The sequence below is a fragment of the Quercus lobata genome, chromosome 3 (genome assembly GCF_001633185.2).
Source record: "Quercus lobata isolate SW786 chromosome 3, ValleyOak3.0 Primary Assembly, whole genome shotgun sequence".
NCBI classification, from domain to species: Eukaryota; Viridiplantae; Streptophyta; class Magnoliopsida; order Fagales; family Fagaceae; genus Quercus; species Quercus lobata.
In genome coordinates this window covers 8,861,930-8,934,018 of record NC_044906.1, presented here as the reverse complement: position 1 = coordinate 8,934,018, position 72,089 = coordinate 8,861,930, and the positions used below count along the sequence as shown (strand labels likewise).

Here is a 72,089-nt window from a genome sequence, read left to right as displayed (position 1 = left end):
ATTTCGAAAATCTGGATTTGATTTTTGTGTTTGATGTTTTGTGTAAATTTTAACTAAATGAAAAAAAGGAAAAAATTGAAATAAAAATAAAAACCCAGAAAAGTAAGAAAATTCAAAACCCCAGAAAATTCAAAACCCAGGAGGAGAAGGAGAACAAGAACAAACCTAGAAAACCATCAGTGCAAAAAGAACAGATCTAAGTTTACCACTATTACTCAATTTCGAATTCTCACAACAAATTTATCTTTTTATCATAAGAAGGTGGCCCCATTTTTCCTAGTTTTCAATGAGTGCAACTTCATATCACTACTTAGTACAAACCAAAAAGCTAAAAAGTAAAAATTAACGATCAAATTATAGATTTCCCCTCTCTTCCTATGAATTCCCAGCAACCAAACACAAACTTAACTAAAATATATATATAATCAAACCCCAAATAAAAAAAGCAAATAACAACCTGCCCAGATGTACAATCCCAAACCCTCACTGTCTCGTCTTTACTCCCCGTATAAAGCGAATTCGAATCTGACAGCAACGCGATCCCACTCACAACCTGTTCATCAAAATCCAAAATAAAACCCCAAAAACAAAAACCCCAAAAAACAATCAAAATCACATAAACCTTTGAAATGCACAACCTTTAGATGACCCTCGAGCTGTGCCACCATCGAAAAACTATCACTGATGCTCCAAGAATGCAAGTATCGGCACTTTTCGCCATAACCACAGTTCCCTTGGATCCAAAAATTACAAACCTTGGAAACCTTCTCGGTGGGCTTATTGTTATGCGTAAGAGTTCTATTACCACCACCGCCGCCGTGTGCTCGGCCCCAAGTGTTGGAGTAATTGGGCCTGGAGAAGCGTGGGCCGGAGATGGAAGAGGAGGAAGAAGAGTAATCATTGGAGAAGCCACCGCCACTGCCGTGCTTGGAGGAGCCATTGTGTGGCGGAGGTAGTTCTCTGTGAAGATCCCACCTATCCAAAGCCTCCATGTTGATCTGTGCCACGCCGATCTAAGGTCCAAAAGCCAATATTGAAAGAGAGGAGAAGCTTTCAAGGTGAGAGGAAGAGAGGAGAGAGCGTGGGAGAAAAAGAGAAGCTTTGAAAGTGAGAGGAAGAGAGAGAGTGAGACTAAAAAATAATTTTCTGGGTTTGTTCTTGTTCTCCTTCTAGGTTTTGAATTTTTTGGGTTTTTGAATTTTCTTACTTTTTTGGGTTTTTTTTTTTTTTTTTTCAATTTTTTCCTTTTTTTCATTTAGTTAAAATTTACAAAATAATTTTTTGTTTTTAAAAAATGACGTGGCATTTGCGGGTATTATTTTAATATTTTTAATTTTTTCCGTTTGCCAGATGTGCAATTTCCGTCTCTGATGTAACGTCAGGGACTAAAACGAGACGTATTTTTCAGGATAGGGACTAAAAGCAGTGAAAAAAAAAAAGTTAAGGACCAAAGTGAGAATCATGTGAAAATGTAAGGACGAAAAAGGGTTTTATCCCATAATTAAACTAAACAGAGTAAAACAGATCCAAAAAAAAAAAAAAAAACATGTAAAAAATAATTAATTAATAAAAAAAAAAAGATTTTGCCAAAATCTGGGTTTGGGGTGCATACGCATACTTAACCATGCATACGCATGTTCGAAAATATGCACATGCATACTCTAGTATGCATACGCATCTGTGGATGCCTCCACAAAAGGGGGGGGGGGGGAAAGCTGGTTTAGAGCTTTTCTCCTATTTCTTTTGGTTAATCACACATTAAGTCATTGGCGACGTGACTCTTTGTGTGCTTGTGATTCTAGGATTAGGATAAGGTGTGTGTTTGTGAGAAGAAAAGAAAATGAAAAAACAAAAATAAATAAATAAATAAAAACAAACAAACATTACCTATCATGGACCAAGTGTTACCCATTGAGCCAACATACACCACTCATTTCACCTTTCATTTCCCGACAAATCTCACTTTATCGGTACCTACTCGACTCTTAATTAATTGCTGTCTGATTATGAAAAAAAATGCAACATAAAGGTTTGAAATATTTCATGGGTTTTACTGAGGGCATATATTAGTAAACCTTTTAAGAAATTTTTTATAAAAAAAATAATAATAATAATTGAAAAGGTGATTTAACACTTTTGAAAATTTTTTCAATTTCTCATAAATTTTAAATGGATAATTAATGTATGTCCCAGTCATACGTTAACTGAAAAATAAGATTTTAATTAAATTTTATTTCTAAAGGTAACATTATAAGTGTACTTTGAATTAGAATAGTTCATCTCAAACTCCCCTTCAATCATAATCAATATTTGGCATCTCTATTAAGAATCATTTCACAATTTTTTAGGTTATATATATATATATATATATATATATATATATATATATTTTTTTTTTTTTTATTTATCTTTTAAACATAGTGATTGTGGGAGGAAACTTAGTCTCCAACCCCAATCAGGTATTGTCCTCTTCCGAATTAGTGGCATGGGGCACAGGCCTTCACCTTTCCTTAGGCCAAGTGCTTATAAAGCAAGAGTGGGAGGCGTCTGTCCCCAATATAGGATTGAGTAAAACCTTAAGGATTAGGCCTACACCCCATGCCGCTAATTCTGAAGAGGACAATACCTGATTGGGGTTCGAGACTAAGTTTCCTCCCACAAAAAGACGCCTTTTGGGGTTTAAAGGGAAACGCCCACCTTCCCCCTGCTAGTTTATTAGACTTGCTCAGGAGTGCATAGTGCATGCGATGCGCAGCAGTTTTTGAGACTTGCTCTATGATCACACACACTATAGTCCACCCTTCCTTAGGCCAAGTGCTTATAAGGCAAGGGTGGGAGGCGTCTTTCCCCGATGTGGGATTGAGCAAAACCTTGAGGATTAGGCCTGCGCCCTATGCCGCTAATTCCGAAGATAACAATACCTAATTGGGATTCGAGACTAAGTTTCCTCCCACAAAAAGGCGCCTTTTAGGGTTTAAGGGGAAACTCACCTTCCCCTTGCTAGTTTATTAGACTTGCTCAGGAGTGCATAGTGCATGCGATGTGCAGTAGTTTTTGAGACTTGCTCTATGATCACACACATTATGGTACACCCTTCCTTAGGCCAAGTGCTTATAAGGCAAAGGTGGGAGGCGTCTCTCCCCGATGTGGGATTAAGCAAAACCTTAAGGATCAAGCCTGTGCCCCGTGCCGCTAATTCCGAAGAGGACAATACCTGATTGGGGTTTGAGACTAAGTTTCCTCTCACAAAAAGGCGCCTTTTGGGGTTTAAGGGGAAACCCCCACCTTCCCCCTGCTAGTTTATTAGACTTGCTCAGGAGTGCATAGTGCATACGATGTGCAGTAGTTTTTGAGACTTGCTCTATGATCACACACACACTATGGTACACCCTTCCTTAGGCCAAGTGCTTATAAGGCAAGGGTGGGAGGCATCTCTCCCCGATGTGGGATTGAACAAAACCTTGAGGATTAGGCCTACGCCCCGTGACGCTAATTCCGAAGAGGACAATACCTGATTGGGGTTCGAGACTAAGTTTCCTCCCACAATGATAATGGAAAAAAAATCGAGGGATAGAATCATGAAAGGAGGGGGAAGTTTTTAGTTTTACACCATGTTTGTTTACTACAGATGATGAACAAGTGAAAGAATGAAAAATATATACAAATTTCTTTTGGTTGGTTGAGATAAAGAATAAGATGATATAAAATGTAATTTGTCTAAATTTACTATTATGTCTTTATTAGATAATAACTCCTTTTTTTTTAGTAGTATATAAGAATCAAGAAGTAAAATCTTCCATTGTTATATAAGAAAAATCAATTAAATTGAAAATGATTACATCTTATAACCGTGAACAAATCACATTTATTATTTTATTTTATTCTTATTTATCCATCCATTTTATAAATAAGAAAAAATATGAGTAATTAATTCACTTATTCAACAACAACAACAACAACAACAACAACAACAAAAAATCACTTAATTTTAACTTATTTCTCATTTTATTCATTTAATATCACAAAAAATTAATAATGTAAATCTAAAAATGTTATGCACTTTTGTCTTAGTTCAAAATGTGTATTATGCACTTTTCTGAGACTTCAACTAGTCGATCAAGAACCGAGAGAAACAGAAAGGTTAGGAAATAATCCACTAACATTTTGACCAATCAAGCTGGAATCAATCATTAGTCAAGACTCCCAATAATTCACTGCTTTTTAGTGATAACTAGAGGAAAACCCTTTATCCTAGCAAAGCTAAACATAAGTTGCCACAGTGCAAATGTTTTGCAATTAAATTTCATCCCAAGCTAAGCCATTCTAATTTAGGAGACCCGTAATGCCCGTTTACTCTTTCATCAAGCTCAATATCGGAAAAGGATTGATCATTCTCTTCACCTACAGGAACCACACCAGTATATACAAGTTAGTGTAATGGCTTGTACTTTGTGGCTTTGCTCCTCTGTCTTGAACCACCCCCCCTCACCCCCTCCCTCCTCTACAACCATACCGTTTTATCTTATAAATCTTAAATTTCACAAACAGTTCAAAACCATAGCAAAGCCTCACTAGATGCTTCTGCTTTATTATATTTATAATTTCATATTAGATATATTTGCATATATATCATTTGACAAAATATATATATATATATATATATATTTATATTTATATATATATATATATTTATATTTATATATTTATAATCTACAATTCTATTCATATAGAAAAAACTAAGAAACAGGTGGACAATCTGCCATACAACCAAACCTTAAGGGCAGAGGCAGATTGTTGGAGCTAAAACAAAAGGAAACATCAGAAGATAGAGCTAACTTAGCAGCAGTATGTGCTGGGATATTATAGTCTTCTAACCCACAAGAAAGAGCAGCTAACAAAGGAAGGGATCAGACCCTGGATGTTATCAATGATATGCATAATGGACCAATCTGCAGAAGAGGGTGTAGACGAGAGCACATCAAAACAAAGCTTCGCATCTCCTACAATGATGATGTTAGTCCAGGTCTCAAAGACAGCTAATTGAGCAGCCCAAAGGATAGCTGTGGCTTCAGCTTGGATAGGTGAGCACAAGGAGATAGATTTTGCCCGAACTTTGATGATTACTCCATCATGGTTGTGAGCCATGGCAGCTATGGAAGCTTTGAGACCAGAATGTGCGGTGTCATCATTGATCTTAATGCAGTTGATGGGTTTTTTTTTGGGGGGGGGGGGGGGGGGGGGGGGGGGGGTTTGTGTCCAACTCAAAAGAGAGGGTGGAGGTGTGGTGTAGGTATTGGGGGCTGCTATCCTTGAAAACTCTGCAAGTCTGAACTGAATTTGCTGTGTTGCCGGTTGTATATCAGCTTTATCTCCACGAAAAAGAACTTGGTTATGTATATTCCACATTCCATCTAGCATAAAAGCCATGTTGAGGGAGACTCTCCATGATTCATTGTTTGGGCAAATGGATGCCGGAGGTCTGAGAACTAGCTTGATAATATCTTCAGAAGATCGGATATGGGCCTCATCTGCTCTGAAGCCTCAGCAAGCTGATTGCCATTAAGGCTCTTGCTACAGGAAAACTGAAGAAAATATGATAGGCCGATTCAGGATCATCACCACAATGAACACAGGAGGAATCTGCTACATCAAACCTTTTCATCAGATTTTCTCTAGTAGGGAGGACATTTACCACGATTCTCCAAAGGAACATTTTCAAATGCTCAGGAGCATTGAGATTACGAATCATTTTCCATGGGTTGGATTGGGGGGTTAAGGAAGTATTGGTTAGTGATAGAGTGATAGGCAGATTTAACAGTGAACACTCTCTTGGAATTTGGGACCCAAATGTGTTTATCTTCTCTGTGCCTCATGGGGAGAGGAATGCATAGAATGGCAGGGACATCAGCTAGGTCAAAGAGCTCTTTGATCATGGGTTCCTTCCAAGCATGTCTCTCATATTTGATAAGCTGATAAGCCATAATGGGGAGCTGGGTGAAGGATTGTACTCTCGGCCTGGGCTTGAAGTTTTGAATCCATGGGACCCACAGGTCCATCCATATGTGAACAGAGGCTCCATCACCTATGAGATAGCAAGCACCCTTGATGACAATTTTCTTGTTTTTTCCAATCGCCTTCCAAATAGGAGAGGCCATTTTAGATGGATTTTTATGCAGCCAATCAGATTTGACTTTGTACTTGGATCAAAGAATCTGCATGCATAAGCGGTCTCTTTTAGAGGCAATCATCCATGCGAGCTTAGCAAGTATAGCATTGTTGAAATCCTTCGCTTTTCTGCACCCTAAACCACCATTTCTAATGGGTTGACACAATTTATCCCATGCTTTCCAAGCTAGGAACTTCCCATATTTCTCCTTAGGCTTCCACCAAAATCTTCATGAGCTAATAGGTCTTTTTTAAAAATTTTATGGTAAGTCATGTCCTGATAATCCTTCCCTGAACTGAATCAAAATCTGACTCAGTGTTGTAAAAACACCATTATATTGAGAACTACATAAAATACACAAATAACTTAACCCAGAAAATGATGCCACTCAACTTGGGTACAGAATCAAAGGTAATTAGCATATTAAAGGATCCTTTAATTAAGATCATGTCTAGCCTATTGAACTACAAGAAATAGGAGAGAAGAGCATATTGCATAGCTAGTCCAAAAGAAGAAGATTTATTTTCAAATAGAAGCAGATACAGCTAGTCAACTACATGTTAAGTGTAAACTTGCTTTAATGCATGATTACAAATAGATCAGAGACAGGGCTCCTCCACCTTCCATATCACTGACATGCTAACATGATTACAAATGTCTTGGCAAAAAACAATAATTAAAGCCTTGTAACAAGAACATTGAAAAGGGAATTATTAAGGATGGAAAAAATTGGGACCTGAGAAAGGGCACCCCCTTCCACAAAGCCTAAATTAGGGCAGGACAAGAAAACATATTAGAGAAAATAACGTCTCTTTTCTACAATTTTGCAAATATTTGATCTGATACTTAGAACAGAACAAAACATAATTATCAAATTAAATCAAACACAGAAATGGAAAATGCACTTCAATTTATCATACATATAAACCACCTCTATCAGCACACTAAAGAAAGAAAGAAAATAGGTAGTTAAACTCCAAAGAGCACTCCTTAAAGGGCGATCATGTCCCCTTTAGACAAATACAATTTCTTCCAGACTTAATGTCCATACTTTTTCAATCATCAAATTCCAAGCTGCCTAAAACAAAGATCCTCGCAGCAATGACAAAGTTAATTTCGCATGGGAAGAAAACCTACCTTACAGCCTACAATACCTGCCAATTCATTTTCTGCTCAAAAATTATCTCACTGCAAAGAAGCAAAAATCTAAGATAGCCTAGCTCAGTTAAATCTCCAATAGAAGATGTGCAGTGATCATCTATAATGAAGTTTGAAATCTCAATTTCCTTTCCCACCTGAAACACAATAAGAATGCCACTAGCTGCTCTTGCAATCATCCTTGTCAGCATCTTCATAACCAAAAAATAACACAAAAGAAGGGTTATAGGATCCCCTTTACTTTAACATCCATAATGCTGAAAAAAGCCCCTTGGAAATCTGTTTACAGGATCTTCAAATGTCACAGTGAAGATACAAGCTAAAGTACATTTTGACCGACCAAATCTGAAACAAATACAAAGAAATTTGCAAAATGTCATTCCCCTACGCATAAATAAATAATAATAAAAAATAAAAACAAAAGAGGACATCCAGACTCCAAACCCAAAACATGTATGTATCTCAAGATTCACTGCATCACTAATTAAAAAATAAAAATATCACTGCATCACTCTTCCCAAGAAACACATATTATTGGCTACCATGTGATTGCTATTTCCTGATTTTGATCTGACACATGGAAAGCATTGAATTTTTAATCTAGTTCAAGTCATGGGCTTCCAAATCTTTCAAAATTATGTGATTGATGTTTCCTGTTTTCAGATCTGTTCAATGCCATCACTAAATGTCATCCTTTGTTGAGAAGCACAAATTCTCAGATGACTTCCTAACTTTTATATTGCCCTCCAAGCTTCCAATGTATTTTACATTTTTCTGCCCCGCTTGATCTTTTGAAAATGTTGCTTGTCTTTATGCTGGAAACAATGACTAATAAAAAAAAGCAGTACATTTGCTTCTTTATTGTTTGTTATAGTTGAGCTTACAAATATACTATTTCTCATCAAGAATCTGTCTTTTTTAGGGTGATAAAATAGGATGGTTGATACATATAGCATAAACAGATGTGTATGAGACAGAGAACTTAATATAACCCTCCAAATGAATTTTATCATTTACAATCATACATATAATACTAAGATAAACAATAGTAAATATTTTCTGGTATGTAATTCAGATTCCCGATACATGTGCTAAATTGAAAAGTTTTAAATTTCTCCAAAATCAAATCAATAAGTAAAATATAAATATTGAATGGAAAGAAGATGAAGAATCACCAACAGCACAAATTTTTTTTCTATTTTCTTTTGTTATCATCTTTTAATGGATCAAGCCAAAAAAATTGTCCAATAGACCTTTAAAAAAAAAAAAAAAAAAAAACTTACTCCAAGTCCTCAGCATGCAAAGATAATAATGACTTTTACATTGAATATTGAAAGCAAAGAGTGAGAAGATCATATAAATGCCTATAAATGAAAATATCGGGCAGCAGGTTAGCATAAGGAAAGGGAATATACTTCAAAACTGGGGAAAACAAATTTTTATGCTAAAAAAATTGTAAGTTCTGAGACTGCAACATTTTAAGGGGGAAAAAAAAGGTCACAAGTTTCAAGGCAAACATCTTAACCAGAAATGTATTAAAAAGATGTTCAACTAGCAAAATACAGATTCATGTAAAGGTTTCTCACTAGATAGAAGTGTCATTGCCAACTTCTAGGAATGATGGTTCACCAGTGCCAAATCGCTAATATTATTAGCCTGAAAAGGAATAACTTGTGTGATTAAATTTATCATGTAAATACTAAATACAAGAACACATAATTCTTCAAGCAGATGATGGTATAGAATTATTGTGTTTCAAAAAGTTGTACTCCAGAAAGTACAACGAAGATAAAAACAAGTACTAGTCCACTTCACACACACAACTAAAGGAAAATCAGCATTGGAAAATGGCAATCTACCGTGCAAAAGTCTAGGCAGGTGATCATAGCATAGTCCGCCAAGCAAAATCATACCCATCTTTATCACAACCATCTGGTTCAACTGCATTTTAAGACAATTAAATCATAAACTATTCAAATAAATAAAAACCATTATTTTCCCCATCTGAAGGCAGTAAAATCTATTCCTGAGATTTTGAGTCACTCCTAGTTAAATGCTTAGTTCTGCCACATCCTACAGAGCTGACCACTTTGTAAAATTGTTTTAACTCTCAAACGACTTTGAAATTGTAAAAAATTTAACAGGGCGATAACTTTATGAGTAGACTATATAAACATAAAATTTCAGTTCAAGGATCCACTCCTGCTCTGACTTCTGACAGGGAAATAACTTTGAGTAGGCTTTATAAACATAAAATTTCAGCTCAAGGATCCACTCCTAATCCGACTTCTGAATTTTTCTTTTCGATTGGCAGTATTTATGTATTGACTTATTTATTTTCACAATACACAGTGCATTGAGTTTGAACTCAGTCTTCTAGCTGAAAATCAATGGCATCATGACCATTCCATCAATCAAACCTTAAATTCCATGCAACAGCAACATTCACTCAAGCTATCTATTTCAGAACTAATACCTTTGAGTCCCTTCAAAAAACGAAAACAAATATGCTCAACTAATTGAAACCAACAATTCTAATCGGTACAAGTAATCTCGACTATAACCAATGAGACGTTGATCTTTGCTACAAGTAATCCCTTTTGATTTTACTGGTTCACACACTAGATAAATTTAACGATTTTTTCTCTGATAATTTGAAAAATCTTTTACCATTACAAGAAAATTAATTCAACAACAAATCAAATGACCATCCATTCTTTCTTTCTTTCTTTCTTTCTTTTTGCATTTATGTCCATATAAATTGAATTGGCATCCCCTATCAAAAAAAAAAAATTGAATTGGTATCCCGTATGAATGAGCCCATTAATTTAGAAAAAGAGAATGGGAAGTGACAAACACCCACATAGATGCAAATCAAAGAATTCAAAAGAAGGAAACATACCCTGGCATTCAACAACGTAAAAGAAATCAAACGATGATGATGCAAAGGAAAAAAGTTTCAATGAAGTATTAGTACCTAGGCATATTTCTTTGAAATCTGATTAAGAGATTCTAAGTTTCTTTGATGGTGGATATGGATTGAAGATGGTTTCATCTTTTATCACTACATCACTCTTCCAAATAATCCCATATTACTGGCACTTCCTTTCCATCACAGAAAATAGTCTCTACACTAGTGTGAAAATTTTCAAGAGTAATTCATTTCGTTCCAACGTATATAATCTTTCCATGAAATGTAAAATAATATATACAAAAATCTCCCCAAACACAAATTAGAGCTATATAAACAAGAGCAAGGATTACAAACTATAAAATCATACATCTTACAATATGCATGAAACAAAAATTATATTCCAATTGAGACCCAAGCTACCATAAACATCAATGAAAACTCTTCTCAACCAGTGTCCCCCACTCCCCCCCAATAAAAAGGACATGCAACTTGGATAGCAAAATATGGGTCTAACAAATCTAGGAACCTACAAATTCCAAAAGCAAACCTCCAATAAAAATAGTTAACAATCTTTAAAAAAATTATTAGAATTCGTGTGGTGATAGACTCTAATTTGTGCTTAACAAATTGGGTTCCAAAAAGAGTAACAATTAACTTACCTAGAATTGAATGGCTCCCCAAAATCAACCTTACGCATCCTTAAGCCACCCCCACCCCCCTCTCCTAAACTCCAATATTCCACTATCATACTTCCCTCAACCACCAAATCAAATCTGAAACCAGTGCTAGGAAAGAATCTAAGAAATCAAGTGAGACAAAAACTCAACTTAAAATCAAGTAATTAAAGGCATCGGGGATTGATTTTTGATCTGGTTCTAGTCATTGGCTTCCAAATTTTGTATATGAAAGTTCAAAAACGTGTACAAAAACACCTTTGAACGTTTAGACACCTTTGAACGTTTAGACCCCCAAATTACAACTTAATCAATTCAAGCAATATGTCAAACAACTAGTGTGCGGAAACTTAACATATGCTATCATACGAAATTGATTAAATACTATCTAAGCCATAACAGATTAAAATCCACAGCAGATAAATAAAAGGCAAAGATAGAGAGGAAGGAAGATGCAAACACAAAGACAACACGCGATGTGTTATCGAAGAGGAAACCGAAGCCCTCGGCGAAAAACCTCTCCGCCGCCCTCCAAGCTGTAATCAATCCACTAGAAAATATAGTTGGGATACAAGGACAGCAATAGACCCTCCAAGCCTAATCTACCCAGTGCACCTAAGCCCTCCAAGCTTCTTGCTCCAACGAGGTTGCGCCGAACCTTTTTCTTTTCTAGCTTTCCGGATTCCGCTACTAGACCGTAGCATCAACCAATGTAGATTGGCTCCTTCCTAACTGCTTCCCAGAAATCCAAACAGCAGTCTCACAATGATGATGATGGTGAGAACCTGGTTTGGTATAATACCTCTCAAGGATTTAACAATGGAGAGGAAGAGAGTTGAGGAATTTGAAGAGTCTCTAAGGTATAGATTGTGTGTGAATCAATCTAGTTTTTCTTTAGGGTTTCTCTCTCAAAATTCTCTCTGGAAGCTCTCTTTCAATCGTGGGTAATAGGGGTATTTATATTGGAGTGGAGAGGAATGTGAAACGTCAGGTTTTTACAAAACAGGGGTGGCTCGCGGCTTGACCTCGCGGCTTGACTAAGTCGCGAGATCCAGTCGCGAGATAACCGTATGGCCAGTTGTCCTGTTTTGTCCTGTAGTGCTCCAGCTAGCATGACTGTTCATCTTCCAGCATGCTTGGCACGTGTGTGCTTCTGGCGGCTTGCAGCCGCAAGACACCCGCGAGTCCCAGTCGCGACTCTCTGTTTTCTTGCACACTCTTGAGCAAACTTCACTTTATCTCACTCTCTACCCTTACATCAATCCCACCTAAATACAGGGTTACTAAATGCTGAATTACAAGCAAATTTGGCACGGAATAAAGCCAATTAGATGGTTGAATAAATTCAACATTACAGTATAATTATGTGATTGGCCCTTCCTATTTTCAGTCTGTTCAATACTATAACTAAAATGTCATCCTTTGTTGACAACCGCATATTCTGGGATGACTTCCTGACTTCTGCATTGGAAGAACATACCCCAAGCATTGCCAATGTATTTAATGTTTTTGTTCTCTCCTCTGTTAAAAACATTGTTTGTCTTTATGCAGGAAACCATGAATAATAAAAACATATCAGTACATTCGCTTCTTTGTTTTTGTTACTTTTGAGCTTACTGAAAACTTCCGAATTTCTCAAAAATCAAATCAGCAAGAAGCAAAACATAAATATTGAATAGAGAGAAGAAGAATCACCAACTGCACAATTTTTGTTTCTTGTTATCTTCTTTGACTGGATCAAGCCAATAAAATTGTCCCTTAGACCTGAAAGAAGTCCTCCGCCTGCCAAGACAAAAAGACTTTTACATTAAAAGTCAAGAGTGAGAAGATCATATGAATGCCTATAGAAGAAAACATTGCAGAGCAGCTTAACATTAGAGAAAAGAATATAAATCAAAACAGAGAGGACAACAAAATTGTATACTAAACTTTCAGCTCAAGGATCCACTCCTACTCCGCCTTCTGAATTTTTCGTTTCAGTTGGTAGAATTCTTGTGTGTGCATATATCTATTGAACACTTCCCACTTTCTATAATGGTTCATTTTTTAGAAATTTAAAAAAATAAAAACCATTTTCTATGCTAGCATATTGAAGGTGGGCCGCTCAGCACTTGGCTAACTCAATTCTTTATTTTTAATAATTCGATGATCAAGAGGAACCTGGCTTTCCTAATTAAGGATAGCGTACTATATTACAAATCTATAAAGCTCTGGATAACCAAAAAAAGTTATTTGAACACAATGAGCATGTACATTTTATTAATTAATATGTATTTGAAAGAATTTATTTTTATAGGCTTATTTTACTTCAACTACATTCAAGACAATTAAAATCATAGACTATTCAAATATATGAGAACCATAATTTTCCCCTATTTGGAGGGAGCTAAATCTATTCCTGAGATTTTAAGTCACTCCTAGTGAAACACTTAGTTCTCCCAAATCCTGTATACCAGACCACTTTGTAAAATTGTTGAACCCTCAAATAACTTTGAAACTGTACCAAATTTAACAGCGCAATGATTTTATGAGTAGGCCATATAATCAATGGCACCATGACCATTCCATCAACCAAACTTTTACTTCCTAGCACATTCACTCAAGCTATCTATTTCAGAATTAATATCACTGAATACCCTCCCCCCACCCAACCCCCCCCCCCCCCCAAAAAAAAAAACCCCTAACTAATATGCTCAACTAATTAAAACCAATAATTCTAATTAGCACGAGTAATCTACTGACTATGGCTAAATAGATGTTGATCTTTGTGAGTCTAAAAAAGTATAGGCCTTTGGGCTTGTCCATTAACCAGAAAAAGTAAATGTTTTTCTCTTGGATAATTTTGAAAACTCTTTTAAAACAAGAAATTGAATCAAAAACAAATCAAATGACCATCGATTCTGCTTTTTCTTTGCATTAATGTCCTATCAAATTGAATTAGTGCCTGTATGAATGAGCTCGTTAATTTAGAGAGAGAATGGGAAGTGACAAAAAACCCCAAGGATGCAAATCAAACAAAGCAAAACAGGGAGACATACTCCAACAATGTAAAAGAAATCAAATGATGATGATGCAAGGGAAAACAGTTTCTATGAAGTAATAGTACCTGGGCATATTTCTTGGAAATTTGATTAGGGATTCTAAGTTTCTTTGATGGTGGATATGGATTGAATATGGAATCATCTTTTATAGAGGAGGTTGAGGTTCTTGTGATCTGAGTCGTTTGAAACCCCTATGATCCATATGTGAACCAGTAGAAGTGGAGAAAGGAGGTAGTAAAGGGGTGATCATAGTGTCGTCAGAGAGTCGTCATCAACATTTTCAGAGTCGTCATGGATGATAATGAAACTCCGAGGACGACAAATGCATTCCACATGTACCCCTAACCTTGAAATGAAAGGAGAAAATTTTCCTGTTGCACTCGACCAATGAGAGATTTTACATGAAACCTCAACATGATTCTGATCACCTTGAATCAAGTCTCCAAGTTCCTGCTGTAGTAGGCTATGAGGTACACCATAAAACCACAGATGATCATATGACAAATTTTGAAAGAGCATCATTTGCCTAAAAGGTCGCTTATGACCATTGGTGAAAATGTTGACAACACAAACAAAACTGATTTTATCTTCATGAAGAAAACTATCCAAAATATCATAAGCATAACTGTCCTTCAGCCGAACTAGATCAAAAGCAACACAAAGGGCAATCCCTGGAAATTCAGGACCAACCCAGAATGATATGGAACTTGCAATGCTTTGATGGTTGAACCACTTTGGAATTTTCTTTCCTGGTACTACAATTTGACATGTACATCTACCATCATTTTGATCATAATTCGGAAACCCATCTATAGGGTTAGAGAACTTAGCCTCAATTATGGAGAACTCGAAGGGGGAGATCCGAGAAGAGTAATTAATATGATGCCATAATTTGCGTTGTGACTGTAAATCCATTAATGTGTCGCCTTTCGCAGCTAAACATGTCATATTTTGTGGAAGCCCTAAAATTCTTCCAAACTGCAAGCAAATGCAATTAGGAAATTTGAGTAATAGAAGTTCAGCAAATTTGGTAAAGTATTTGTAAAGGTAACCAAAATTGTTTCTTTATAAATTTAAGACAGAGAGAGAGGTACCTGAACCAATAATTTGCTTAATGATTGTGAATTCAACGAGATGCAGTTTGATGCATCTACACATCTTATGCTTTCTGAAAGCGTTGGAATTTCCTGAAGGAACTTGGAATTCCTAATTACAAGCCAACATAATGCATTGCATTCGATAATGCTTTTTGGGATGTTAAAATCTTCCCTTCCTACTAATAAACATTTCAATGAGGGGGGGATGGAAAAAGTCAATTTTTTAAGAAAATCCAACCTCGGAAAACCATATTTTGAAAAGCTACCATAAGAATTGCATAGTTCTTGTCTACCAATCTCCACGCCCTTTTGAAATTGGACATTGCCATAAAGAATGAGCTTGCAAAGATGTCGCAAGTCATAGATGCAACTTGGAAGATTACACGAATAGAAATAGGAACCAAACTCCAATCGCTCAAGCCCAGTGAGATTTCCAAATGATGAAGGAAGCTCTCTAATGGCAGTTTCTGCTAAATTTAGAAACTCTAACCTTTCCATTTCTAGGGGAATATCGGGGAACTTCTCAACCCTTTTGCACTGATAAAGACTTAAATATTCAAGAGATCTCATCCTGAGACAGCTTGGAAGAATTTTAAGTTTAATGCAACCTGTGAGCTCCCACCATTTAAGCTTCTGAAGAAATCCAACATTGTCATGAACCTCAACTAATTCTCTACAGTCACGGAGATTTAATTTCTTTATGTTTGGGCTGGACATAGATAAGTCAGGTAATTTCTTAATACGTTGACAGGAACTGAAATTCATATATCTCAAATGTTCAAAATGCTTCCCCTGTAGGAAAAAAAAAAATTCAAAATTTAACTTCAACAAATGTTGAAATACAGTTTAATGATGTCCTAATTTGTAATTAAATAAATAAAAATGATTATACCTTGAAAAGCTCCTCCAATATAACCTGACTTTCTGGCAAGTTGAGTGCAACGAGCTTGCGAGGAAAAGAATTGGATGGTAAGGAAGATAAATGATACCTTGGCCAATCAAGCAACCTTAAACTATTGGGAAGATATTCAAGATCTCCGCAAATATCTACATTATTGACTATAAGGAACATGATCTTTTCCATCCTTTTAAGACATTTAGCTTCTATCTGCATCTTTGATGGTTCATGTGAGGATAACAGTATGCCCCGGATCTTATCCGACCCCTAATTGGATAAAACATTTAGTGAATCACACTATACAATAAAATTCACCAAAAATATAAAAACGGTTAAAATTTTATAATACTATACTAACACCACGGCGCCGCCACAAAGACCACGAGAGAGAGAAGGGAGAGACTCCAACGCCGATCCACACCAAAATCCACACGTCGTCTAGGACCCTCTGGCTTCTTATAGATCGAAGAGTGGGTTTGAGGTTTTGAGGGAATGAGAATCAGATAGGGAGATGTTTGTTGGTCTCGGGTTTTAGAGAGAAAAGTGAGATGAGAGATGAGAGGCCATCTTTGTGGTGGTGGCTCTACTCCGTTTAGATCGGTGAGATCGAAGAGAGAAGAGAGTGATTTTCAGTGAGGAGAGTTGATGGTTGAGGAGGCTTAGACTTAGGCTGATCGAAGATAGAGTCATGGAGGCTCGGCCATGGTTGGTGTTTGGTTTCTGGAGAAAGCTCGAGATCGTACTGACAGAGAGAAGGGAGAGCTCGGCGTGAAGGGTGAGAAGAAGAGGAGGAAAAAAACAATTAATTAATTAAACGGTGCACAGACGGTGTTAGTGACTAAGGACCAAATTGGTCACTTTTTAAAACCTGTTAATACTCCCAAACTTCAGGAATAGTTAGTAAAATTTACCCTTTACTATTTACCATTCATTACAAAGACGAGTTATTCTGATATATTTTATAATAAGGGCTCAGTTTAAGAAAAAATAATGTCATTTGTAAAGGAAAACCCTATATGAAGATCAGAGTAATCTTAGGGATAAAATTAACCATAATAAACCGAACTGAATCAATAACCAATAAAAAGTCATTTATGCTTTATTTATTGAATAATGCTACAATCATAAACTATTTTACAACATTTTTATAATTGATGTGTCTAACTTTTTATTGGTTTTCATCTAGACCCATCATTAACATCATTTTAGCTAAAGTCCAATTTAATCTCTAAGATTTTTTTTTTTCTCATGCAAGAGACAACAAGGAAATACAATGATTAAAATAAGGGAGGGGGATTTGTTGGCTTGATTTGGAGTCCATAGATTCAATTGTTATGAACTACGAACAAATCACCATACTTTAGAGTCGTTTGAAAATCCTTTTGGAGTCCATAGATTCAATTGTTATGAACTATATTCAAGACTGGCAGAGGCTTTCCACTCCAGTTTCATGCACCAGATCAAAAAAAATTTGCTGGCAGGGATACTTCTACACAAAATTGTTTAGTGGTTTTATCTTGTATTTTTTTTTTTTTTTTTAAATTACAATGCAAATAAGTTCCAGAGATTTCTCTGAAAGTAAGTGTTTTTTTTATTTAATAAATTTCTGAAAAATAAGGTCATGAATGATAGCAATAATATGTTGTGTGCCTTGCTCTGCTTCTTTCAAGTTCAATGTGAGCTCTAAATCAAAATAAAAAAGCTGCGGTGAGAGATCAAATGGAAGAGTGAAGACCAGATGTGAGGAAGTCATAACAAAGAGGGTAAAACCATTAAAAAAAATCTGCTGAAGTTAAACTACCTAGCCTTGAAATACAAGAAGGTTAGTAATGTTAACACGACGTTAGTTTAGAAGGAGAAATAAAAAGGCAGTGTCGCTTTTTATTAGTGGTATATGGAATGGTACACAATTTATGGTACAAAATATCTTGATTCTTATAATTGGTCAATATTGGAGGCTTTCTTCCATTGAGCAAGAGAGGGAGAGATTATAAAATGCTTATGGTGGACAAGTGACGTGGTTCACCATTTCATTAAGAGACTTTCACCTGTTTAAAATTGCTAAGTTAAAAAAAATTTTAAAATGGAAACTAATTACTGATTCAACAATTTTAAACAAATGAGAGATTTTTATACTTTTAGTGAAATGGTGGATAAGTAATGTGGTCTATCAGAGGACTGTATAATTTCTCCAAGAGCGGATATAGTGGCAAGAGCGGGCACTCAAAAAACCTGGTCCCAAAGTGGAAAGGACAACCAATTGCAAAATACAAAATTGTGGAATCATATACTTAAACACCCAAAAAAAAGGAGCAATACATGACTAATATATAGGCTTATAATAGCCGCACCATCTATCTTAACACGAAAGGTAATAACACAAAAGAAAATGTCTACCAAACTGGTTGGAAGGAAAAAACGATTGATAAAAAAAAAAAATCAATTGTTTAAAAAAAAAAAAAAAAACCTTCTCTCTTTTCTCCGTGTGTGTTAAAAATATTTAGTGTAAGGACACGATTCGTAACGAACCGTAACAGTGTTGGGTTCGCACGTAAAAAGGCCCAAACAATATCATTTGTAGAGCGTGGGTTTGAAAGGCTAGGCCTTGGTCGCTAAACGGTGGGTTTTACGTGATATCCATACATGGTTAAGTCGTCATCGCCCTAGGAGTCTTTCTCCTGGAGGCGGGCTGGGAGGCTCTGGTTTTTGGCCATTTTTTCCAGCCCCTACTATGAATTACTTACTTTCCCTTTTATACTAGCCCGTGCTTTTTTATCCTTCGTTCACGTGTAGGATCGACATTCCAAGACTGATACTTGTCCCATCAGCCCATACCCGGAGTGGTTGCGGATGGTTGAAAAAGCTGGAGTGTACGACTCTGTCAGGTGCAGAGTATTGAATGGTAGTAAGGGTAGCTTTCCCTAGTCGTTACACTTTCCAGCATATCCTTTTCTATTGGCACAGATATTTTAGATTTTTTCCCAAGTTGTTTCTATACCACTTTTGCCCTTTCTTCTTGTGAGATCTCGGACATGCCGAGGACTGAATCGTCCTCGACTGTGTCCCAAGGCTATTTCGTACTTGTATTACCGAGCCCAGGCCATTACCTTCCTCGGTTTGGGTCCTTGGACCCCAACGAGTAAATGGGCCTGGTCCACGAATCATTGGGCCCCACAATAGCCCCTCAAAACCCTGCTGTCCAACCTCTTGGTTGGAAAGGAGGATTTTGGTAATACCCAGCCCTTACCATAGCTCGTTTAACTCAGCCTTTTATTAATGTTGGCGTCTCCTCATATGCCCAGAAAACGTACCGGTCTACGAGACATTCCTCTGAATTCATTCACAACGCGTTCATGCCGTTTGGCTATCCAAAACGTGCCTTTAATAGTTTCCCTTTACGAGACCATTCGAATTTAATGGTTATTGATGGTGTGGGGAAGTGGAGCGGGCATATTCTCGTTTACAGATTTTCTTAGAGACCTGGACATATTAAATACCTTCCGTTTCGCCCCTCATATAAAAAGAAACAACAAGGGGTTATTTCTCCTGTACATGAATCCTTTTAATCCCCCTGAAATCTGAAACCCTTAGACTCCTCCAGAGTCTACTTTTACCCGCTGGTTATACTTTGATTCGTAATTCGTTCAAAATAGGTGCAAGTAATGAAGGAGCCATTCCCTTCTCAAAAATTCCATGTTCTTATGAAGCTAAAGGTGGCTCGGTCGGGGCAGGGATGGCAGAGGCTCAAGATACTTCTCACCCTCCTTTCAGCCAAAATCCGAAGCAGGGGCTCGTCGCGTTAGGCCTTTGGCGCGACTGAGCTGGGATCACCCATTATCAATACCAGCCACTCTCTTACGAGCATAGCTAACATGGCACCAGTGCGTTAGGAGTCAGGACTGACGCAGGGGCAAAATATCCCTGCTTCCTCCTCTCTTCCTTCACTGGTGTCTCTCTTTTTCTTTCTTTCTTCTTCTTTCCACCGCCAGATCCATCCTAGCGCTTTTCCTTCTTCCTCTTCTTATCCTCCTTCTTTCCTTTCATCTCCTCCCTCTTCTTCTCCTCCTTCTTTCTCTTCATCTCCTCCATCTTCTTCTAAAGAAGGTCCTCCTCTCAATATGGGCGCTACTGAGGCAGAGTTTGGAAGAACTTTGGAGGCCAGTTTAAGAAGACATTTGACCGTTTATTTGTTATATTGTTGTTGTTTTCCTTTTACCATTTTTGTAATCCACTTTCTGTATAGGCTTGTTTAAGCCCTTCTTTGTACGTTGTAATATCTCTTTATATTAATAAAAGTTGTTATTGCTTTATTTCACACACTCTATCTCTTCATTTCTGAAATGGTTATGCCGTGAATAGACATACTATCTTGCGAATTCTTTTTATTTTTACACTTTGACCGATGTCTAAGACCGAAATCCCAGCTAATAAAAAGATCTTACTCTGTGTTTATAAACACTATCCGACTTAATACTACTGAATCGAATTAGTGATACTTAGGGTTGAAACCCCTATTAAGAAGAAAAAGAAAGGAACATTATGTGAACTTATTAAGGCGGCCTGGCACAATACCGCCGACCTTAGAGCACAATACTTAGGGCCGACAACCCTTATCAAAGAAAAATGCGCTATTATGAACTTACGAGTGCTGCTCGGCACAATAATACAGACTTGAACTAAGGACAATTAGGGTCAAAATTCTTGCTAAGGAAAAGATGTTATTACGACTTTAATAGAATTGCTTGGCACAACAATGCCGACCTGCGAAAACAACACTTACCCTAAAATAGCCGAGACGACAACTAAATGCTCGGTGCGGTGTAGGAAGTAATCATCCGAAGACATACAACCCACAAAATGAACAGCCCTTCCAGGTTGCCGAGTTGTAGGGCGTTTCACCATCTTCTTAACAACTTTAACAGCTTTAACCTTTTATGGTATTTGAGCCGAGGATTGAGTAACTTAAAATTTTTGTTAAGTAACCGACCTTACAAAATTCAGTTTTTCTTCCAAAACTCAGTTTTCTCATCTAAGTAGTTGGTTTCCCCATAGGTTTGAGTCCGAGGACCATACAATACTTTGGTTCTGTCCAAAACTCAGTTTTCTCATCCAAGTAGTTGGTTTCCCCATAGGTTTGAGTCCAAGGACCATACAATACCTTAGTTCTATCCAAAACTCAGTTTTCTCATCCAAGTAGTTGGTTTCCCCATAGGTTTGAGTCCGAGGACCATACAATACCTTGGTTCTGTCCAAAACTCAGTTTTCTCATCCAAGTAGTCAGTTTCCCCATAGGTTTGAGTCCGAGGACCATACAATACCTTGGTTCTGTCCAAAACTCAGTTTTCTCATCTAAGTAGTCGGTTTCCCCATAGGTTTGAGTCTGAGGACCATACAATACCTTGGTTCTGTCCAAAACTCAGTTTTCTCATCTAAGTAGTTGGTTTCCCCATAGGTTTGAGTCCGAGGACCATACAATACCTTGGTTTTGTCCAAAACTCAGTTTTCTCATCTAAGTAGTTGGTTTCCCCACAGGTTTGAGTCCGAGGACTATACAATACCTTGGTTCTGTCCAAAACTCATTTTTCTCATCTAAGTAGTTAGTTTCCCCATAGGTTTGAGTCCGAGGACCATACAATACCTTGGTTCTGTCCAAAACTCAGTTTTCTCATCTAAGTAGTTGGTTTCCCCACAGGTTTGAGTCCGAGGACCATACAATACCTTGGTTCTGTCCAAAACTCAGTTTTCTCATCTAAGTAGTTGGTTTCCCCATAGGTTTGAGTCCGAGGACCATACAATACCTTGGTTCTGTCCAAAACTCAGTTTTCTCATCAAAGTAGTTGGTTTCCCCATAAGTTTGAATCCGAGGACCATACAATACCTTGGTTCTATCCAAAACTTGATCTTTGGAGTGGGACCTTGGCTTTAGGGGAATTATCTCCTCGGCCAAGCCCCTAGAACCATCCATGCGATTGACGGTACCAAGCGTAGCCCCTAATCAAGACCCATAGCCCCTAGCGGAACTTTACACTAGAACTCTATAACCAACTGTTAGAAATGACAAGAGAACTCTCTCGACCTACTGCCTATGCCAACACACAAGCCTTCTCACAGACGGCGCCAATTGTAAGGACACGATTCGTAATGAACCGTAACAGTGTTGGGTTCGCACGTAAAAAGGCCCAAACAATATCATTTGTAGAGCGTGGGTTTGAAAGGCTAGGCCTTGGTCGCTAAACGGTGGGTTTTACGTGATATCCATACATGCTTAAGTCGTCATCGTCCTAGGAGTCTTTCTCCTGGAGGCGGGCTGGGAGGCTCTGGTTTTTGGCCATTTTTCCCAGCCCTTACTATGAATTACTTACTTTCCCTTTTATACTAGCCCGTGCTTTTTTATCCTTTGTCCACGTGTAGGATTGACCTTCCAAGACTGATACTTGTCCCATCAGCCCATACCCGGAGTGGTTGGGGATGGTTGAAAAAGCTGGAGTATACGGCTCTGTCAGGTGCAGAGTATTGAATGGCAGTAAGGGCAGCTTTCCCTGGTCGTTACACTTTCCAGCATACCCTTTTCTATTGGCACAGATATTTTAGATTTTTTCCCAATTTGTTTCTATACCATTTTTTCCCTTTCTTCTTGTGAGATCTCGGACATGCCGAGAACTGAATCGTCCTCGGCTGTGTCCCAAGGCTATTTCGTACTTGTATTGCCGAGCCCAGACCATCACCTTCCTCGGTTTGGGCCCTTGGACCCCAACGAGTAAATGGGCCTAGCCCACGAATCATTGGGCCCCACATTTAGTATTCTAAAAAAAGTATTTTTAATTATACGACTTATTTAATAAGTCATATAATTTATTTAAATAATAAATATAAATAATTTTATAAATTGTCTCATAAAAAAAATTTAATAGGTAATTTTATTCAAACAGATATTCCAAATGAAATCCCAAAGGACCAAAACATAACTAGTTTTTAATAAGCACATGAGAGTTGACAGAGAATGATTTAAATTAAATATGTGTACTAATCTTTATAGCAAAATTACTATTTGTTGTTAGGCTGTATGGGATTATAGTAAAATGTAAAAGTTGTCTTTTCATTTATTACATAAAAAACTTAATTATCAAATTCACATTTCAGAATATATAGAAAATTAAATAATTAATTATTATTATTTAAAAAAGAGTTAATTAATATTTATATATAAAAAAGACTCTTACATATATAGTTGTCACTTTTGGCCCTGAAATATATTGAGTTGGCCCTGCTCGAAAATTCAATTACATATGAGGAACCTGTCTTATTGTGGTACCTTTTTTTGACACATTCCTATCATTCATCATTTGAATGGTAACTTGAATACTTGACATATGTTTTAGACAATAGCAGCTCCAAGTATTGTTTTTAGGGGCATTAAGAACTTAAATTTTAAAAAATTTAATAAAAAGAGAATTTGAATATATCGAGTTATCAACAAAAAAAAAAGTTATTTCCTTCTACAAGTTTTCAAATTTTGAATTGTTATATGATAGTTCATTATAAATATTTGTTGCCAATGTGGGTAACTATGACCATTTTATTTTATTAAGTTTGTCTAATATTTTTATTTTTATGCAGCTGTTATTATCTATTTGACATTATTTTTATAAAAATATTTTAAACTAAATGACTAAGCTCAACTCATTGGTTTTGTATTATTTATTGATGCACACAACCACACTCATTCATACATTAAATAATACATTACGTGTCTATTTAACCAATTAAATGCAATTTTTTCTTGAATTTTTCTAACTTTATAACAAAAAGTTATTATAACAAGTTAACAATACGCACACATGTAACAAATCCTCTCAATTTCCTAATTATTAAATTATATAAAGTTATATTATATTTATACTTTACACAAAAACAATATCCACACACATTATTATTCACACAAATAATATTATAACAAAAAGTAATACACACAATCTACTTAGACACACGAATACACATATAATATAAATTTATAATAAAAAGTGACAATTAAAATTCACAATCACTTACTCTTACTCTTAGAGTTAGAAATACTTATAATAAGAATGTATAAGATTTAAATTAAAGTGTGCAAAAATGTTTTTAAAAATAAATTAAAGTATTAAACTCCAAAAAAATTATATATAAAATTTGAAGTCAGGGTTCATTTGAACCCTTGAACAAAGTGTAGCACCGCCCTTGGTTTTAGAGAAAATTTTTTGCAAATTTCATTTTGAAAGTAAGCTATACGCGCTTTAACTACATAGAGAATTTAATTGTATTTTGAAATAAATACAGCGAACCGCACTCTTAATTTTAGAAAGCATAAGCAAGCTAAAGTGAAATTTAACCTCTAAGATATTTTTTTTTTCTCATGCAAGAGACAAGAAGGAAACACAATGATTAAAATCAGGGAGGGGGATTTGTTGGCTTGATTTGGAGTCCATAGATTCAATTGTTATGAACTCTTTTCAAGTGTTTTAATTCCTTCTCAAAAAAAAAAAAAGTTTTAATTTATTAAAATTTGTAATTGGTTCTCCTCTTTTGTTTGTATTATTGTTCAATAGATGAATTATTATACTTTAGTATCTTTTTAAATTGATTTTACTCTTTTAATTGTATTATGGGGTACTATTTGCATGTAAATATTTAATCTGAGCGATCTATTATGACATCCTTTGTACGTAATAGCTATGGAGTTGGAAAGGAGCATGCATGACGCTGTGTTTCCCCTGAAGCGGAGGGATTAAGACAATATCACTCTAATCTTCTTCTTTTTTCTTTTTCTTTTTTTTGAAACCTCATACAAATCATTTTTAAATCTACAAAATAAAGCACAACCACAAACACACACACACACAATATATGTATAAATATATAATATATACTTGCAGGAGCTTTGGGGGAGGAACTTCTTGTTGCAAGTTGTGACACTGTTAGAGCATCCACAGCAGTAGAGCTATTTTTTTAGCTATTTAGCACCACAAAAAGTTATTGTATCTATTTTATCTACTCATTTTACAAAACATCCTACAACAATGGATCTATTTTAACTTTCAACACAATAAAATATTTATCATATACAGCATCATCGTCTCTATCTTTTTCTTTCTCTTCCTCTTTGCCTCTCTCTTCTTTGATACAGAGCAAGCAAACCTCCACACCACAGCAACAATCACACCACGGCAAACCATGGCAATCACACCACAACAAAAATCACACCACTACAATCACACCAACACACCACAACAGCCCATGGATCAACAACCCACCACCACCAACCCACAGGCCACAATCCACCAACCCACATCCACGAAACCCACTGATCCACAGGCCACAATCCAATCAAACCACACCTATGGCACAAACCTAGCACAAACCCAACACAAACACAAACTCAGCACACATACACAAATCTAGCACAAACTCGGCGGCGATGGGGCTCAGGTAATAGATCGGTGATGGGGCTTGGGGAGATGGGGTCTCGGCCCGCCAAAATCGCTCAACCCGTGTCCACCAAAACCGCTCAATCTGCGGTCACTAAAACTGAAGGCCGATTGACCCAAGCACCACTGCGGTCGGCGAGCTCGCCGGCGAAGTAGAGAAGAGATGAGGGAGGTGCTAGAGGAAAAAAATGAGAAGGAAAAAATAGAAGAAAAAAGAGAAGCCGGAGAGAGAGAGAGAGAGAGAGAGAGAGAGAGAGAGAGAGAGAGAGAGAAATTTAATGAGAGAAGAGAGAAATTTAATAAAATATTATAATTATTTTTAGCTTCTTGCTACAGTGCACATTTGAATGTGCACTGTAGCAAGAAGCTAAAAAAATTTAGGTATGCTACCACTGCTGCAGCGTGTATTTTGGTGTTTTGGTGGACCTAAATTAGCTATATAACTATTTAGCTCCACCGCTGCAAGTGCTCTAAATGAGAGCTTGGGTTAGCAAATACCCGACTTGCTATCGAGTCCATGCGACATAAAAACCAAGCAAACCTATTGATGACGACGCCGTCCTCAATTGATCAAAAGCTTTACTCATCGGACTCTCTATGGAGTGCAAAACACTACTATTTATAGTCGGCTTTATAAGTCAGTTAAAAAACAATGTGTCATTGTCAATAAAACAAATGCTAAAATATTTAAAAATCAAAACTCATTATAAAAAAAAAAAAAAGTCCAATTAATACATGCCCTTAAGACATACATTAATAAATCTATTTTAAAAAAATATTAAAAATTAAAAAAAAGTATCAAATTTTTTTTAATTTTTAATAAAACTTTTTCTAAAAATAATATACTATTACGTGTCCTTAAAATATACCTAAGTAAAATCCATTAAAAAAAAAAAATCGCAAGTTGAAGCAATGCTGGACTTCTGTAGCCTAGTGCCAAAAAGGTTTCAATTTTATAGAAATTCAGCAGAATAGGTGCAGGTGGCAGTTGGAAAAAAAAAAAAAGTGGTAACATGTAAAAGGTTTAAAATATTTTGGGGAAAGGGTTAGTCCCATTCTCCTCCCTATTTTATCCTCAAAATGAATTCGTCTGGTATTGAGCTTAGGATGACAGTGATGTTCTTTTTGTGCCTTTGCCCTTTGGTTTTGATGGGGCAGTAAAAATATAGATATAGATTATTTTCATGAAATTTGTACAATGAGGACTAGAGCTCTCTCAGACTACTCATCCTCTTATTGGTACAATTACATTTCAAAATCAAACCTTTACATCAGGAGATAGGATGACAAACTCAAGACTATAGGTAGCCAATATGCTGTAGTCTTCACGTCAGAATTCGTATACAAGACTAAAGAAACAGAGAGGTTCATGTAGGTGCATGGAGCCGCTAGCAAGTCCGTGTGAAAGGGGATAACGTGTCCCCTAGGGCCTAGGCCATGAAGTAATTTCACAGAAGCTTCACTCTGGCACAAACGTGTCACAGCCACCAAGTCCGTGTGAGACGGGCACAATCTTAAAGTGCCCCGACCATCAAGGACGAACGCAGGATTTTAAGCCGGGGGGCTAGAGATAAGCAAAATTTTTTTTTTTCAAATACGCATCCATATAGTATTAATAAATTATTAACCAAGACAAATACCCAAAAATCATTGTTTCTTAGTATATTAAGATACAATCTACTAACAAAAACAAAAGATGCGAAACACTATTGTTTCTTAATATATTAAGATACAATCTACTAACAAAAACAAAAGATGCGAAACACTATTATTTCTTTATACAATCATCTATGAAAAGGGAACTCGACGCTCTTTCAAATCTTCAAAATCATCTACTATTGAATCCAAACTAAATGTCGAAGTTATATCCTTTTCAATGTATAACATCAAAGAGTCATTCAAAAAGTCATCTTCCATTTTGTTTCGTAGTTCAGTTTTGACAAGTTTCATAGCTGAAAATGCTCACTCTGTAGTAGCAGTAGAAACTGGAAGAGTAAGCACAAGTATCACCATTCTATAAACAAGTTTATAGTGTTCTGAATTTCCAGTTCTCACTAACCATTGGGACAACTCAGATAAACTTTTCAATTTTTTGAACTCTGGATCTTGGACTACATTATGCTCAAAATGATAAAGCTCCTTCTCCAACACTTGTTTGTCATAATCTGTGAAATCTTGTGGATAGAAATTCTTTACCAACAAACAAAGATCACTAATTCTGAAAGATTTTAATGCCTCTCGAGGTTCTAAAGCTGAGCTAAGCCTAAGCAACTCCATTGCATCTTCATTAAACCGATAATTTAGTTCCTGTAGTTGAGAATCTATTGTAGCATAAAAAATATTTACTCAATAATGATGCTCATTTGTAACGTTATCTGGTTGATTACGAGCTCGACCTCGCCTCGCAACATAACGAGCATTCATATCTAGGACATCAATGCGATGCTTCTCACAAAATGATATCACAGTGGTGAGTAAGCCATCCCATCCATCATCTCTAAATTTTTGGATAAGTGCTTTAGTAGATGAAACTAAATGCATAGCATTTAAAATGTCTTGAGATTGGCTTTGCAAAGCTTGACAAAGTTTATCAGTGATCTCCATAGTTTCCTTCTCAGGATGCAAGATGAAAACAAATTCAAATGAAGTTAAACCTTCATAAGCTGACTCTCCTTCTGCCCGATTTTCTCCATCAATTGCACCATCGATTATATTTTGTAAAACTTCAACAGTTGAACTAAACATCCTTAATAAGCTAGAAACTGATCTAAAATGTGAACTCCAACTTGTTTCTCCAGGTCGTTGTAAAGTGCCAATTTGATTAAGTCCACTTCCAGTCTCAAGCTCTTCAAGATCAATCAAACGTGCTATTTCATTAGCATTGGCAACTTTCAATTGCTCATTGCGCTTGCATGAAGCACTAACAATTTTGATCAGAAAAAGCAATGTAAGAAAAAAATGACTAATGGGAACAACTTGTTTTGATGCTTTTACTAATGCCAATTGTAAGCGATGTGCAAAACAATGGATATAGTAAGCATATGGGTAATCATTCAAAATCAAAGCTTGTAATCCATTCCACATACCTCGCATGTTGCTTGCTCCATCATATCCTTGCCCTTGAATATTTTGTATATCTAAGCAATATTGAGATAACAAAGAATATATCCCCTTCTTTAGAGTCAAAGCTGCAGTGTCAACAACATGAATAAGCCCAAAAAAGCGTTCTTTCACAAAACCTTCTGCATCAACATATCTAAACACCACAGCCATTTGCTCTTTCATGGACTCATCACGAGCTTCATCAACCATTATGCAAAACTTTGCATCACCAATTTCTTCCCGAATGGCCTTCTTCACTTTAGCTGAGAAAACATGTAGAATTTCCTTTTGAATCCTAGGTGATGTGTAGGTTGCATTTTTTGGAGCTTTTTCTATTATTTCAGCAACCTTCTCATTCCAAAAAGTCACAATACCCAATGATTCATGAAAGTTCCCACGATTTAATGAACTAAAACTTTCATCTCGACCTCTAAAAGCTATAGCTTGAAAGGCAAGATATCGCACAATAAAAATTGTGGCCTTCAATTGCAACCGATTATTTGCAATTTGTTCAGTAGTGAAATGATCAACTACTCTTTGCAAATGCTGCGATTGGTTCATCAAATCCTTACACATTTGCTCAGCAACTCTATGAGCTGAGTTAGGATCTTTTCCTATATGAACTTGAAAAGAACAATCTTTGCCCCCAACCTTTTTCCAATTTCTAAATCCACCAACAATAAATGCATTTTGTCCCACAACCACATTTGGATTATGAAAGACAAAGCAGGGTAGACAATAAGCTGCATCTGTTGTAGGAGAATATTCAAGCCATTTTGAATTATTTCTATACCAAGAAGCTTGAAAACTACGATTCTGCTTTCCACTTTTTTTGAATGTCTCTAGAGGAGGTTGGTGCGGACCTTTTTTAATGTAAGCCCGTCGAATTTCATCACGTTGATTAACATGATATTCCCATATTTGTTTGCGTGTTCCGGGATCATAATCCAAAGAATCAAGGTCAATTCTTTGAAATTGTGATTGAGAGATTGGAACATCCGCATTTTCCGGAATTGGAACATCCGCATTTTCCGGAATTGGAATAGCAACATTAGTTGTTGGCAATTCCACGTTGACTTCAGAAGAATTTGAAGTTGAACCTTTTCTTTTGAAAAAATCAAGCATTGTAGTTGATTTTTTCATGATCTACAAATAAAATAAAAATTATATAAGAATTACCGTTATTTTTTTTAAATTTGTGTGATAATTTCTTATATTATATGATTTATTTTTTTTCTTTTTGTCTTTTGTCTGCCTTTAATATCTTTGTGTTTAAACTGCCTTTATTTATGTCTCTGTGTTGTCTCTTCCTTTATTTATATCTTTTATGTTTTTTGTATCTTTGTATTGTTTCTTGTCTTCATCTTCCTAATTCTGACCCACTAATCCAAATATCTAATGAATCCCACTACAGACAGTCAAGCACTATTAACAAAAACTTTTCTTAACTTTACCCTTTTTTTTTTGTTTTTTTGTCTTCTCCCCTGTCGCTTGTCTTTGCCCAAACAGCAACTCCACACCACTTTTCCCTATTCCCTATTATTATGTCCAACTAATGTCCAACACTCCAACTACCAGTCAACAAAGCATCTGACTCTATCTATCATTCTATTTCTTTTATCTATATAATGCAAGGCATAATGCAAGGCAGCAAGAGCCACAAACACAGTCACAAAGCCAAAAACCCAAAAAAAAAAAAAACACACACACAGTTCAGTTCAGCCGCAGCACAACACAAGCACCAAATCACCAAATCAGTTATCAGTAAAAACTAAAAACACAAACAAGAAACACTCAAACACCACAAGCACAGCTGCACAGTTTCTTTGATTCTCAGAATCTCAGATCACAGATTCACAAGGTTTTGAAATTTGAAGGAAAAGATAAGAGTTAAAGAGTAAATACCTGATTCTGTGAACTGTGATTCTGTGAAGGCTCGAAGCTGGGCTGGGCAGATCGGGAAACGGCAACCAGCGGCGGCAGCAGCAAGTGGATCTCGTCTCACGTGGCGGCGTGGGTCTGGCTTTCGCCGGCGGCGGCCGACGTGGGTCTCGCTCGAAGCAGCTGGGTTCGCACTCAGGGACTCTCTCGCTCTCGTCTCGCTCTCTGTCTCTCTCCGTCACGGCGGTCACGGCGACTGGGCGACACCGCTGCCTCTCTGTCTCTCTCCGTCTCGCACTCTCGCTCGTGGCTCTCGCCTCTGGGTCTCCAAACTTTCCTTTCTTTTTTTCTTTTTTTTTTCTTTTTTTTCCTTTGGTTTTTGCTTTCTTCGTTGGTTTTGGACTGCTGAGGCTGAGATTTTTTCTCTTTTTTTTTTTTTTTTTTTTTGGTTGTGGATTGACATGGGTTATGGCCTTATGGGCTCTGCTCTGCTCTGAACTGGCCGGATAATGGGCTAGGGGAAGGGGGGGTTCATGCCGGATGATGGGCTAGGGGAAGGGGGGCCGGAGCAAAAATGTCAGGGGGGCCCAAGCCCCTATTTTTTTATTTTGAAAAAATTTTACTTACTAAAAAATTTTTTTTTTGGGCCCAGGGGGGGCTCGGGCCCCCTTTGCCTTGTACCTGGGTCCGTCCCTGGTTTGTGGGCAATGGTGCTATGGTTGTGGCGGCGGTTCTTGGTTGTGATAGTGATTATTTGATGGATGTGGTGGGTTTTTTTTTTTTTTTTGGGTTGTTGTGGGTTTTTGTTGTGACTATGGATTTTTTTGTTTGGTGGTGGGTTTGCAGTTGTGGTGGTGGTGGGACTTTCGATTTAGTGTTGGTGGGCTGTGGCCTATGGGTAGTGGTGCTGTGGTGAATGAGTTTTGGATCAGAGGGAAGAGAGAGAGGGATTTTGGATTTTGAGAAACTAAATGATTTTTTATTGGATGTTTATATTATTTTAATGTATTGAAATGTTAAAATAAAACAAGTGATGTAGTGGATTATAAAATGATGCAGTAAAGTAAAATAGATAAAATAAGTTTTTATCTATTAAAATGACATTTAGGATAATACAGCTGATGCTAGTGCTCTAATGTCTTGGACCTTATGAGTTGGATTGAGCGAAAGAGAAATTAGAGACGATTAAGTTCCCGCATTACTTGTTTGTTTGCCTCAGCTTATTAAACAATCTTTTAACTTTTATGTATAACTTTTTAAAACCTTGCCTTTTTTAAAGTATAAGCTACAGGACAATGCTAAAGCCATAAATTATTTTATGAACTTTTTTATATAGCGAGTGATTATTAGTAAGTAAAAAAGTGATATCAATAATGAATTTAAAGGATAACTAATAAAAATTTGTCACATTAATTATTTGCAAAAATATTACTCATTTACTCTTGCTTAACTAAGCCGGTACCAAACACATACCAAACTCTCCCAACTTCAAGACAACTGACACAAACTATTATAACGGGTGATGTATTTAACTATTTATGCTTTCAATGGGTGATTTCACTTTAACTTCACTATTAACCATTAGGTCAAAGTTCTAGTTAATGAACAAGCCCACCAATTTATGAAACCCATATCATGCTCAAGTAAAGGAACAAGGAAATAAACAAAGATAACGGGTAGAGCATTAGAAATTTTGGAATATATATATATATATATATATATATATATATATAGTTAATGAACAAGCCCACCAATTTATGAAACCCATATCATGCTCAAGTAAAGGAACAAGGAAATAAACAAAGATAACGGGTAGAGCATTAGAAATTTTGGAAAAAAAAAAATAAATATATATATATATATATATATATATATAATAAGGAGCAAATGCTCAACCTCAATCCAAATAGATGGACAACATTTTTTACAATACCTTCAGGCCTAAAGTTTGGAAAAGACTCAAAAGAGTAAACAAAGGAACCACAAGATGCTTAACTTTGTAACATGGCTACATTGACACTGGTTAAATAGAGCTCATGGCTGTATAACCGTTTGTCTAAATAATGTCAATTGTGTAAAAAAGAAAAAAAGTATCAATTCATTAACATTGCCAATGTTATATCAATGTTTGACACTTCCAAGGAAAATTATTCATTACTCTAAATAATTTCACACCCACAGTTTATTTATTAGAAGTTTATAAAAGTGTGCATAGACTAGACAAATCTTCTGAATTCCATACTTTGTAAACTTTTAAAAAGACTTTAAAATAAAAAATTGGGTTCCGCAAATTTTTTTTTTCCTGGTCAAACAATTTGAAAACTTTTATATGGGCCTTGACGTAAATGAGTTTCAGACATTAGGTCCATTACAAGCAGACCATTTTTAGCCCAAATTTGTACTTCTACCGGTGAAATCTGATAGATTTGTTTTGCTGATTATTTTTTGTCTCTTCATTTGGTTAATCAACTGACATTACTTTATTGCTTAGCTAAATAACTATATAACTATAGAACATAAAATTGACATTTCATAATTAAACAAAATAGGAGATAAGATACTAAGAGCCTTGTAACTCAATTATATTGTCGTCTTGTCTAGCTCTCCCATGCAGAACTTGGATTAGAATTTCCCTCCCCCACTTATGTAAGGGAAAAATAAATAAGACTCAAGATAATAGGTCATATATTATTAAAATAAATAAATAAAAATAAAATAATAGGTCAATGTTTGAATGTCTTTAAATGGAACAACATTTTTCTTAAAAACTTTATTGAACGTATTATATGACTAGGGGTGTGCAGCTAACTCGCCAACCAACCAAAATCGACCTGACCCAATCCAACCAAACCCGCTGGGTTGGGTCAGTTTTTAAAGCTTGGTGGGTTGGGTTGGGTTGGGTTACATATATATATATATATATATTTTTTTTTTAGTGGATTGGGTTGGGTTTTGGGTCATAAAATTCCAAACCCGACCCGACCTACCCATATATTTAAAATATGTTATATAATTAATAATTTTTTTAAAATAACTAGCTCTTCCTCCTATCTTATATAAAAGCTAATATTAATGTATATTAGTTCATATATTAATATATATTTTGTTTATCAACTCAAGTAGCAGGTGTGAAATATTTTTTTTTGTTCAATTTAATAATAATAGTAATAAAAAAAATTATTCAACCTATGGGTTCAATCCGACCCATATGGGTTGGGTTGGACTTATGTGATAAGTTGGGTTAGGTTGGGTTGAATTTTTTTTAATCCACCATGGTGGGTTGAGTCAAAAAATTCCCTTAACCCGATCCAACCCAACCCATGCATACCCCTATATATAACGATTCAAGTATATTATAAATTTAATGATTTATTTATTTTTTTAAACCAATCACATGATTATTAAGTAGATCGTATGACTAAAAGTCTAAAAGGATATATAGAAAGTTTTTTGGGTTTTATTGTAGTAAATTGAAGGAATTTTCATACAAACCGATTGGGAGAAAAATTATATTATCTATAGATTTCAATAAATTTCGTTGATGTGGCCCAAATGATGAATGTTGGCCGAACCTTGGGACTATTTTTTAGATGGGCTGGATTTTAGTAGACTGACTAGCTTATATAAATTTAGTTGATGCGGCCCAAAATGTCTTTTGGGGATTGTATGAGAGGAGAGATGGAATTTAATCCACAACATGGCTGAGGGCTATCCCATTGAATGGTCCAAATAAAAATAACGAAAAGACTTGTTATGCATGCGGGAAGGCGGAAAAACAAAAAATAAAAAACATTTTCATTTATTTCAGCAATTTCTTTCTCGATTATTTATGTAATGTGCTGTGATTTTATGGTAAATTTGTAATTGATTAGGTTTAATATATTATTACTAAGTCTATCAAAAAAGAAATATCTCAATAATGTTGCATTTATGTACCACATACAAATTTATAGAGTATGTTTTCTTCCCATATGAAGCCGAGGGATTAGGACAATGTATTATTATCTATAAAATTAGAAGAGAAAAGAAGAATCGAGAAGTTGTGAAACTAGTAGAGACTAAGACTAGAAAAGCTCAGCAAATGAGAAATTTAATGAATGAAAAAGAACTAAAGAAGTATTAGGGAAAAATCATGCCAAGCTTCAAAAGCAGTGCAAAATCAACAAGTTATTGACTTTTTGAGAAATATGTTTTTTTTTTTTTTTTTTTTTTTTTTTTTTTAATTTCGAATGGATGCAACTGTTCCAACTCCCAACCATTGTGCTATGGGAAGTGCGTGTGAAAGTAGTTATACCAAGAAAGAAATAATTGAATACTAGATGTCTTTTTTGGAAATACCTTAAGTATTACTAGTTGAACTACAAAGCTCTTGACTATGCAATTGAAAATTGATTCTAACTAATGCAAATAGAGCATTTGGCAAATTCCTATGCCATGTAGTCAATAATGGCATCTATCTATAAGTGATAACTCTTCAAGGAAGGATGGTCTTTAATGTTCATTGGATGAATTAGGACCCATCAAAATTTCTTGAAAAGAAATATCACATTGAATAGGAAAAAAAAAAAAAAAAAATTGTGAAGCACGTGATGCACATGAAAAATATAGAAAGAGCTATGGTACAAGAACGCAAGTAGATGCATGTCGAACACATGTATTATGTGAAACAAGGACCTATGGAAGTTAGTAGTAGGTCAAGTCCGTCTCTAGGATAAAACTAGCATGTGAAGGCTCTAAGTGTATGTGAAACACATAAAGGGTATCTTTAGAGTAGAAAGCAATGTATGCAGCCACAAGGAAGTGCTCGATCCATACTAAGATGGCGCATGAGGGTGTGTGCGATGCCAAAATGATGATTCTTAGAGGACTAAATGCAAATCTAAGGAGTCTAGGTATAGATGGAATTCCCATGGATCTAGATCTTGGGTGTGGACTTTGATGTTGTAAAAGGACTCAAAGTGTAACAATGGTTGCAAATTAAAGGCATTTGATTTTGATGTGCTACTTGTGCAGATCAAACACACACACACACACAAATTTTGAATACAGAAATTCTACACAACAACAAAAGGAGGCTATATTATAGACCACATAATTGTGGCACTGATATCATATTATTATTATTATTATTATTTTAAATAGAGACTAGAAACAAGGATATATTTTGGTTCAAGTTGATGATCTATACTTAGCAAAAAGCGCCAAACAACTACATCTTTACTACATTGAATTGAGTATTACAATAAGTCCAACGGATACATATAGAAATATATGGTGTGCATTTGGATGCAACTTTTTACTAATTGTAGATTGATTATTTGCTGAAAGTTAGCTAACATATAGTTATTCCTTGAAATCTAAGGTTTTAAAAAGATGTATATAAGTAAATATGTTATAAAGCTAAAAAACGTGATGATGGCAAACAAACTCTTAAGAATAATAAACTCATAAATCTATGGGTTTCTAGAAAACTACTATCTATGTTATTTACAATGGAAAACTTCACTAACCTGGTTTTTATTATTTAACTCGCATCCTCTATAGTTTGAATAAGACACTCATTTTTTCTGAAGTACAAACTATTTACATTGACATTCCTTAGATGTATGAAAAAAGATGCTAAAAAATCCCCCCAAGAAAAGGTTTTTAAAAATTCCAAATTTCTTATTAGAGGGGGTGTGGGTGGCAATTTAACTAGAGTGGAGATGGTTGTAATAATGAAAAAATCATGCAATTATATTCTACTACATAAGAATATATTAGCATAGTACATTTCTATTACATTAATTCTATATCAATTGTCTTATTAAAAAAAAATTCTATCAGTTGTTGACTTCTGTTTAATTATGCGAACACAACATAAGAGCCAGGTCTTTTTATTATTATAAATATTATTATTATTATTATTATATGTAGTTTACATTGAGTATACAGAGGATATCGCGGATTCAAATTCTATTATTTAACTCTCATACATTGATACACGATTTTCACATAGGAGACACCATATTCTATTGCACACTACAGTCACTGTTTATGCGTAGACCTACTGCCAAGGCCCTTACACAATTCTTTGGTTTTGAATGAATATGGTAGGGATGAGTTGTGTGTGTGTGTAGAGGAAACAGGAATCAGTGTTATGTGGAGATGTATTCAGGCAATAAACATTGCCTTTGAAACGAGAAAAGCAACTAATAAGGTGATAACTATGAGCAATACATGCAAAATTTGATAACATTTTTGATACCAGCTGATATGGCAAACTTGTATTGGATCATATCTAGACCCATCACTGACATTACTTTTTTACCTACCACTAACAATCTAAAACAATAGCAAAGGCTGAATTTTTTTGTCTCGATAACTATTGACTTTATAACATAAAGTGACCTCAACAAAAGAATTTAGTAAATATTTCGCCAATGGATTGGAGAGCTAGTAGTGTGGCGACAATGTCTCCCTCAAAACAGCAAAATTATCCTGTACAAATATCTCATAACGCACTAGTTGCAATTTATAACCAAATGATTTCGTGAAGGCTAAATTGTTACCTTAATAACCCCAGCTCGCAGCAAAAACATAATTACAGCAACATGAGTGCCTTTTGATCTCAAATTCACTAAAATTATTCAGTACATCATGCACCAATGTATTACACTCTCCTCTCATGTAATGATAGGTCTCTCACATAATGATAGGTCTCACCTATAGGTTCTACGCATGAGATCCACTTTTACATAAAAAGAAGGTATAGCATGCTAGATGTACAAAATAATTTCTCCAAACTTTGGGACACAACTAACCCTTTCAATGGATGATTTTACTTTTCACCTTAACTTCACAATAACCATTAGGCCAATGTTGTAGAATGAGTATACCAATTTATGAAACCCTTTCAATGCATATTTTACTCTTCACCTCAACCTCAATCCAAAGATATGGGCAATATTTTCTACAATCCCTTAAAAGGCCTTAAGTTTGGGAAAGTGTAAACAACGGATCTACAAGATGTTGTGTCGGTAACTTTGTAACATGGCTACTTAGAGAATGGTTAAGTAAAGCTCATGGTTATATAACCATTTGTCTAAATAAATAGTTTCAAATTATTACAATATAAGTCAGTCAAACATGAGCTAAACGTGCACCTACAAAGGTGTTCAAGATTCCATAATTGACCGACCATTTCAAATGATTCCAAGACAAGAAGATTTGTGGGTTGAAATACGTCTGTAGCAAGACATAAAAAAGATATCATCTACTTTGAATACACACTAGGACATGAATTTTTATAGAAGCAATGTTAATTTTAAATGCATGCTATCAAGATTTATCTCCGGGAGCAAACTACATGATTAAAAGCCAGAGTCAGTGAAGTTCAGAGAATAAAGAATAAATTAAATGAGACAAACACTATAATAAAACTGGCATTTCATTCATAAATTGGGGATCCATATCCCGTGCAATACCTAGGGTATTGCACGGTGTGCAATAGCTCCATTCTCAGCCATAGATTTAATCTAATGGCTTAAATATTTGACACCTCACCAAATGACAAAAAGACTATTTTGCCCTTAAAAAATTTCACACCCGCCCACTGTTTCATTAAACATAAACTCAAATTTTTTTCTTCTCTCTCTCTGCCCTACGCAGCTGCCTCTCCTTCAATCCATTGTCACAGCAGCCCGGTACCAGTCCACACAAGGCCAAGCCTCTCTCTTTGCCATCACTATTGCTTCCAAAGCTCCGGCGAAGTTTCAAGCTCGTCCGATTCCGACGCCGACAAAGAAGACCCATCTCACTCTTCAACAAAAAAACTTCCTCCCTCTTTCTAGTGTGTGAAGCTGTCCCAAGTCCCAACTCTCATGGAGTGAAGGTCTCCCTCTTTCTAGTACCCCTTTTCCCTCTTTCACTTCCTATATATTTGTGTGCGTGTTTAATATGTATAAGTTTTTTTTTTTTTTTTTTTTTTTGAGAATCGTTATGTGTAAGATAATTTAATGGTAGTGAAGAAGAATTTCAAATAGGCAATGAAGTATTGGAGTCTAATTAAGTGAAATCATTAATTTTTGAAGTGTCCCATATAATCAAAATTACTCTATTTTCATTTTCTTTGTCCTACCTAACAAAACAGAGTATTAGTAGTGGTTGGCCATTTGGGTTTTATGCTAAAAATTCAATTTTGCTTCAAGAAAACTAAACATAGAAAAATCTACGCTTTTGTTGTAAATTTGATAACTCTTCATAAAATGACGCTTAATTGCTTTAAACTTGAAGGTTAATTTCTTTAATCTTAATTGCTTAATTGCTGTGATGTAGGAATGGAGGATGTTCTAGCTAGCTATGTGTTTGGGAAGAAGAAGACAACAGAAGTTGCTCTTTTGGTTTGCTATTTTTGATTCTTTACAAAGATTTTAAACCCAATTTGTTTTATATGGAAAATTCAAAAAATATGACACCTAAGTAATTTTTAAAACTGCCAAACTCCTTAATTTGGGCTAAAAGGGCTGAAAAAATTGAACTAAAATAAATTTCATAGAAGTCCAAAAATTGGGCCCATTAATGGCCCAAACCTGCCTAACCGACAACTCCGACTCACCCATCCAGTGGCCTGAAACACCGAGTCCCACCCGACTATTTGGTCGAATACGGGTCGAAGATCCAACCACCCAACCCAAACAAGTCGAGTTCGGTTCAAGCCTAAACCCAAACCGGCCCTACCCGTGGACAGGCTAGGCAATGTAACCACAAATCTCATGCAAGATAAGTGATAACCTTAATTTCATAGTATTGCATTTTGAAAATAAATGCCCATTTATTTCAGCTTTTAGAAGGTAAAACACACGTTTTAAAACCCCCAGCCCAAAAAGCCCATTTGGTTAGGTTTAAAAAGCAACTTTTTGTTAAAAGTTGCATTTTGAGTTTGTGAAGAAAACGTGCATTTGCAAAATGGAGCTCAGGAGGTCCATAATTAGAATGTCTGTCTGTGTTTCATCAATATTACTGTTGAGCAGTGTTAAATTACCAAATTGCCCACTGTGCTGCTACAAAGGTCCTCTCCGTGCTGCTCTGCTACAGAACAAACACTACAAAGACAACAATCTTTCTCTCAAACATCTCTAAACTCAAGCATAATCAGATTATCAGAATATAAACTCAAAAACACAATTTTAAAATTAATCAAATCATAACAATAAAAGAAAAAGGAAAAATAAAAGAAGGGGTAGAGATGGTTGACACGTGTGTGGAGGAGGAAAAAAAGAAAAAAAGAAAAAAAAATGAAACGTATGGCTAAAAGTGAAATGAAGAAAGGAAAAAATAATATAAAAAATAAAAAAATCCTAATTGAGAAATGCTACCGTAATATTTTCATAATATTTTCACAATAAATTTTAAGTAACAAATTGTTATTAGTTAATATTGGTTACTAAAAAAATAATTTCAGTTGTGAGTTCAAATTAGAACTAATAACAATTTTCCACATAAATTTTGTTGTGAAAATATTACGAAAAATGTTGTGAAAGTAACACTTCTCATAATAAATTTTACACAGTAATTTGTTATTAGTTCTCATTTGAACATACTAATGACATTATTATTTTTTTATCTACCATTAACAACTTGTCATATAGACTTTATTGTTAAATTTTTGTAAAAATGTTGTGTCCATAACTTGCATTAAGAGAGATAATTAAAACAAAAAATTCACTTATATATATATATATATATATCTTGTCCTTTTTGGTAATTTATAACTCAAACCTCAACTTTTATAAGTGTTATCCAAACACTCAGTTTTTTGAAAAAGTACTTTTTAACAGTTTTTACCAAACATTCAGTCTTTTGAAAAAACACTTTTTTATTATGCACTTCTTGAAAATTCAACTTTTTCGAAAAGCTTAACTTCAAAAAGTTAAACCAAACTCACCCTAAATATGTTGGGGCTGCTGGATCAATAATAATATCGGTACAGGGATTCAGGCACTAATAAGTAGATTTACTAGGACTCAAATGGTACAGCAATCAACATTTATTCTCATAAAGACATCCATTTTTCAACTATTTATCTACTTCACCTCTCCAATATGGCAAAACATAATAGCATCTGAAAAGGAGTTGTATGAATAATTGGTGTTTAGCTTTGTCCCACAGGGAACTATGAAAAGTGTTCCAACCACCAGGGATTAGCCTTGTTTTGGGGAAAAATTACAAGAAATACAACCTGAATTTCCTCAACACACAATTGCAATGAAAAGAATGAATTCAAGATTTTCATCAGTGTCGTCTTTAACTGCCAAAGTAACAATTATCCCTACAACAAGATGTGGAGCACAGCAAGACCAACTGCAGATATTGAGACAAAGGTACCTATGCAATATTTGATCACATCATACTTTGCAGCTTCTAACTGGGCTTTTAACGAATGAATTTCCTGTAGACAAGATTCAAAGAATTATGAATTAGTTCATAAATCAAGGTGCTTTAAGATACACTTTCCAACGCAATCACTATACTCACTTTGTCAAGTTTGTTGGTGAGACTTGAGGTTTCTGCATTCTGATTGGCAAGCTCATCACGTATGCGCCTGCACTCAGATGTAATAAATACAATATAATGGGGGCAAAGACAAAATCGCTGTCCAGTAGTAGCATCATGGAAAAGAAGAAAAAATTTACTTAATTTTCCTACCCTCTTTCAAGATTCAAATCTAAACGCTGTCTAAGAAATAATCAATACAGCAATGCCTGTATACTAATATTGGTCCCATAGCAAGAAAGAATTTGAAAAATACATCATTAGTACATATTTTAAACAGCACAGGTATATACACAGGGAAAACATTTATAATAAGCTATAAATAGTATTTTCCTTTACCGCAATATCAGAAGATGATTAGAAAGATTCGAACTTCACATCCTACCTCCCCCACCATCTACCTATCTATTTTTTTTTTTTTTAAAAAAAAAAAAAAAAAAAGAAACACACCCCGAAAGAAAAGAAAAGAAATTTGATTACTGAAATGGAGGGCGGCAACAATCAAAATGGCTGAAACTCAAGCAAACTCATAAATTTTTGATATTTCATTTAAATAAATAAATAAAACCTTAGGCCAATTAATTTGCAAAGATGGAGAGGTCAGATGCCCCCTCCCACTTTTTTACTTTTTGAAGAAGCTGTGCCAAGGAGAATTCTTAAAGCAGTCCACCTTAAATAATAGAAACAAATGACATCTCATCTCCTTTATCCCACTACACTCATCAACCTTCTCTGTTCCACACTTCCTCCACTCCATGTGAATTAAAGATGAGAAATTATAAGCTTTGGTTATTTTCCATTTCTCTCAAACTTTCCACAAATATTGTATTAGTTTCGTTGATAAACAAGATTGGATTGAAGTTTCATAATTCAGGAACTCTTGCTGCTACAAAGTTTAGAGTCTTAGGAAGTCCCTTCACTACATATGGTCCATTAAAAGGAGCTCCCCTGTGTCATAACTGATCTGGGAATGTATAAGTACACATGCATCATGTGCTGATGTTTGACTTTTGACAACAGAGTCACAAGCAATTGAGCACTGGTTCAAGTTCCTCTTGTAATTTAATTTCAGTCTGCGCAGCCAAATTTTTTCAAACTATGTTGAAATAAATTCCTCTCTCTTTTAATTTGTTTCTTGCTCATCTTTAACAACCTTTTCTTTCTTCACATTCTTTTGGTTTGTTTACTTGCTTGTTTTGAAGAATAAAGAAAAAAAAAGGGATTAGATATCAAGATTATCTAAGGCATGGAGGAGGGGTTTAGAGAGGGAGAAAGGTAGGATTATACAGTCGATTTGAGACCTGAGTCTAAGTTTCTAAAAAAAAATGTACTGTGACAAAGAACTAAAAGAACTCAAATCCTTGTCCAAGATCAACATGAAGAATACAATCACAAAACCGTGGCAAGCGAAGTCAATTAGTAGTCTAGTACCCTGTTTTATAGGTAGTAAGTTGAGATTGAGAAAACACGGGTGCATATAATGCCTCCTCTGGGACAGTGGCACAAAACAACCAAAACAAGCAGGAATGCATGGACTCATTCCAAGAATCCAAGGAAACAACTAAACTATTCAAAGTCATATCATACATGGACCACTGTGCGCTCATATGCAATAGTACGATCGTAATAATTTAATAAGAAACGACATATCACCTATTCCTTCCCTTCTTGTATTACGAAAAGGGGAATAAGAAGTAATTTCTATATGAGTGTGTTCAATAGGCCACAACTAATTAATGCAACTAATGGTAACTGAAAGAAGACAAGGCACATGACACGGCATCCTAATGAACATAACCCAATGAATCTGCCAAAATAGCCACCTCCCAGTTCTTTAGTTGTCACCAAGTCTAAAGGCAACATCCATGTGCCATCTAATGAGTCCAGATCGCTAAAAAACACTTCTTCCTCCATCATTGCATAAGGACTTATGAATATGTAAATAATTAATGCAGCCTGAAATGGAAATCATTAGGAGGTAAAGACGTCGAAGAGGAAGATGAAGGTGAAGACGACGACGTATTGAGGTATCGGAAGCTGGAGTTGGAGTTGGCTACTAATCGAAGCACGCGCTTAGAGAGAGCCATGAATGTTTGATTTTCTTCAATGGTGACTCCAAGAATATTTTTTAGGGGGGTCATTCAAATTTGTGTTGAAGACGTTGATAAGGAGCTCTTAGTAAATAATTTTTTTTTTCATCTTGATTATTATGATAATATTGATGAGATCTTTCATAACCTATGATTCAAAGGAAGATTTTTTTAAGTCAACACGAGTTCTTTTAGATGATAAATCTTAGCTAGGAGATAAATCTTGTGGTATATGTGACTTCCTTATCAAAAATTTATTCATAGTATTAGCAAAAGAATTAAAGATAAATTATAAGTTCATTGGGCATATGTTTTCCTAGTATAATGAAGATATTAATTATTATTGCTAAGATTAAATCTTGTAAATTATCTATTCTGTATTCTCTATTACTATAATAAAGTTATTAGTTATTGTTGTTAAGTGAATTTTAATTATTATTACTTAGAATACTCTAATTCATTATTTAGTAGTTTTTGTTGTTACTATTTTCAATTCTTTTATTTAACCATTGAACTCAATTTTGACAACTTATAGGTCTTTGTAATTCATTAAGAAGAATTTTGTCGTGTTTTTTACATTACTCTATTAAGAATTTAACGCAACAATACAATCATTAAAAAAAGGTTTTCAGTCTTCATTGTCTCATGTCCCACTTTCACTATCTCACACTTAAATTTATTTTAGTGTTTACACTTTATAGCTCTTTTTCTGAGATTTAAGATCGACAAATTACTAATTTTTGTTGTTGGACTTGCTATTTTTTTTCTTGAGATTTTGTATCAAATTGTTTTGATGTTGGGTTTTTTCTTTTTGTTTAAAAAGGCCAAGATAAATTTTAGTATTGAATTGATTTGTTCTTTGGACTTAATTTAGGGTTCAAAATTTTATTCTAAGGTATTCAAAACAAAAATATTTTAAAATGTTATATGTAAAAAAAAAAAAAAAAAAAAAAAAAAGCCACAAGGCAGTGGGTTCATTTGAACCCCCTGAACACCATGTGGCGCCGCCATTGATTTTCTTCGAGCATGAGAAAAGCTTGTAGAGAAAGAAATGGAGGCTGTGTAGGAGTTTATATAGGTGAAGCAAAATAGAGAGTCAAATTGGGTCGGAATTGGAATTATTATTTTTTAATTGGAATTAATAAAAGAAAAAGAAAAATTGGCTGGCAGATTGAGATTTGAGAGAGAGAGAGAGAGAGGTGGCGACAAAAAACGTGGTTGAGAAAAGAAATGGGCATATCAGTTATTTATAATAATTGCCTAGTTGGATTAAAGTGTGCGTGTTTTTTTTTTTTTTTTTTTTTTTTTTTTTTAAATAAAATAATTGGATAAAAGTTGTTGTAGTGCGTGAAGAAGCAAATTTGTAATGCTGCAACTATCATAGTTATGGATGCTTGCCCAAAACGCCAAAGTTTCCTCTCTTTCTAGGTTCTACACTTCTTTTAGTTTTGAATTGTTTATTTAGATTTTTGTTGAATTTTTTTTTGTTAAAAATGTGCTAAAATATATTTGTATCTTGAAAAACTAAGAAAAAGAAAATATTGAGATTTTAAAAAATTGTACATTAAAAAAAAACAACAAAGCTTATAAATTAACATTTTCATTTATTTGAGGGACGAAAAAAGAAAAGAAAAAAGAAGAGAAACATTTTCATTTATTTGAGGGACAGCCAAAAAAATAAAAAAAAGAGTAACATAATGATTTAGGTTAAATTCAAGTGAGATCAGGCTGGAGTGTATTGGTTATTAAAGGCATGCATTCAACTCTCACCAATTTGACGAACCTGATCCAACTCAACACATTGGGTTGATTTTTCAATTTTTGTGGGCTGATAAAATGAGTTGGATCTCAAAATTGCTTTTTGAAACTTGGGGTTTAGGTTGAAATTTCAACTCAAGAAACTCCAACAAAATTTTCAAAATTTGACCACTTTCTAGAGATGTCCCACTTGCTAGAACCCTTTCACCGATCAATAAGGACACAACTTTTTTTCAAAATTATTAAAATTACTTATTGTGATTGGTGTATGATAAAAGTAGTATCAATGATAAGCTTAGGTAAAAGTATTATTATTACGGTCACAAGTCATGCCAAGAGTTATCTTCCTAGCATAACATTTCACAAATAACACAGCTCTGACTCTGATCAAGAGGCCTCTAGCAATTTACCCAACCATACTAAGCAGCAATAAAATTATTACAAAGTCGATCTTTTTTCACTATTCATATCATTCTGGAAACTCAAAACTCATTCAGATATGCTAGTCTCCCTAATTTGAAGACTAAAATGAAGTGGTGTACCTGTCTTTGGACGGGCCATTTAATCACCATCTAGCCAAACTTCAATCAATCACAAGTGTCAAGGAAGAAAACACAATTTATAGTGAATTTAACCACAACATTATTTGTTATAATTCAAAAATAGTATTAATTGAAACAAGGAGATGGGATTAACAAAATCGGACAATCCCAATTCCAGCAATAGGAATCCTTTCAGATATACATTGCAACTGTGATCAGCAGCATTACTTGGGTCGTCTTCAGTTAGGGTTTAAAATGTCATCCAAACTCTCTTTTATATAGATGCCCACTCCATTCACTTCCCTAGCCACAACAGATGCTTATCTGCTTGCACTCCTTTTAAACCTGCAAATTTGCAAATTTCAGGTTTTGTGATATGTGAATACACTTAATCAACTTACCAAAGTAAAAAGGAAAAAAACAAAACATAAAGCCAGAGGGGTTTATATAAAAGGGCTTAGAATCTTTGCCCTATTTCAGACTAAGTCCCAGGTTTTTAATTTTGTCAATTAAAGTCTCAAACTAATCAAACCATTTCAATTTGATGCGCATGTTCATCTCAGTTATCTAGTTCAATTATTCTAGACAGTAACAAAAGCAGTGAAAAACAAAAAACTATTGGTAAAGCTTTGTATTTCACTTATGCAGAGTTTAATATATGGTTAACTGTTTTTCTCCGCTTTATTATTGCTCAAAATAATGGAAATGAATAACCAAGATGGACCAAAACTTCAAAATTGAAACTCAAAAATAATGGAACTGAATAATGGAGATGGACAAAGGCTTTAAATTGAAATGATTTTTTAAAGTTGGGACTTTAATTGACATAATGAAAAACTCAGAACCTAATCTGAAACAGGGTATGAACTGTAGGCCTTTTTATGTGATTTCCCTCAAAGAGAGAGAGAGAGAGAGAGAGAGAGTAAACTTCAATAAAAGACCTATATCAGAAAGCATGCTGATAATTTATCTATGATTCCTATATTTTTATCAAATTTATGTCTTGCCTGTTCAGGTACTCCTCTCCTGTAGAATGAGCTGGTCTGTCAGTTCGAGGTTCAGGTTGAGGTTGAGGTTGGGGAAGAACACGACCATCATCTGGAAATGAAGAAACAAAGGGGAAACTGATTAAACACTGTATCTCATGTTTTTCTTTGATAGGTAAACACTATATTTCATGTTATCTGGAGTTTCAAATCACTTTGCAATATTTATAATTTCACGAACATAGAATGAATCAAATGTCAGTAGAAATCATGAATGAAAAGACCAAACATAGAAGCAGTAAAGCAGGTACCTCCTTAACAGTCATGCAGTGCATTTACTCATCCCAGCATGTTTTTATTTTCATATGGAACACATTGATGATCCATCGGTAGATCTAGAGGTATTGGAATCCACATGAATATAAAATTATTCGGTAATTTGTTTTTGTAAAATTTAAAATGAGATAATGTCTAGACACATTTGATGCCATATTTTCTTAATAAAGTATTTTGCCTTCAGATGCAAATAATAATAATATAAAAATTTAATAGTTTTACAAACACATCTACACCTCAATATTATATATTTATCTTCAGCTCTTCAATTTCCTTGAGTGAGGCACCTAAACTATATATTCCTGCAATTCTGCAGGTACTCCTTTGTATGTAATTGTACCATTCAAACGAAATACCTTCCACTCTAAAAACAAGAGTCAGAAATTTAATAAACAGTCATGAAAACTACATTATTTCAGGAAAATCACATTGCAGATATGACTGACAATTCTTCCAAAACTTCTAGAGAATTTGATTTAAACTTTTAGTGATCGAATAAAATATAATAACATCACAAGTAAATTTAATAAAAATTAACCATGCAATGGACTGCACAATATGGGTTCCATTCCAGCAATTTGGAATTCAAAATATACCTCTTCAAGACTCATTTTAATAAGCATGTATAACCCAAAAGTTAAATGAAGGATTTCTCCATATGCAACACCAAAATCTATGAACTTTGATAAAACTCCACAAGAAATGAATTCTCCACAACAGAACAACTTCATACAATCCATCGGAAATAGTCTAAGAGAGTGACAATTCTAGTACACAACCCCCTCTTCTTTTTATTATATTTTTATTACTCATCCCCCCCAAAAAAAAAAAGAAAAAAAAGTCTAGTACACAACCAAAGATTGCATAAAATTTTGCAACAGGCAAGAACACCATCAACTTTTACCTTTATTAACATGAGCAGGAGCCTGAGCCCACTCCAACAAAACCTGAAACAAGGAGTAATTATGTCAGATTACAATTTGATGAAGCAATAAAAACCATATAAATTTCATCACAAGTGCATTTTGAACTTCACAAAACTTTAAAAAATTGAAAGAAAGCACACTTCAACGAGAGTTAAATCTGAAGTTAAAATTAAAAACCTTTTGCACCAACCCTCAAGGGTTCATTACCACACTTGGACAAAGAAATTCTGATCGCTTCACAACGTTCAGTAACAATAACATACCCTCATTTTACATGAATTTTGGCTGAAATGAAGAAAGCTATATATTGATCTAAAGAATTTGCTACAAGGTTGTAATCCTAATATATATACACCATTATCTTCAAACTTAAAAGTAAAATGTGAAATGGAATTATTCATTGGGAAAACAAAGGGCAGAAGGTAAAGATATAACACCTCAAAACCAGTACAAACTGGCAATTCTGCTCGTTTGATCTGCTGATCGCTTGAAGAGTCCTTCTTGTTCAGGAACACCGAGTAACCAAGACAAGAATAATCGAAAGTGATTGACTGCGGCCCTCTTTGGAAGCTTCCAACTCAGTTTCCCAAAAAGTGTTTCTGGGCACTGGTCATGCACCTTAAATATCAGTACATTTCTTGTAAAAGTTCCTACCAATAAAGTCCACCGTTTGGAACCAAAATTATCAATAAAACTAGTACAATCAAATAACTAATACCATGTAACTTATATATAAATCCACAAAGTTAGATGTGAAGTTGTGAACAATGTAAACATTCTCTGGTAAAAAGTCCTAGCCTCAAAAACATGTTAAATCAAACAATACATTTTCACGAGCACCTCGGAAGAAATTCACAATTCTTCAATTTGCCTATTGATGATGCATGTAATATCAAATCATTCAGCTCTTTTAGCCGTTCAGTAAGTGTTGAAGTTTTCCATTATAAGGGTGGTAAATTTGAAGAAGCTTACAAATTTCACAACCTAATCATCAAATTGCTATGTACAAAGTAAAATACTTCCACAATGGTTCAGAAGGTCAAAACTTGAAGAAAAACAATCGGCCCCCCCCCCCCCCCCAAAATAAAGAAAAGCCCTGGCACAAAAGCATTTGATTTTAGCATAGTACACTAATTTTTTTTCCCAGTACTCTATTCCCTCAACATTTCCAGCCATTCTACATAAATTACAACATTGGAACCAAACTAGTGCCATTAATGCTCAAGTAACAGGATGTATTTTACATTATTTTTTTTAAAAAAAAAAAAACACAAAACGCAAAACTTTACATCAGCCCACCACATATAATACATCCAAAACCAGAAATCATCTTAAGCTACCCCTTAAGGATATCAAAATCATCACAACCAAACCCTATTTCACTGTTTGGTTTCTGGGAAAAATACCCAAGAAACAACAACAACAACAATCAAATCAAAATAACAACATCCACTCTTCCAATCCAAAAATGCAAAAAAAAAAAAAAAAAAAAAAAACCCCATCAAAATTCAGACTTGAGTAAGCAAACACAGCACAAAACAGAAAACCCAGAATTTTGCTTCAAATTTCCATGATTTTCTCGGCAAACCAAACAGACCCACAAGCATCATCATAAGAATCAAACAAAAAGAAACAGAAAAAGAAGATTATAGAGAGATTGACCTCGGTGGAGGGTTCTGGGGATGCCAACGCAAGTGGGGTTCTTGGATCTTCGCAGAAACGAGTAGTAGAGATATCCCTTGCATGACTTTACTTCGGATCCTTTCTTGCTGATGTTGTTGTTGTTGTTGTGATTAGGATTATGGAACCCTCCTTCTTCTCTGTCTTCTTTGTCCTCTGCCATTACTAACTACTACTCTGCAAAATCTTTCTTTCTTTGTCCCTAATGTATTATTATAGTAATAGGAATTCATTCATATCCCATGCAATACCTAAATTCTCTAATGGCTTAAATCTCACCAAATAACAATAAAAAGACTATTTTACCCTTAAAAAATTTCACATCCCGAAGGGAATGAATGATAGTAAACATAATTGCATACAAACCTTGATGTCATGTCATCACTTAGTAGCCAAAAAATTTATAAATATAAAATGTCAAAGCAAATAAAAGTCAACATGCATGAACATGCATAAATATAGAAATACAATGGAGTCCAAAGTGTAGATTCTGGTTCTGGTTTAGGATTAAGGTTCTAAAATGCATGTTTAGTAAAATTGTCAGTAATGGTTTATTTATTCAAAAAATAACATTTTACCATCCACAAGTTTCCATCTTCTCCCTAAAGGTCTAGAGAAACAACCAAGAGAGCAACATAATTTATAGAGGTACTCAAGGGCGGAGCCAGAAATTTTTGTTTGGGGGGCCGATTTGTGTTGCTAATTTATTAGTCTATACAAACTTTTATACACACACACAAACACATGTATTTATACACACACACAAAATTAAATGTTTCATAAAATTAAATTAATCTTTCACCATCTTCCATTGTGAAATATTTACAATTTTCATTTTCAATATAAGTTACCAAATTATCTACCGTTGTGAGTAAAAAAAATTCAAATTGAATTAATAAAGTGTTCAAAGACATAAATAATCCAAAATTTTAAAAAATACAAGAACACATTTTACCATAAAAAATGAATTTGAGAAACAATACATTCTCTATAACTACTAGACAAATTGGACAATTTTTTTTTTAAGAACATTATTGGACCAACTCAAATAGTTGGGGGGGCCAAGTCCCATTTGTAAAGGCTAATTATTAAAATACTAAATATTTCTATATAGTAAAAAAAAAATTTCAAAAATTTTGGGGGGGCCATGGCCCCCACCCTAACAGGTAGCTCCGCTTCTGGAGGTACTGATAGTATACCAATCTTAGAGGTTGGGCCTTGGTAAGATGGCAAGTGTCTTTCACCAAAAGCAATAGATTATAAATTCGAATCCGGAAATCAGCCTCATCAAAAGGATTGAGATTACAGTTCAACCTTTTTTTTTTTACAGTATATCAATCTTCATTACTAACATATTCACCCCTAATGTATAGGTTTCTAGAGTTGTATCATATTCCTGTAGGGGCTTCTTGGACTTAGTTTAATGAAAGTGAAATTAGGAACATCAGTCCTTATAGTTCGAATCTAAAGAAGTACAAATAATATGATTATTACATGCAAGTAGATCTTCATCTGCCTCGTTCATTGTTTCATTACAGCTTCGCACGTGATCAAAGGCTTCTCATTTATATTTTTATCTTGTTTTCAACATTACTACATATATAACAACAACAACCCATCAAGGGGAAAAAAAACAATTAAAAAAAAAGAAGAAGATATCTTTTCTAATTGGAAATTAAACCCAAGTCTTTTTTCTTAATCTGCCCGATCAACCTACAAATAAGTCAAAAATTGGATCACCTTAGTAAAAATTTACTCTTGATTATTATAAATTTCGTTTCTTTTTCCATGATTCTCAACAACTCAGAATAGCATAAACTCAAATCAAAATTCTAAAGATTTTTTTTTTTTTTTTTTGTGTATTATAATCCAACTAGTATGTAACCCGTGCTACCGCACGGGAATGGATATATTATTAATCATGAGTTTATTCATGTTTAAAAGGCTCAATTAAGTCTAAATTCATAGGATTTTAATAAAGGGAAAAATAGACCTAACCGTACCCATTCTTCTTGGACTTTGGGTTGCCTCAAAGGCTTGGCCTTTCCACCTACAAACCCAGAAATAAATAAAGAAACATTAACAAAGAGTGCAGTCAAGATCTCATAGGGAATCTATACTTGAAATAAATCAGTGATAAATGATATTAAAATCGAATCAACAGAGAGTCAAAGGAACCTACCCAATAATGGCTCTGGCGGTGCAACGGCAGAAGAAATATAGTTTCACAAAAGAGGGTAGAAATAGACCTTTGCAAGAGTTCTGCTATATGTATGGAGTGCCTCGTTCTTGTCCCCTATAGACAAATAGAAAAATAAAATAATACAATTTTACATTCCAAACAACAATCATAATTATAATAAGAAAAGGGTAATACAAATCAAATAGTTGGCGTGCAATACTCAATCCAGTTTGGAGTATTCATTAAATTAGAAAGTTAACATTGACAACCAAACTAGTAGATATGAAAATTTAAAGGAAAAAAAAAAAAAAAAGACACCAAAATCAAAAGGAATTAAAAAAAAAAAAAACTAAATAAAATTCAGAGAATGAATTGAAATAAGAAGAAGAAGAAGAAAAGAACATCACATAGGATGACAACCAAACCACGTTTAAGCAAAGAAAATTCCTTGTTTCTCGGCAATACCTTCAATGGCTGTCAACCCTAAGCTAAATGGGTTTCAAACGTCTTTGATCATGCCCTTTATTTCTTCGTCATTCAAGCTTAATCAAAACCAATAACCTAAAATAAAAAAACCTAAATCATATTTGATACCAATTTTTATTGTTTAAAGATACGTGTATCAATAGTGGTTCAGGCAATATATATTGGTGGTAAGATGGTGGGTTGAAGGTGGGAGATGGTCTAACATGGTGGTGGTCCTTAATCTCTCCTTCACAGTGCCTTACGACTCTCCCCCTCCCCCTGTCTCTTGTGAAATCAGTGATTTCATTGGGTATAAAAATAGCCTCTTTGGTTTTCACGTTTGACTGCAAAATCAAGAAAAACCTTACTCATCTATACAACATGTGGAGCTAAACTATGAAAAGAATTTTCAATGCCATTAATCATCAATCATCAGCATGACAAGAGTAAACCTTTATTGAAACCTTTTATTATTATTATTATTATTATTATTATTATTATTGCACCCAGTGGGTCTTGAACCCAAGACCTCACCCACCACTAAAAACTTATAAGGAGGGAGGTGCTAGGTGGTTAGAGAAGAATTCAAATATGCCCTTAAAGCAATTAAAGATTATTCTTCCTTTAAGTTTCTTCATAGCGGACCTTTAGTTGAGGAGGAATCTAGAGATATCAAATCATGACAGAAAAAGTAGGGAAATAGAACACTCATTTGTACAACATATGGAGCTAAACTTAGAAAACAATTTTCTACACCATAACAAACTACAACAAATAAACGGGGAAAAAGATGTCACATTTAGGCTTAGATGCAACTGAGCCATAAACTTGAAATTATATAATGCAAATCAGAATTTTACCAGTTAGAATATATATAACTCTTAATTCTTTTAATTGTCCAGCAAGTTTTAGCCCAATGGTAACTGCTCCATATATGCAGAGAAGGAAATGCCTGCAAATCGTTAAAGAAGCATGTAAAATAAATAGAACTTGAAAAACAATCTTAAAATAAAAATCAGAGAAGAACAAACAGATACAACATGTTGCCTTACATCTCAAATAAAGTTACAATAATTGATACAAAAATATAGAAGAAACATCAAGGAAACTTCTCACTGATTGACGCTATTTAAAACTTGGAACGAAAGTTAAGAAAATAGTTTGGAACTTCTCCACTACTGTGCCATGAATTTCAAAAGTTTTATATAGCATAGAAAGTATGTCTTCTTTTTCCTAATCACCTCACAATCTTGGACATGAGGATTAAATGGTCAAATTTCCAAACAGAAGAAAATTAAAACTTTGTTCAAAGGCCTATCTCATAACATTAGCTGTAGAGATAGATTTACTACCCCTCATTATCAACATCTTCTAAGAAGGAGGCACTAACTAAAATAATGAACTATTTTATGTAGCCAAAGAAGGCTATTTACCATAGCATATATCTAGAAAGTATAAACTCTGTTGCAAATTAGATATTACTCACCACAAAAGAAAAGCCATAAAGTAGCCAGTGTTTCTCTCCCATATACAATTATTCTGCACCAATGAAGAGCTAAGTAGAAATTGAAAGTAATATTTAACAATTAAAAAACAAACCATCTCACTACAAAAGATTAAAAAATAATAAACAAAATAGTTTGATATTTTACCATCCATTCACAATGATGGTCAAAGCGAGCAACACAACGATCACAAATGCTGCAATGCTTGGACTTGGTAGGTCTAAACCAAAGGAGGAAACAATCATTATTAAAAGAATTACATGAAAGTTTCCAAAGAAATCTCTACGACTCTCTCCCTCCCCCTGTCTCTTGTGAAATCAGTGATTTCATTGGGTATAAAAATAGCCTCTTTGGTTTTCACGTTTGACTGCAAAATCAAGAAAAAACTTAATTATCATAGTAACTCACTTGACCCGATACATAGAAGAAGTTTTAATGAATGGGCCCACATACATTTAGCCACATAGAGCAAAATTCAACTTCAATTTCAGATTCTAATTGAACAATTGGAAGGATAATTATGAACTGATCGCCACATAGATGTAGACACGTGGCACAAAATTAGAGTTCTAATTTGGAATTGCAATTTGAGTTTCTCTCTGCTTCACCTATTATTATATATATAGATTAGAAAAATAAGTGAAGATATTAGAAATTAGAAACAAATTGTTACGAAAGGGATTAATCACATATTATTTCATTGGAGAAAAGCCTCTTAATTTATACGCGAATGAGTAAAACTTAATTCAGAACCTTAAGTGCAATACATTAGGTTTCAAATTGAATACCAAACGCTACATAGGTTTGTGAGCTCTATTGAGTGTGTAATATAAGATCATGGCAAGTGTCTTCACAAATCTGTTGAGTCTCTAGATCTAATTGATATAGCCTATCCAAGAAATGATATTAGAAGGGAAATAGCTCAATCATATAAATTTTTTTAAAGGTTCATTTAATGAATATAGTATTATAGTATAGATAACCGTTTAATAGTCAAGACTATTGGACTTGTTTACTAAGTGAGCGTTTGGGTAGAGCTGAAACTTGCGTTTCAGCTCTACGTTTTCATGCCTTTTTTTTTTTTTTTTTTTCTCTGCACGTGAACAGTAAAAGTACTGTGCAGAGGACAAAAAATACTATTCACACACTGTTCATGTACTGTTTACGCACTATTCATGGGTCCCACGATACTATTTACACATTTAAAAATTATTTTGTTACAGTGTTTTCAGTTTTCAGTTTTCAGTTTCAGCAACAATAAGCTCAATCCAAACGGACCCTAAGAGTCTCTTTAGGTTAGTTGTTTTTAAAGGTGCGTTTTTCAAAAATAAAAATTTTAAAATGTGTTTTTTAAAATTCAATTTTGGAAATCACAGTTACGTATTTGGTGAAATTGGTGAAAAAGTGTTGTTTTTGTACCTTCGTCATTTGAACAATTATAGTCTAAAATTGATATTTTTCTTGCAAATTACCATAAAGCCCTTATTGTACTCTCATTTTCTTTGAGACCCATAATAATAATAATAAAAGAATTAAAAATGAAATATTCATCACTACTCGGTCAAAATATAAAATAAAATGAACACAGTACTTTCCCTTTCCCAATTAATATCAATCAAAAATAACAAAATTGAAAAATAAAAGCAAAGCGATATTCAACAACCTCCATGGTTACAATAAGGATACGGTTGAGGTGGGCTAATTCTTCTTAAGAGTAAAGTCACTTTCTATCCTGACAAGTTAAATCTCGTGCTAGATGGTGCATTACTCGAATCCAATCACTAAGGGGCCGTTTAGATTGAGGGGGGAAAGAGGTGGAGTAGAGTAGAGTTTGATGAAAATAGGCTAATTTTGAGCTAACTCTACTCTACTTCCCCTCAATCTGAACGGATCATAATGCGAGGCAAACAATTTACTTGACCACTAGACTCTCATTGGGGTTATTTTTAACTCCCTTGAGGTTTGAGAAAGTGACACTCCAACCCAAACTTGAAGGGAAAAAACACTTTCCCCTCTTGACATTTGATGAACCAAATTTTGTTAAATTAATACTATTAAAAATGTTGTGTGCTAAATTGCCTTTTGTTTTAAAAAAATTATCCTCCATTTTAGAATTAAAATTCATTGTTTTAAAATTATAATTAAAGTATATTTAAGAAATATTTAGTATGAATTTTGCTTATTATTATGTTTTATTTTTTCAACAAATTATGGAGAGATTTGATATTGCAACTGTTTTGATACTTGATAATTTTTTTTTTTCTAAATTTATAAGTTATTTTTAATTAACCATTATTAAACTTCAGTAAAGAGATTCTTATAAAAATTAAAAATATTTTATTACCAATATAAACAAAATGGGTAGCATTAATTTCTTTCAAACCTCAAGCACATACTCTCCTCCCTCAAATTCTTCGACTGGGCCGGCCGCCAACCCGGTTTCCACCACACTCGGGCCACCTTCCACGCCATTTTCAAGATCCTCTTCAAAGCCCAACTCATGTCTCTCTTGTTAGACTTTCTAGATGACTACATGAAGCAGCGCTACTTGCATAAGGTTCGTTTCTATGACACACTCGTTATGGGATACGCTGTTGCTGGTAAGCCTCAAGTTGCACTCCAAATGTTTGGTAGAATGCGCTTTGAAGGTCTTGACTTGGATCCCTTTGCTTATCATGTCTTGTTGAATTCTTTGGTCGAGGAGAGCTGTTTTGATGCCTTTCACGTCATTTTAAACCAGATTCTATTGCGGGGTTTTCAGACTGACTTTACAAATGCCATTGTTGTTAGGAGTTTTTGTAAGCAGAAGTTGTTCCATGACGCTGAGCTTTACTTGCGAGGCTTGTTGACCCAAGGGAGGGAATTGCACGGCCACGTTGTCACTGTGCTTGTTGATGCTCTTTGTAAGACTAAACAATTCCAGAAAGCTGGGAAGTTGGTGCAGGAGTTTCGGGACTCTGGCTTGGTGCCAATGGAGGATGCTTATGGGGTTTGGATTAGGGATCTTGTTCAGGCCGGGCAGTTGGATGGAGCTCTGGATTTCTTGCGCACTAAGAAGTCGTTGGAAGGGTATGTTCCCGATGTGTTTCGATACAATGTTTTGATATGTAGTCTTTTGAGGGAGAATCGACTTGAGGAGTTGTGTGATTTGTTAATGGAGATGAAGGAGGGTCAGATATCCCCTGATGTGGTCACCATGAATGCTGCATTGTGCTTTTTTTTGTAAAGCCGGGATGGTGGATGTTGCGCTTGAGTTGTACAATTTGAGGTCTGAATTTGGGCTCTCTCCTAATAGCATGGCCTATAAATATTTAATCAATACTCTCTGTGGTGATGGAAGCATCGATGAAGCTTATCGTGTGTTGAAGAATTCTATTGAACAAGGTTATTTCCCCCGTGGAAGAACATTTTCTATACTTGCAGATGCTTTCTGCAGAGAGGAAAAGCCTGATAAGATGAAGGAGTTGGTCATTGTTGCCTTGGAGAGGAATTTTATGCCAACTACTTTCTCGTATGACAAGTTTATATCTGCTCTGTGTAGGGCTAGGAGGGTAGAGATTGGGTATTTGATACATGGAGAACTTGACAGAATAAATAAAGTTACTAAAAAAACTACTTGCTTAACTTGATACATGGTTTCAACGAGTTGAACAGGGGAGATATTGCAGCCAGACTTCTTATTGAGATGCAAGCAAAGGGTCACACCCCAACTCGTGCCTTGTTCAGAGCTGTTATTTGTTGTTTATGTGATATGGAATACCCAGAAAACCAATTTTTCAAATTGTTGGAGATGCAGTTATCTCGTCATGAACCCAATTTTCACATTTACAACTTCTTCATTGATGGAGCTGGGCATGCCAAAAAACCTGACCTGGCTAGAGAAGTATTTGAGATGATGAGGAGAAGTGGGATTGAGCCCACTCTGAGTTCTGACATTCTTATGTTGCAGAGTTATTTAAAGAGCAAAAGAATTTCCAATGCTTTGAATTTCTTTAGTGATATACGCCAGAGAAGAAAGATTAATAGTAAACTATATAATACCATTATTGTTGGCCTCTGCAAAGTCAACAAGGTTGATATTGCATTGGAGTTTTTGAGAGAAAGCAGGAATAATGGAGTGGTTCCAGGTACTGTTTGTTACGAGGTTCTCATACAGATGCTGTGCTCAAACAAAAGATATGGTATGGTGATAAATCTTATTAATGACTTGGAGAAAACAGGGCATCACGTAACATCCTTTATAGGTAACATACTTTTGCTGCATTCTTTGAAGGCTCGAGAGCTATATGACACTTGGGTTAATTTGAAAGGGGTGCAGAATGATAAATCTTCTGATAGTTCATTGCTTGGCCTGCTCATTGGCGCATTTTCTGGTCATGTTAGAGTGACTCAACATGTCAAGGACTTGGAAGAAGTGATTGAAGAGTGCTTCCCACTTGACATCTATACATATAATATTTTGTTGAGAAGACTCAGCATGAGCAAGATGGATCTTGCTTGTGAGTTGTTCAATCGGATGTGTCAAAGAGGGTATGAACCTAATCGATGGACTTAAGACATCCTAGTATATGGATTTACCTAATCGATGGACTTATGACATCCTAGTACATGGATTTTTTAAACATTGGAGGAAAGCTGAGGCTAGGAGATGGGCAGAAGAGATGTTCCAGAAAGGGTTTGATCTGACTGAGCATACTCAACTATACATCTAATGGAATCAGTGGTCTAGTTTCCCACAGCTACTTGATTTAAACATCAACAAAGTTTATACAATTTTGGTGAGAAATAAAACATTCCATGCCTTATTTTGATGCAATGGTATATTAGCTTTAAATATATGTGTATTTATTTCATCAGCTATTATTGCAGTGAAAGAATAGGATGTATTTTTCATTTTTATTTTTCATATGGAGGCACTGGGTAAAGATATATGCTTTATATCATTACCTTTCATTACATTAATTGGACAAGGAAGTTCTCTATGTGATGCAGTATGCTTTGATCAGTAGAGATTACCAAAAATTTGTGGGGTTTGGCATTTGGTTTGTTAACAGCCTGTTCTGGGGATTTACAAAATTGGAATGTCTCAGTTAAGTAGGCTAAATAGTTTAGGCTCAATTTTGCAGATGTTGTTCTATCTAGGATTCCTAATTATGAAGATTACGACTCCAGATGAAGTTTTTAATGTTTCCTAATTTGGGTGGAAATGTGAGATGATATGTCGGTGGTAAGGTAGTTGAGAAGATTTTGGATTCAGAAATCTAACTTTTCTAAGTGTGAGTTTCTGTTATTCTGTTTTAGTACAAGGTTTTATTATATTTAGCTGAATATACATTTGGTAGTCAAACAAATTCATTGAGAAATTGAATAAATTATTGGTTTCAGTTGTTTTCAAGTATTGAAATTTAGTTTGCTGCTGGATGAATTCCCGTCAGTTTGTCAGAGGCAGAATAGTGCAGAAAACCAAGCTACAGTGCACTGGCAACCACCACAGGGGGATTTTTGAAACTGAATGTTGATTGGCGCAATTTTTCAGAAGTTGGGAGCTGTGGGAGTGGCTACCATTATCTGGAATTCAATTGGTCTACCAATGGTAGTGCTACGCAAAAAAATTAGGCGAGTTAAAGATCGTCTTGAAGCTGAACTGGTCAGGGCTTGCATTTTGCTTATGAAGTTGGGTTTCGAAGGCCTATTCTAGAAGGTGGTTTGGCTACAGCCATCTAGTCCATGATCCATATGGATATGGATCAAGCATTGTTAGGAAACATCATTGAGTTGGCAATATCATTACCTAACAGCTTTGAACACTTTGAAGTTTCTGTTGTACAAAGAGAAGCTAACATTGTAGTTCATAGAGTGGCTAGGTATTCCCAATATGTGACGGATTTGATAGTGTGGATGGAAGAAGCTCCATTTTTTGTCCAAACAACAACTTATCCTTGATGTAACGGTTTAATATTATTTGCAATAAAATATATGTTTTCCCTTCATAAAAAGAAATAGGAAAGGTAAGTTATTTATTCATTATCTTGAATTACCAATTTCATTTGGCATATAATATAATGGAAACGATTGTTTCTTAATTTTTGCTTAAAAAAGCACAGCAATCAATCACTCCAATAATTGTAATTGATTGCCATCATGTGGCTAAGATCAACGATGGTGATAATAATGGTGACGATGAAGAAAGGAATCATCTTATTGTAGTTTCTCTTAATAAGTTTGCCTCTGTTGCATTAATAATAATAAAAAGTATGTTGTGCATTGCATGGGGTATACGCTAGTTTTAGTAGTATCGGACCCTTGAGTTCTTTCTATAGGAGGGTGAGAAAATTGATGTACGTCCTGCCAATTGGCAGAAAGCTTGTTTTGTGCCAACAAAGTCAGATGCCCTTGTGATTGGATTTTGAAAATGGTTAAACAAGTGTTGTGAGGGTCAAGTTGATTGGAGAGGCAAGTATAGGGGGGTTCTTCCCCCAACTCCTAGAGAGCAGATGGTGGACAGGTAATTCATACAACTACCAATGTGACTTTGAGCTCTGATTTGATTAAAAATTTTGACTCTCTGGGAATTAGTAACATTTTTGAGAATGTTTTACAAGAGCACGGTAGATCTTTAAACATGTTTCTTGTTGCAACAATGAAACTGTGATCCTTCAATCTGCAAGATTTCGTGTGCATACTTACATCAACAACTTACACAGTTATACATTTCATAATACCTTTAAACTTCTTTTCTTTTTCTGTATGTGGGAAGCCAAGGACAATGGAAATTATGGTGTAGTTTGAGACCTTTTAGAAGACTTAGAAAGTTAGTAATCTGAACAATACATGCACATTCCTCCTTTTACGTGGTGGTACTTAGAACTAGTTGTCTCAGTTATGAGAGTTGGTTCATAGAAAATATGTTTCACAATCTTTTCCAGGTACTGGTCCCACGTGATAAATTGCTGAAAGTAGCAGTTTTGCATACAAAGGTAATAATGTACTTGAAGTTGTCCTCCAAGTTGTCTCTATTGTTTAAATGAGATGAAATATGGACTAGAATCTTAACGAACTTCTAAAAATGTCTTATCGCCACTGCCAAAATGCTAACCAAAGTAGCCTTTGTACTAATCAAAGAAAATTTGGAAAACTAAAGCAGACCTCTTTAAGTGACAAGTCTTTAAGAACAATTGATTGAATTGTAGTAACTGCTTGAGCTATTAAGCAGTACTAATATCATGAGCTCAAAGGCGAACTAGTTCACAGTTCAATTCAGTTCACTTGGTTAAAAGCCCTTTAAGGGTGACTCCAATGGAGATTGGATTGTGAAGCTAAGCTCTCTTAAAAAACAGCTAATTCTCTTGTTCAAGATGACAAAGCAAGCTTCATATGTTATATGTATTCTAGTTAATCTTTGATTGAATTTTTTTATGTGAACTTTTGGACAGAGCAGTTCCAATATAAAAAGCTCCGATTCATATTCAATCTTTAAGAGATTCTCTACAAATTCCATTGAGGAAAATATAAATTTTGGTTTCCTGGATTCAGCAATCTGGTCTAAGTTACTTAAACTGATTAGTATCTTTACCACCGAATTTATTTAGTGATTTAATGATTCTGACTTCTGAATTTGCTTCGTAAATTGGGACTTATTGACCATAATCAGGACACATGTATGGTAAAATATAAATTAAAATAACTGTTTCTGTATTAAAAGGAGTAGCTCGTACAGGTAATTCCTTGGAAATAATGTATGATTAAGAGACCACTAATAATAAAATGCACACACACAAAACCATTGCCATGGCCAACCGTGAAATCTAAACTACTAAATCCTAACTGCTGCTTTTATCAGTATCCTTTGAGTTGTCCTAATTCTCTTTTGATTTCTTCATCATCACAGTCGGACTACAATTTAGTTTTTTCTTTTCCACTTTCTTTGTGTTTCTTCTTTCTTTGCCTTTCTTCCCTAACAGTTTCCAAAGCTTGAATCAGGCTTCCCAAGCATGTATCAGCATCACCTTCTTCAGTCTTGGGCATCAAATTTACAGCAACATTTGCAGGAATCATGTTCACCACTTCCAACAAGTGGCTGATCTTTTCAAATAGTGTCATCAAATTTTCAATAACAGCTGTCTTGTTTTCCATATATGATAGATATGTCAGTCAGCTCATTGGAGCTGTGTCCAGTATCTGGTTACTAGTACTACTCATTGGCCTGGAGTGTGGCACAGCTTGGGTGGATTGCAGTTCCTTTTGCCATTTTCTTTTCTTTAATCACTCATATTTCCACATTATTTCTTTGAAATTTCTATTGATCTCCTGATCCTGAATGTGGACCTGGCAGAAATCACTCCTCCCTTGGTGCTGTGAGTTCAGGTAAGATAAAAAGGTGGCTCCTTTTTAGACCCCATTGTTTAATTTGATAATAGTACCCAAGACAGGAATTCTCTCTCTCTCTTTTTTTTTTTTTTTTTTTTTTTTTTTTTTTTTTTTTTCATGATGAAATAAAAGGTCATTTGATTACCCATAAGGTAAGCTTTAACTTCTAGTGCAGTAGATGTTACGGGCATCATTGGAGGAATCTCAACTTCGAGTGCAGCTGATAAAGTATGATTGGTGTCTCAAGCTCTTGGAGATGTTGCATTTTCCTATTCATTCTATTTTTCTTGAGATACTGGTTTGATACCTTAAAGTCTCATATAGGTGAAATCTGTTTTGAAACACCATTTCATATATGTATTTAGAAGAGTAAAGAGGATGGTAAAAATCTTGAAACAGCATTACTTATATGTACTTAAAAGGGTATTGAGGCTACTATAAATGATATATTTTGCAAAATATGTAGGATAGTTTGAAGTCACCTCCTCCAGAAAGCCAGACCATGAAGAAGGTCTTGACAATAGCAATTATAGTTACGACCCTCTTCTACCTCTGCTGTGGAGGCTTTAAGTATGCAGCCTTTGGGAATTTACACCAGGGAACCCCTTGATAGGGTTTGGATTCTATGAACCATATTGGCTCAATGGCTTTGCTAATGCTTGCACCGTGCCTCATCAGATAAATCTTCATTATGCTACATTTCTCACATTTAAATATTCTAATTCTTGCTACCTCTACATTTACCATTACAAGCAATAGGCCTTTGTTATGTTTCTATCAGTGGCCAATACTATAATTGTTGTTATTCTATAAATATGAATTAGAACCAATAGGCCTTATGTTTCTCGTAGTGCGAATTGGGACTTTATTTGTGCTTTGATGCTTCTTGTGAATCAAATAAGGCTCTTAATTATGGGGGTTATTAGACACATTTCTTTATCGGATATCCTTCCAACCTTAGAGTCTAAAAATCCGAACTTTGGTAATTATGTAATTTGATATGCTAAAACCATTTGTAACTGCCCATTGCACTGAGTTGAATTAATTTGAAATTAGCCCGGATTGGTTCTTTCTTTACAGCTGCGTATGCACAATATTGGTTTATGTCAGGTCAGCAACTTTGGTCATAATCATCTAGGGATGATGGTTTAGGAACCTAGGCTTGTTTTGTATTAGCAGACCATACATAACTGCTGGTGGTTATGTTTTGTGAAAGAAAATTTTGGATTGTTGTTGTTGTTGGATTGATTTTTCTTTCTTAACCGCTACCTCACTTTGACTGCCACACTAAGAACTTATCATTGGATCTTTTTGCAGTTAGACCAGTTATAAATAATTTTCTAAGCAAATTCATGATAATCTTTCAGCTTTTTGAACATGAAGGTTTCTTCTTGTAGCTGAGTATCAATTTTTTTCCCAGTTTGATACATTGAATTATAGAGATTATGTAGCATGAGCTCTAAACTGATGTCCTAGTGATTATTTGGTTTTTCAGCCTATGTCTTTTGTAATTCTTCATTTCAACTCCTAATGACCATCATTTGGCTTAATTTTCCTTTTCTCACGGCTTCCCATACCCACATTATATTTTTGTGATTCATGAAAGACATCAATATGTCACTGAAGACTAGCATGTAAGCTTTTGACACTTGCTAAATGCTGGTATATATGATACACACATACCTGTGCTTCTGTTTGTGTAAATTATTGGTTTCAATGGTTACTAGTTACTAGGAATATACAAGTAATTACAACTTATTAAAAAAAAGAAACCCCGGAAAGAATGAAAAAAGGAACAAAGAAAAGCAATATTACCATGATCAGAGTAAGAGCCCCAGTATTCTCAATTCTCCATGACGGCTTGACGGCTTGAAACCCTACCTAAAATTGGTTTTTTTTTTTTTTTTTTTTTTGGGAGAATCCTACCTAAAATTGGTTGAAGATTCTTTAAAATCAAGTCGAGGCTTATAATATGAATAATGGAAGCATTCTTTGTGGTGTCTTATGTTTGTGGTTAGAGTCTTATCTCTCCTTTGCCCCACTATCTATTTATAAAATAAAAATAAAAATCACTCTCATACGTAGCAAATTTTCTTGTTTGAGAAATAAGACGATCGTATCATTAAATCAACATAAACTTTTTCAAACAGTACAAGATTGATAGTATCACTATGGATGTCTCTAACCAAATTTGAGGAGTAGGAGAGAACTTCGCCAGTTTGGCCAATTTATCTGCCACATAGTTTCCGATCCGTTTCACATGCGAGAACAAATAAGATCTGTGGATTGAAGCTAAGAAGCAAGAATCATCAATAATGTGTCCAAAGGGAGTGATTGATAAAACTTTTTACAGTGCATGACGGTCTCAAAATATCCCTCAAAATCCACTACCTAGAGCCCGATCTCTACAGCAAATGAAATCGCTAGTCTACATGCCAGAGCTTCAACATTGACCACTGCTGAGGACAGCACTATCCTCTCATAGGTAGCGATTGATAAAACTTTTTACGTTTATATTTTAGTCGTGTGACCTATTTATAAGAGTAATTATGACTTATTTAAGTGGATGGTCTTATAAATCTATCTATTCTATCTACACAAAAATAGGTAGTTGGAGCATTTCAGGCATACCTAAACTCACGTTTTCAAAAAATAAAAAAGAATTCACATTTTTTTTTTTAACCTTTAATAAGTCTCAACTGTTTCATATCAACAAAAAAAAAAAAAAAAAGGTCTTAACAGTTTTTTTTTTTTTTTTTTTTAAATTGTAGTTTCCTTACTCATAATCTCACGTTATGATAAATGAAAATTATGATGAATGAAAATTTTTAACTTTAAAAATAAAAATTAAAAAAAAAAAGTCTCCAAGCACGCACTTATGCACGTGCTTAGAGGCTAGTACTATCTATAAGAGGATTCCTTTCTTTATATTAGACTTTTATGTGACCTATTTATATGAGTAATTATGACTTATTTAAGTGGATGGTCTTATTTAAGTGGATGGCAATGCTTGCTATTGATACTGAGTCTAAATTCTTCTAGAGGCTTTCATTTTTTTTAACAATTAAATCAGTCTTCCTCCCTCTAACTTTCTTTATGGTTCTTGGTTGGATATAGCACAAAGAAATTTAATTTAGTCAAACTACACAAATATGAATAGTGGACAACATTGAATATTGTCCTTTTTAAAGAGGGATATCTTATGACAATTTTTTTGAGATTGAACACTTCGTTGTTAAAAATTTGTTTTTTTGATGACGTTAAGATTTATATTATATTTATTTGTACTCAATTTTATATTAGGATACGATTTTTCTTATTTTTTATTTTCTTATTATTTTTTAGAATGATGAATCCCTGATTAATTGCACCTTCCTCTTTACGAGTTCACAAAAAACTAATCTTGAGCTTGTGTTTGTTCTTTCTTCCATATGGGTGGTTCAAAGAGTTTGTTTGGCTAATTTATTTTGTTCAAATATAGTGTGTATTTTGTAAGTTTCATTCAAGTCATAAATGGAAAATGGTTGTAATTTAGCACTTTTGTTTCTTTTTTAGGAATTTTTTTTCTTGAAACTCATCCAGTAGCTATTCCCGTGCAATGCACGGGAACGCTACCAATCATTAAAAATAAAAATAAATGAAAATTATATCCATAATAAAATGACATGAAATATCTTTACTGTTCCAAAAGATAAGCATCAACTATAGTAGAAACATTAACTTGTGTTATTCATTCCAACCATCACCCTTTTTTTTTATGCAAAACTACTTACTCAAACAATTAAACTAAATATAAAACCAAACTTGAGATAACCCAGAAAGTTAAATTAAATCTAAATACAAACTAAAAAAAAAAAAAAAAACCAAACTATGCATATTTTGAAGACAAGCATGTAGATAAGAAGGGGGTGCCATGTCATAGTCCACAGAACAAGAAGGCTTATGCACCCAATAAGCATTACCTCAACTGCTTATAACCATCTTAATACCCTTTGAAAAAAAAAAAAAAAAAAAAAAAAAAAAAAAAAAAAAAAAAAAAAAACTTGAAGTAAAGCTGTATTCTTGGATAACAAAATATAAGAGTTTAATTCCTCTCTATTTCAATTTAAAACCAAACTGTGCATAAAAGTAGAAAATATTCCTTTGTTCCAATGTCTTTAGTACTTAAATCACAAATCCATTAAAACCAAATTGTGCATAGAAAATCTTAGAGATTGAAAGACAACTTTAAAGTATTTTTTGTATCTTCTTCCTTTGTTGCTTCTTAGTAGTCCTTGAATATGTCCTTTTGTTTTCCTTGAGTACAGATGTTGGTGTAAGTTGCACATTGCTCTGAACATCAACTTTTTGAAATTTTGTACAATCACCACCTTATTCAGTTGATAAGTTGATGCTACATTCATTTGAAATTTTGCACAATGTTATGGTTCATGGTTTTTTTTTCTTACCTCACTATCAGAGTCCCACATAATTTTTGTTATTTCACTTATGGTTCTTCTTTTGATATTCATCTCTTCTTGAATTGTCACTTGTGGTTTGAATTGCTTTGGCATTTGTACAATTGGTTGGTTATTTTCCATGAGCCTGTTATATTACATAAAGATATTAGACATAGTATTGTTGAGAATGTAAATACATTAAAAATGTGAATAATGTAAAAAAAAGTAACAAATAGGTTTCAAAAGTAATGATACCACAAAATAATAAAACATACACAACAACTTATTTTAAAAGGCTAATATGTCACAACCCAAAAAACTTGACTATTGCACGTGTCCTTTTAGGAATTACTGCATTCTAATTAAGAAATTTAATTGAAAGCTAGTTTGACATAATTCATCATTTATTTATTATTATTTTTTATAAACACAAATATGGTCAATCCTTTCACATTAAAAGTATAACCTAACAAAAATATTTAAAAATCAAAACTCACTATCTCTACTTTCTTAAAAAAGGAGTCTCTGAGACTTAGCACGATTCACGAAGTTGCTTAAGATTGTCCCTGAGAGCTCGAAAATGTGATAAAACACAAGAGCTGTTTAGACCCCCCCCCCCCCAAATTAAAGATTATGACTCGATTGATTTTACTCTAACTTATACCAAGTGCAGAAAAGAGTAAATGCGAGCGTACAAACAAATAAGCTACTCAAAGCCATATTCATTACAACACAGTAGTAAAATGAAAGCTAAAAGAGTAGGGAAGAAGAATGCAAATACAAGATAACACGCCGATGTGTTATCGAAGAGAAAACCGATGAACTCGGCGAAAAACCTCTCTGTTGCCCTCCAAGCGGTAAATCGATCCACTAGACAATAAGTTGGGATATACGAATAGCAAAAGACCTCCAAGCCTAATCTACTCAATCCACCTAAACCCTCCAAACTCCTACTCCAACAAGACTTCTCGAAACCATGTCTTATCTAGTTTTCCAGATCCCGCAATACACCCGATTGCATCTGCCAAGCCTCACTGGCTTCTTTTGGCAAATCCTCAAAGCTTCCCAAGTTTCAAAACACTCTCTACACTCTGAATAGGTGTGGGTTGTGTTTGGGTACAAATGTCCTCAGAGGCGGAGCCAGGAATTTTTGTTTGGGGGGGCCAAGTTGCAACACTAATATATTTATCAAGACAACCTCATACACACACATAAATACACATGCTTTTTTTTTTATTATACACACACTTTTTTATTTGATAAGTTATATATATACACACACCCAACAAAAAAAGAGCTTAATATTTTCAATCAAAATTATGTTTGATGGCTATCTTTCATAAAATTAATAAAATACATTTTCACAATTTTCATAGTGAAATTCTTAAAAAGTTTCATTTTCTTTAAAATATATCAAATTTTATACTAATGTAAGTAAAATTATTCAATTGAACTAATGTAATTTTCAAAAACAAGAATGATCCAAAACTTGGAGGAACAAATTAGGCTCCAAACATATTTGAAACTATTTTGTTTTGACCCATTATGTGGTAACTAAAGAGACATTTCATGTGTAGTTTTACTGACAATAATTTTTTAATGAGTCAATGACTTGTTAATCATCACATAACAGGTTGAAAAAGATAAATTCAAACATGTTTGGTGCCAAATTTTTTCAAATATTTAACAGATATAAAAGCACATTTTACAATAACAAATAGAATTGCGAAAAATAAAGTTGTCTCTATAATTGTTAGACCAATTGTTATTTTTTCTAAGCATCATTGGATTAATTCAAATACTTAGGGGGGGCCAACTCTTATTTTTGTAAACTAAATTTTGAAAACATTAAAATAATTATATATATATATTTTTAAAAATTTCAAAATTTTGGGGGGGCCATAGCCCCCCCCACCCTTCAACATGGCTCCGCCCATGAATGTCCTCTCAAGGTATGACAATGGGAGAGTGAAGGAGAAAATGCTAGAATGATTTCTCACTAAGAATGAGTAGCTCTCTCTCAAAAAGATGGGTGTGTGTTGTAGAAAACCTATCTAGCGTTTTTCTTTCTAAATGGCCTCCTTTACATTTGTGGGTAATGAGGGTATATATAGTATGGGTGAAGGGTAAGAAAGTCACAATTAAAAATCTTCCAGGCAGAATGTTTTGCGACTACCTCATTGGAAGGTCTTATCCGCGAAACACTCGCAAAAACGATAGCCTGACATGACCCTTCAGTTTCCAGTCATGTGCTCCTCACCTGCCTTTTTCGTGGGAACCCTTCCCGCGAGCTAATTGCAAAATGCATTGATCTTCAATTAAGTTTAAGTCTTCACCAACTTAATACTAAACCCAATACAATAAAATCCCACAAAATACAATGAAATAAATCAAAGAAAATACAACATTTTTTGTCATGGAATAAAGCCAACATAAAATATAGTTGTAAATCACAACTTTACAATCCCTTCTTTCTTTTTTGAAAACTCACTATAAAAAAATTGCAAGTTGAAGCAGTGCTGGACTTCTGGTAGCCTACTAGTATCAAAAGCTTTTAATTTGAGAACAAATACCTTACTAACTGATCATATTTATTTATATTGAGTATGAATTTTGAAAATCTAATCGTTAGATTGCATTTTCTTATTACATCCTTAGTGCTTACAAAATTTCAAAAAAATCAAAAATCAATTGCTATATCATCAAATAAATGTTATAATTTCAAGTTTTTGTGATCTAAAGTTGTATATAAAAAATAAGTTAATTGATTAAATAGTAAATAATATTCGATTTGAACGAAATTTGATATGCATGTTAAGAATATAAGGAATATGAAATTCAACGGTTAGATTTTCAAAATTCACACCCAAAAAAGAAATATATGAAAAGTTTGAAGAGTTTCTCTCCAAACTAGTTTAGAAAGAAACTTTGTTCATCTCACAATTGTTTATTCAACTCAGGAAATGAGAGCAGAAATTAAAATAACTCATTTTGTGCTTTGATGGCTTCACTCTTTTTTTTTTTTTTTTTTTTTTTTTTTTTTTATGAAAGATGGTTTCACACTCTTTATATTATACTCTTTTCGTACATGTCATGTTTCATCATATATTAAATGAGGATATTATTAAAAAAAATTGTGGATTCTAGTGTGAAAGTATGAACATTATATATACTCAAGGTATTAATTACTAAGTGCTAAACAATAATCATCCAAATTAATAATTTCTTTTTGTTATTAAAAAAAGTTTAAAAAGGAGCAGATCAGTGTGGCTTCATTCCTTACCTGGATGAAACTATAGTAGCCCCTAACCACTTTTGATTTAAGGACTCATTCCATAATTAATTGGCAATTCAAAGTTTATACTTTATGTTACCAACTTGCAGATATTTGTCTACTTCAAGGGTATTACGAAGACACCACCACTTATTTTAGGCCAGTTTTTACCTTCCCTAGTACAAAGTATTTGAGCGGTTTCAAAACGCAAAGGTTTGAACTGGGGACAAATATAAATAGTAATAATATTTCTAAACCTCAAAAAAAGAAAAATAAAACAAAGAAAGATATGACGAGGACTTCAACTATGAACTATCACAAGAAAGTAGACTTAAGATTGGTCACACGCCAGCTTGCAGAGACAAAGACGTGGAAATTTGTTTGCCCTGGTTCACCATGTGAGAAGAAATTAAGTAGAACCTAATAGATGGTATCTTTCTGGAAATATTAACAAAAACCATTACTAATCTCTTATGATTCAACAAATAGTTTATCAAGTTGAGATATTATGCAGCAGGATTTTTATTACAATTTTACAAAATTGTGCCACATGTGAATGCTAGTAGGAAGTTGGCCAGGAAATGTAATTCAAATATTATGGGCCTGTTTGACCTATTGAGTTAAAAAGAAAAATATGAGAATAGAAAATATTGTTTGTATGAGTTTACTATTATGTCTTTATATTGAATAAAAATGAATTTGTTTATTTTTTTAACCATAAGTTTGTTTAATTGGCAAATTATAATTATCATAATAAATTATAATAATAAACAAAAGGACAAAGCCTTGGATGGTTAGGAATTCAGCAGAATAGGTGCAGGTGGCAGTAAAAAAAAAGTAGTAACATGTAAAAGGTTTAAAATATTTATGGGGAAAGGGCAGTAAAGTACTTTACGCACTTATACTCCCATTATCCTCCCTATTTTATTCTCAGGTGAAAAATACCGAACCCCACCATTTTTGATCTACTTTTTCCTTGTAAACCAGACAAGGGCTAATGTTATTTTTCCCCCACTTTCATCTCCATTTTCCACCAAATATTGTGGTCACTACTCTAGTGTGAAATTATGGACATTATAGATTATACATACAGGAGTACAAAGCAGTGAGCTGAAGCGTGTTGAATGCGTTATGCCGAAAGAGATGTCGGGTCCGTGTGGCATAAAAACCAAGGGAAGCCACTGACGACATGAGGACGCTTCATCAATGGATTGAGTTTTACTGAAATGACCCATTGGCCTTGGTGACAAGTTGGAACGGCATCGTGTGCTTTTTATAGCCCCGAAAGTTAATGACAGAAAGTCATGTCTCAATAATAAAAAATAAAAAAAAAAAAAAATTGCTAAATATTTAAAAATCCAACTTATTATAAAATTACCACTAAGGTCATGTGCTCTCCACCTCATAAAAGATTTTAGCTCATTGTAATTGGTCATGCAGAAATTCCAAACATCTTGATTTACGAGAAATTATATAGTCTTTTAGTGTATTACGTCAATTGTTTAGCATTCTACTAAAAGACACTCGTTTGTTTAAAATTATCGAGTCAGTAATCAGTTTCTGTTTTAAAAAATTTTCTAATTCATCAATTTCAAATAGATAGAAGTCTTTTAGTAGAATGGTAGACTACATCACTTGTCCACCATAAGGACCTTATAATTTCTCTTGATGTACCGCCCCACGCCATGTCTAATACATTGAATTTTGGTTGGACTGTGAGCACTCATTGATTTTTTTTTTTTTTTTTTTTTAAGAATGAAAGTTGGGAATTTAATTAAAATAGAATCTTTATTGGTTCTCTTTCTCTCTCAATTTTTTGGTAATTTTTTTGTTTCATGCATTTTTTTTTTTTGTTTTTAAATGTTATTCTTTTGCTTTAAAAAGAATTAAAGATAGTATAAAAGAATATAATATTATTTTATTATATAGCATGATTTAGATAATTTGGTGTTTATTGTTATATCTTTTTATTTCTTCTTCTCATCATATTTTATTTAACATTTAAATTCAACTACATCTTCTAGATCATTAAATTATTTATATTTTCTCTCCTTTTTATTTTAAAAAAATTAAACATAGTAATATTTTACTTAAATTCAATAAATAAAATTGTCCTTATAAAGTGGAATAATGTTAAGGACACACTCATTCTCACACCCATTACATCAAAGGAAAAATGGAATACAAAATAAATGTCACAATTTAGAAACACTAAATAAAAAAATAAAAAGAATTAATGAAGATATCAAACCAAATATAACATAAAGAAACTAATAATTTTGGATATACTAGTTGTGGATGCCCAAAAAATATTTTGGATTTTTTTCTGTGTATATTTATTTATTTTTGATTTTTCACACATTGAATCCTTAACGACGTGACTTTTTGTGTACGTGTTTCTAGGGTAAGTTGTGTGTGTGTGTGTGTGTGTGTGTGTGTGTGAATCATTTTTTCTTATTTTTATTTTAGGAGTCGCCACCAACTATTGATTTTGTATTAAAGTTCTTTTTAAGTTACCTAAATAACTAAACCAATTTTAAAGGTTCATTATTTAAGAAAAACCAAAAGTCTCAAACCAAATATCTTGGACTCGAAAGTTCGGTTATGTATG

The 72,089-nt window shown here is 34.3% G+C and overlaps 4 protein-coding genes and 1 long non-coding RNA gene across 8 annotated transcripts; 2 read left to right on the top strand and 3 right to left on the bottom strand.

Moving 5' to 3' along the window:
• Positions 1-7,059: 7,059 nt before the first annotated feature.
• On the bottom strand, positions 7,060-16,177 carry LOC115979735 (disease resistance protein RPS6-like). Of its 3 annotated transcripts, XM_031101799.1 has the most exons (7): positions 15,943-16,177; positions 15,048-15,842; positions 14,019-14,931; positions 12,608-12,694; positions 9,184-9,265; positions 8,911-8,980; positions 7,060-7,669 (listed from the first exon to the last, which is right to left on the bottom strand). In XM_031101799.1, the coding sequence occupies exons 1-3, from the start codon at positions 16,162-16,164 to the stop codon at positions 14,200-14,202; spliced, it is 1,749 nt and encodes a 582-aa protein (XP_030957659.1). In that variant the 5' UTR covers positions 16,165-16,177; the 3' UTR covers positions 7,060-7,669; positions 8,911-8,980; positions 9,184-9,265; positions 12,608-12,694; positions 14,019-14,199. The 3 variants fall into 3 exon arrangements, with proteins under 3 accessions (XP_030957659.1, XP_030957661.1, XP_030957658.1); XM_031101801.1 differs by lacking the exon at positions 9,184-9,265; XM_031101798.1 differs by lacking the exons at positions 8,911-8,980; positions 9,184-9,265.
• An 11,197-nt stretch (positions 16,178-27,374) lies between these two features.
• LOC115980248 (zinc finger MYM-type protein 1-like) lies at positions 27,375-36,685 on the bottom strand. The gene is made up of 3 exons (XM_031102523.1): positions 36,643-36,685; positions 28,067-29,614; positions 27,375-27,733 (listed from the first exon to the last, which is right to left on the bottom strand). Exons 1-3 carry the CDS (start codon positions 36,683-36,685, stop codon positions 27,375-27,377), a joined length of 1,950 nt encoding a protein of 649 aa, XP_030958383.1.
• A 9,640-nt stretch (positions 36,686-46,325) lies between these two features.
• Positions 46,326-49,566, bottom strand: LOC115979548. Of its 2 annotated transcripts, none has more exons than XR_004089083.1 (4): positions 49,229-49,566; positions 48,004-48,216; positions 47,545-47,587; positions 46,326-46,416 (listed from the first exon to the last, which is right to left on the bottom strand). It is a non-coding gene; the product is annotated as an uncharacterized LOC115979548 (long non-coding RNA). The 2 variants fall into 2 exon arrangements; XR_004089082.1 differs by having other exon boundaries at positions 48,004-48,172; positions 49,229-49,559.
• Positions 49,567-55,608: 6,042 nt separating this feature from the next.
• LOC115980247 (pentatricopeptide repeat-containing protein At1g71210, mitochondrial-like) lies at positions 55,609-59,344 on the top strand. The gene is given in 5 exon segments (XM_031102522.1): positions 55,609-55,632; positions 55,788-56,612; positions 56,614-57,013; positions 57,016-58,674; positions 58,784-59,344. Coding segments are annotated over 4 exon segments (2,187 nt in total). The 3' UTR covers positions 57,954-58,674; positions 58,784-59,344.
• On the top strand, positions 59,135-62,375 carry LOC115980246 (probable amino acid permease 7). Its single transcript, XM_031102521.1, has 5 exons — positions 59,135-59,262; positions 61,731-61,762; positions 61,941-61,993; positions 62,090-62,146; positions 62,232-62,375. Exons 1-5 carry the CDS (start codon positions 59,135-59,137, stop codon positions 62,373-62,375), a joined length of 414 nt encoding a protein of 137 aa, XP_030958381.1.
• Positions 62,376-72,089: the final 9,714 nt, after the last annotated feature.

Excerpts from the sequence above, each read along its gene's own strand:
- LOC115979735 (XM_031101799.1), bottom strand. The coding sequence starts at position 16,164 with ATGCAGATAGAAGCTAAATGTCTTAAAAGGATGGAAAAGATCATGTTC. Across the intron at positions 15,843-15,942 it reads TATTGGAGGAGCTTTTCAAG|GGGAAGCATTTTGAACATTT; the intron begins GTATAATCATTT and ends TTTTTCCTACAG. Across the intron at positions 14,932-15,047 it reads TAAGCAAATTATTGGTTCAG|TTTGGAAGAATTTTAGGGCT; the intron begins GTACCTCTCTCT and ends ATTTGCTTGCAG.
- LOC115980248 (XM_031102523.1), bottom strand. The coding sequence starts at position 36,685 with ATGGGTCTAGATATGATCCAATACAAGTTTGCCATATCAGCTG. Across the intron at positions 29,615-36,642 it reads CAAGTTTGCCATATCAGCTG|GTTCAACTTCAAATTCTTCT; the intron begins GTATCAAAAATG and ends TCAAAAGAAAAG. Across the intron at positions 27,734-28,066 it reads AGGAGAGTCAGCTTATGAAG|ATTCTCAACTACAGGAACTA; the intron begins GTTTAACTTCAT and ends ATGCTACAATAG.
- LOC115980246 (XM_031102521.1), top strand. The coding sequence starts at position 59,135 with ATGGATATGGATCAAGCATTGTTAGGAAACATCATTGAGTTGGCAATA. Across the intron at positions 59,263-61,730 it reads GTAGTTCATAGAGTGGCTAG|AAATCACTCCTCCCTTGGTG; the intron begins GTATTCCCAATA and ends TGGACCTGGCAG. Across the intron at positions 62,147-62,231 it reads TTAGAAGAGTAAAGAGGATG|GATAGTTTGAAGTCACCTCC; the intron begins GTAAAAATCTTG and ends CAAAATATGTAG.